Here is a 63607-nt window from a genome sequence, read left to right as displayed (position 1 = left end):
CTCCAACAGCTACCAACACCTGCCTCTTCTATAATAAGGCCTGTGGCTCCAAAATCACGCTGATCAGCCGTCAATGGACTGACAAATAGGAGAGTGACATGAAGACATCCTACTCATTATCAAGTGTTGGCCAAGAGAGTGGGGCATGAGAGACAAGCTTGTGAATGACCTTGGATTTCTCACCTCTCAGCATGGTGATCAGGTGTGTCATGGAGGAGGAAAGCTTCCTGGACTGCAATGACAGAGTGATTTACTTGGACTGAAGAGTTTACCATTTAAAAGCAGACCACAAATCCTTTCTATTGAATCAGATTGACTTTTTAAAAAAAAATTATTAGTATTTAAGGCATTTTATACCTAGAGGGCAATACAACAGCTGATAAAGTGAGTGATGTTTATTATTCATTGAAATGTTTTAACTGTGCCCAAGGATATTTCTACATATATTTAACAAAAGAACTTCACTTGAGAACTAGAAAGCCTTGATTTCCAAATACAAAACTCTTACTGTTGGCTTTACAAAAGAATTTAGACACCTCATTGACACTGTATGCTCCTAAATCCTAGTAACAAGTCTCATTAGGATTTACAAAACCCACACACAGCTGCCTTCAGACACAAAGCTTATAAACTCACTCAGCACATATATTTTTGGAGCAGAAGTTCCCTAAACACCTATGTTTCTATATAGAGTGACTGCTGAGGAGCAACACAGTTGGGGACCAGCTACGTGACTGGCCTCAGCACTTGACTCCTCCCTTTGTCACCCCTACTCAGGGGAGGAGCAGAACAACCCCCCCCCACCAACACACTGATCCCACCACTCCCTATCCCTGCTCTGCATCCTCCCTGCCAAGCTGCCTCCCTTGAGCAACATGGGCAAGGGGACTAGCCAAGGTCTGGTGCTGGCAGCAGGGGTCATCCTTCACCCTCTCCCATATTCACCAGCAGCAGCTGGTGGAAGACAGAGGGATGCAGCCCTCCCACAGTCAGCTCCGCTCCACTCACCTTCCCTGGCTCTCAGTTCCGTCATTCAGAGGAGAGGTAGGACTGGCCCCATGTTCCCTGTTAGGAAGCAGAGTGATGCAGCTGGGAGCAGGAGATGCTAAGCAGGGTAGAGTCGTATCCCTCCCCTGCCCCCGCCACTGCTAATGAACACTGACCCTTGCTGCAGGCACCAAGATCTTGCCCCTCTCACCCATGGTGTCAGGGGGACGCATGCTCCCTTGCATCCGCGTAGGCATCACCCCTGGTTCTGCAGCCTGCTGCCCAACTCCAAGCATCAACATGCCAAAGCAAATCACAGCATGGGAGAAGACTGTGTTCCCCTGTCTAAATTGCCTGCGGAGCCCAATCAGGTAAGCACCTGTAGTACCCAGAGGCACTGACACCTCATATGAGAGTGAGTGAAGTCTCTGCTCTTCAGCCTTGGCTCCAAGGCACTTGGCTTTTAGCTCAAGTGGTAGAGCACAGGGCTTTAGCTCCTATGATCACAGGTTCAACCACTAGTGCTGGCAACCTGGGTCTGTTGGCATTACACATGCTCACAACTCACCTATCAGATCAGACCCTATATACTAGCTCACCCCAAATGAGAAGAGTGGGGAAAGCAACCGCCTTTATCACCCTTGTCCAGCTTAGGGTACTCTCCTGAGATCTGCAGGACCCCCAGTTCAGGTCTTCCTTCTGCTTGAGTAAGTGAAGGAATTTGAACTGGGATTTGCCATCTTTCAGTTGCTTGCCCTAGCCACTGAGGCAATATGGGATGTTCCAACATGGGGCTCCCTTAGTCTCTCCTCTTGAAGTTGTTTCACTGTGAATAAATTAAAAGTCACTAAGCATGTGCTTTAATCACCATGCTCACTTTTCTTTCTCTCTCATCCCAAGTGATTCTTTCATTATTTACCCACAATGCCAAGAGAGGGTTTTCAGCTGAGAATGCCAAGCAGAGGGAGGTGCCTCCCTACACCCAGATTTAAACAATTATCTTTGAGAGAGAGGGTGGGACTTTGTGCACATATCCTTAACTTTGGATCCCCTGCTGGCTCCCGTGAATCCCATTCTCAGGCCTGCTTTATATCTATATAGCACCCCTCTGCACCTGGTTGTCTCCTATGATGGTGTGCACCCCTGTACTCACACCCAAGCCACTGTTATAATAATCTTTGTTCAAAACATGCTTTAAGAGGTATCGTTTGAAAACTAGTAACTTCCTGGTCAATAATATGTTAAAATGAATGTAGGCCCATTATATGTAAAGTTATGAACATAAGCTGAAATCATGACTGAAGTGTGTTTACCAGACATGTCTGGGGAGTGGATAAACCTATTTCTGAAAGATAACAGACAAACTGACACCTGTAGCCAAAAGTCATTGAAGCTCAGGGGCAATCACCTGTCAAGTGGGCATTCTTTGGCGAGGAAGCAAAGAATGGCAGAAACAACCAGGTCTGCCTCTTAGCAAACAACAGTGTAGGACCTCTTTCACCACCAGCCTGAGGCTATGACTACACTAGAAGCATCTGACTACACAAGTTACTGTCAGAAGAAATGTTCCAACAAAATTTCTGTCAACAGATCACATCTACACATAAAAGCGGATCCATCTTTTGACCCGCTCTGTCAGTCAAAAGGACCCCGGGAGCATCTACATAGCTTTTTGGTCAACAGAACACATTTTGTGTGTAGATGCTCCATGAGTTTTGTCAACGAAGTCAATTTTTGTCTACAAAACTCTCAAGTGTAGATGTAGCCTATGTATCTCTATCCCCAAAGTGGGAAGCAACTTTATCTAGGGGTAATCCTCAGGAAAATGCATTTCAAAAGGTGACTGAATATGAAAAAGAGGGCAAAACCACCCCAAGTTCTCTGTCTCCTGTCATCTCTCCCCTTTTCATCTGAGACATGGGTTCCCAAATGGCGGGGGCATGCCCCCCTGGGGATGTGTGAAGAAATTCTAGGGGGGCATGAGGCAACTCAGCCTTTCCCCCTTCACCCTTCCCCCCCGCAAGAAAGAGCCCGCTGTCAACCCTGGACTCAACTGGTTAACTACTAGATGAGTACTTCTTCCTTCAGCACGCAGGGGTGCTGTGAGCAGCCCCTGCTGTTTTATATGGGTGACCCTGCAGCCACTATGAAAAAGAGGCGGCTGCAAAGAGCCGTGTGGAGAGCCCTCCTGCAAACGTGAGTGAGGATTGGGGGAAGGGGAAGGGGTGAAGGAGAGGAGATGAAAGGAGGATGGGGGTGTCTGGTGGGGGGGATGGGATAAAGGGGGGCCTGGCTGTGCCTGGCTTGGGGAGAGGGGAGGGGAGTGGAGGGACTCTGGCAGCTGGACCATGGATCAGGCTGGCGGGTGGTTCACATGGCGGGGGGGACTCTGGCAGTTCGCGTGCACCAGGGTTGGGGGGCTCTGGCTCAGGTGGCATGTGTGGAGGGGACCTCTGGCTTGGGCAGCTTGTGTGGCTCAGGCAGCTGGCCCCAGCAGTGGGCGGCCCATGGCTCCAGCAAGTGGCTGGCCCGCAGCTCGGGAGGCTGGCCTGCGGCTCATGGGGCTCCAGTGGCTCAGGCCAGAGGCTCGTGGGGCTCGGACGCTAGACCTGTGGCTCAGGTGGAGGCCTGTGTCTGGTGGGGCTTAGGCACCAGACCTGCGGCTCGGGCGGGGGGGCCTGCGAGTGATGGGGCTCAGGTGGTGGGCCCATGGCTCGGGTGGGGGAGCCCGCAGTTGGCAGGGCTCGGGCGGCAGGCCTGTGGTTTGGGTGACTCACCAGGGCTCATCATCCTCCACATTAAATTCATTTTGTTTCTACTGTTTCTAATATTAAATTACACTTTTACTAAATTTTTGGGCCAAAAAACTATTTATGCTTATTTTTATTTTTAAATAACATTTTTTACCAATTTTTTATGTTAATTTTAAACTATGAATTGAATTTTTTGTTAAAAGGGGGATGGATGATGGTGAAGAAGAGGTTGGGGGGGCGTGAGGGTTTCTCAAGCATCAAAAGGAGGGGTGTGATGCTGAAAAGTTTGGGAGCCTGTGATCTAAGAAGACAAAAGAAATTGCCTATGGCACAGACCCTCATCTGATAATTTGGTCAGTAATATTACTGGGAGCCTTTGGCAAGAATTTCAAGTTGAAAAAAGTTTCCATTGTTAAATTTAAAAAGTGTTTGATCTTTTTTCTCCTTGTAAACATTCCTGGTGTTAATGCTTTATATACGTATCCCTTTATCAGCTATATCTTTGTCGTTAGGTTCGCTTGTTTTATTCTTTAACCAAAATCTATCCAGTGTTATGAGTTTGGTATGTAACTCCATTTGGGGAAGCAATTTGCTGTATATTGATCCCTTTTAAACGGGGCAGAGGATCTAATATAGTTGGAATGTGCAGCGGAAGGCTGGGCAGTGCAAAAATACATGTTCTGGAGGAAAAATGAGGACTGGGACTGGGTTGGCGGGTGTCACCCTGCAAATTGTAACCAAGGCTGGTGGAAGCCCAGGTGTGGCTGATATATTGCAGACAGACTGCTGAGGTCAGAGTTGCTGGACCAAGGTTTTGAATATACACAGACACTTGGAGGGTGACCTGCAGGCTGTTTGACTATTTGTGAGGCGCCCACATTGGGAGCTACAATAACAAAGACTTGCGAGGCACCCCAGGGTTGCAGGCTGGGGTGACAAAGCCTGTCACTGGTCCAGATTGCCACACTTCCATTAATGCTAAACTCCTTATTGTTTCAATAGACAAGCCTGTCTTCATCCAAATCCCACCTCCATCTCAAGAGAGTGTAACTCCCTAACTCTCTTCCCATATGAATTTACTTGGTAGTCCGTCCACCTCCCTCATTCTTTCCTGGCAGAAGCACCAGGACAGTTTGCAAGGAAAATTCTAACCACAGCATGACCCTGAGTTACTTGCCAGATAGTTGGAAACTTCCAAGTAATAACACAGACCCATTCAACAGCACAAGTGTATTAAACAGGAAGTAAATATAAAGCAACAAGGTAAAATACCACTCTCAGGGTCACCAGTCCCCTTCCCACGCTGATAATAACCATGCAGTCTTCCAAGTCACATGACTTTGTAATCACTTAAAATTTCTCTTTCTGTAGTTAATATACCTATTTTATTGTTTTATCTTTATCAGTGTGTGTTTGGATTAAAGTACGTGGGAAGCTCCATTTGGGATAACAGGACAAATGTCTTATCATTTTCCTTCAATGAAATGATGGACTTTGCTTTGTTCAGCAGATATTTATTTCTGGGGGAAGGTTCTGGACTGAAAATATACAGCTATCATGTCATATGTAGCTTATGAGTGACTTGTCAGAGTGGTTATGTATTTTAGCTGAGCGTGAATTTACTGCGTAATTAGGCTGGGCTGGCTGTTCTGGCTGTGGAGCAATCTAAAAAGTACTTTATATTAAGCCAATATTTCTTAAACTTTTCGAGGCCACGGAACACCAAACAATAGTATATTTTTCTGCAGCACACCTATGAAAATTTTCTTCAAAAAACTGTTACCAGACCATAAATAATAAATAAACCAAACCACAACATATCCAACAGAAACAAATGAAAGGATTTAATCAGGTATCACAGCTATGAAGAAGTAACACTGGGTCTGGTTTTAAAACAGAAAACATATGCCATCAGTGTATTTTTCCCAGTGCTCACTGCATACCCGCAAGGAACACCAGTGTTCTGCACAACACAGATTATGAGGCATTGCACTAGGGAGTTAAGGGCACACCACCGCTCAGCAATCCAGGCTGTACCCTAGAGAAAGTCACAACATCTCACTCAGGACCTTCTTCTTATTTATTTATTTATTGGTCACACTAGCTCTTGTTCCTGTGTGTTTACTTGTCAGTCAGTTGATTCTACTCCCCTCTCAGCCACTGCTCCTCTTTTGACTAGGTGTGCTGTTGGCCATCCACACATACATACTATAACTCATCTGTGCTGAAAGGGCCATGAACACCCAAAATAGTCTCTCCTCATTACCTTTTTCACCTAACTGACTAAGTCTGCTGTTGGCTCCCCTTCCTCGCAGGCACAAGGTGCTTCTCTCTGAATGGACAGCAGAGAGAGCCAGGAATCGAGATAAATTCTCTGTGGGTTACATCTAATATACTTCTTGACTCACCTATGTCACTTGGAGTCAGGGATGTGAAAAATTCTATGAGATGTAGTTAAGCCCACCTAAGCTCCAATATAGACACCGCTAGGTGGACAAGAGGTCTTCCATATGCCTAGTTACTACTGTTCAGGGCTTAGTGAGTCACATTGATTTTCTAGGGCTACGTTTACACGGTGGGCACAATCTCGGGATACAGCAATATCCTGAAATAGCTGCTCATGTCTAAGAAATGCACCTGCTGTCTCAAAACAGTTTTCAAGGTAACAGATGCGCTATTACCGCATCCCCATACACCTCATTGCAGGAGGAGTACAGGGATGCCTCAAAGTAATGCTTTATTTCAGCATGTGGTGCCATTTAGACAGTGTCACATGCCAAAATAGCCTATTTCAAAATCTTTGCAATTTGTGAAGTGTGAGCTGTGTAGCTTATTTTGAGGTTAGGGAGCTCTGCAGCCGTAGCCTAAGTGCTTCATTTCTTTGTGAATCTAATCTTTAACCTTTCTTGTGAATCTAACCATTATTCCAGAGTGATGTCTTGTCTTAAGGGAAAGAAGAATGACCCATGAAAATGGGGAGGAAAAAGAGACAAAAACAATCTTCTTGCTTATTGCTTAAGTTTATAGTGGGTAATAAGAATCTTACCGATCTTTTGAAGAAATTGAGTAGGCAACTTTAAATCTCAAATGACTTCCTTATGTTTCATCCACTGCTGGGTAGTAAACTGGGCCACCATTTCTGCTCTCTCATCCATATTGTTTTGCAATCAGAAAGACCTCAGTTCTGCTTAAGCTTCTGGCTCTCAAGCTAATAAAATAAAGATTACACCTCTTCAAATCCAAGGGTTGATTTTTGTTCTGATAGCTCAGGGAATCTGTGTTTTATCCATCATTTAGATACTCACTATTATATTCCCCCTTCCTGTGCCACAGCCATTCCTATTGTGTAGTGGAATTCTGTGCTATTATCTACTGTTCTCTGTTTTCTACTCTTTTCTGCCCTGTCTTTCTGCAGTGAGTTCCTAAATTGAAATCAAAGGGAGTTATATGCTTAAATACGTATGAGGATCTGGGCCTTAGATTCTTTTGAAAGCTTTATCCCAAAGCCATAGAAAAGAAGCAATGCCAAAAACTGGCTAGAGCTGTGAATTTTCTACTTTATGGTAGTCTCAGTTATCCTAATTATAGCTAATACGTTTGCTATAACATTGGTAGTATTATGAAAGTAGTTAAAAAGTGATGAATTCTTAAGTGTTTGTGATGCACAGATTGTGGTACGTGCACAGTTCAAGGAGACGCTGTCCATTGTCATTCATTTTTCCCACACCGAAGTGTCCTAAGCAGGAAGGCCATGAGGCCCAATCAGCTGCAGCTCTTGCATTGAAGTCACCCAAGATGCACAGTTGTTCACGAGCAGGTATTTGCGGTACAGCAGCACTAAGCACGTCATAGAATTTGTCTTAAACTCACCTCTGTGAGCACTTAATTCATAAAACAGTTTTGAGAGTGAGAGACAAGGTGGGTGAGAAAATATCATTCTTTGGACCAACTTCTGTTGGTGAGATGACAAGCTTTTCAGCTGTTGTAGTGAATCAATGATGTCCTTCAAACAGATACAAGGAAATGAGGGATTATAAAGGCAATATTTTTATGCTTTGCAACAGGAGGAAATGTACTGCTCACATCCCCCAGCCAGACCAGCAAGAGGGATGGATCTGAGACCATTGCTATCCAAAGAGAACATAAGGGGCTTATAACCTTCTCTATGCCCCACTAACCACTTCAGATAGCCCGCTACACCTAATGACAGGAAAACAATAAACAATGAAAGTAATATGAAAGCAAGAACAGGAGGAAAACAACGCAGAAGAGAATTTCACTCTGCTAATTCTAGGACATTAGTCCTTCGCTAGCTATTTGTGGTTAGCAAATAATTAATTATTAGTTACTGAATAACTTATAGTTGGTTGGCTCCATAAGCCACTCCAGTTACAACAGTTTTACTGCAGTCAAATCAACTGCTGAACTGGAACAGAAATTTCGCCTCACTGACATTGGTGTAAGTAGTGTCTGGACTGAAGTACTACAGCATGGTTTCCCAAACTAGGGGGGCGTACCCTCCTGGAGGGGTGTGAAGAAATTCCAGGAGGTGTGCAAAGTGACCCATACCCCCCCATCATTTCCCCCACTCCAAGAAAGAGCTGGCCTTCGCTGCTGGCTCTCAGCCCCTGCCATTTTAGGTGGGTGACCTGGCATAGCTGCTATAAAAAGCAGGCAGCCAGCAAAGACCCACGTGGAGCTAGCTGCCTCCTGCAAAGGAGTGTGGGTTGCGGGGGAGGGAGCAGGACGAGAATAGGGTTAGGTGGGGGGCTGAGGAGCCTGGCTCAGGGGAAAGGGAGGGTGATGGGATGAAAGTGGGGGTCTGGTGGTGCCTTGCTTTGGGGGAGGGGAAGGGAGGGGCGGGGCTCTGACAGGTAGTTCACAGGGCTTGAGCGCCTGACCTGCAGCTTGGACTCAGGCGGCTGGCAGGAAAGCGGGCAGCTGGCCCTGACGGCTGGCAGGTGAATGGGCAGCTCTCGCAGCACAGGGCTCAGGCAGGTGGGCAACTGGAGAAGGCAGCTCTGGCGGCTGGCAGGAGGCTCAGGCAGATGGCCAGCTGGGGCTGCACCAGGCACTCACAAAGTGGGGGCTGTTGCCCTTAGCCTGGCCCATCCATAGCTGGCCTCAAGGCTGGGATGGAGCCTGCACAATTTCTGGCACCCTGGCAGCTGGTCTCTGCAGGGCCTGGGCCATGCATCCAGCTCTGGGGCCATGCCAGCATCCCATTCAGGGTGGAGCTACTGGCGCCCATGGGGCCAGAGCCATGTCCAGCATTGGGCTGGAACCAGTCTTCACAGCCTGTGGCTGGGCTGGTGTCACCCCAGCAGGCGTCAAGGTCTGGTAGGTTTTAGGCATAAGAGGCTTTTGAAGTCCAGGGGGGTCCTTTTGAAAGGCCCCCGTCTACACTGGGAGCGCACGATTTGAAAGAGGTATTTTTGAATTGCTGTGGCTACCATTATGTTAATGAGATGCTGCATATTCATAGTAATGCTCATTAACATCTTCCAACTTCGCTCATTACCATGCCCCTTTCAAAAAGAAGGGGCTAGTGTAGACGTAGCCTTTGCTTCTGATGTTAAATTATATTTTTATTAAATTTTTGGGCCAAGAAAAACTGTGCTAATATTTAATTTTAAATAACATTTTTATATCAAGTTTTTGTGTTAATTTTAGATTACAAATTGAATTTTTTGTTAGAAGAGGGGTTGGATGATGGTAAAAGAAGAGGTGGGGGGCATGAGGGTCTCTCAAAAATCTAAAAGGGGGGGGCCGTGATGCTGAAAAGTTTGGGAACTACCGCACTACAGTAACATAGTTGCAGTGCTGCAGCTACAATGTTTCAAGTACAGACAAGCAGGTAGGCCTCTAAGTCACTTAAAGCACGTCTACACGCATACTGCTGCACCACATGTGGTGTCCAAGCACCCCTCTGTGTCTCAAGCAGTTGCACAGTCTGACTCACACACAGCTGCTGGCACATGAATCCTGAGGCCCTGGGGGACGCACCCCAAGTCAACCCTCACGCCATTCCCTCCTGCCTCCTCCTGCCCCTGCTCCACCCTCTCCTCCCCATCATACTCCCTCCCTTAAGCCGGAGGAAGGGGCTGCAACACCTCCACCGTGCAGTGAAAATGGGCACAAGCGAGCGCGGCTGAGCGCGAGCCAGGGCGGGAGAAGGGCTGGAGTGAGTGGGAGGCGGGGCATCACGAAAGGGGGTGGAGCTTCAAGTAAATAGCGTGGGCAAGGCAGGGCAAAGGGGTTTGATTCCTCTGGAACTGGAGCGTTGATGAGCTCCCGCCAAGTTGCGGCAGCGGCACTGGTGCGTAGAGCCCCGCCGCAGGCGGGGCGCTGCTCTAGCCCCAGTACGGCAGCAGAGCCAGCAGGGCAGAAGCCAGGCGCCCGAGGACAGCAGACCACGACCCCACCAGACCCTCACCGCGCACCACCCTATCCACAGTGACCAGCGTTCACCCTGCCATACTCTTGCATGCTAGCCAATCAGCAGGTGCTAACCGCTCCCGGCCAATCGGAAGGGCGCCTTCCTCTCGCCCGAAAGCCAATCGGGAGCACGGACTTGCTCGGTCCTGTGGATGTGGCAGGACGGACTGCCAATGGATGGCTTCGTATTCCGTGAGCCGCCCCGCCCGCCCATTCCCCCGCCTCCGCCCTTGCCCCGTTACCGGGGCGCCCGCTGTAAATATCCCGAGACGGGTGGCGGCGGCTCCTTTAAGAGCGGCACAGACAGGGTCGCCAACGGCCTGGGGGCGTCGGCTTGGGAGGGGATGCGGCGCCGAGCCGAGCTGGCTGCACGAGGTACCGCCCGGAGGCTGGGTAGAGCCTCGTATTGAGCCGGCATCGTTGCGCAGGGCGGGGGCTGTGAGGGGTCATGGGGCGGGGATGGGGTGGTTGGAGTGTGTGGGAGGGGGCTGGGAGTGGGGCAGGGGAGTTGAAGGAGGGGGCTGGGAGTGGGAGTAGAGGGGGGTTGAGGGAGGCCGAAGGGGAGGGGACCAGGGTTGTGTCGGCGTGAGCGGGAGGCATGGGGGGGTCAGGGCTGCTCGTTTTCCAACAGGCCTGTGGGCCGCTCCCTCACCTGGGATAAAACCACTTCCTTATCATGGCTGCCTGTCCCTTGCTGTGCCCTTGAGGGCTAGGGGAGCATCAGCCCCTTGCAGAGGGCCCTGTCACTATTTTAGGGGGTTCGCATTAGTCGCTCAGAGTTTTACTGTGACAGCAAAAAACCCCAAAGCTTGTTATCTTCAGCTCTGGCGCCTTTATACATACATAGATATAGTTACTAAGTGTTCTAAATAGTTTCAAATTTTAAGAGTTCTGTCCGCAGTTTTCTGGTCCAGATGTTACTGCTTTACAACCTTTCATAATGTGGAATGATGAAGTGCTAAAATCCACCATTTCACTGTTTGGGGCAGAGAGGAAGGATTTTTTTTAATGCAATACCTAAAAAGGCTATCTCAGTGTGTTACCTATTCCTTTTGACATAACTGATAAGGCATGAGGCCATAAGAATCATGAACTGTCTTGCCCTTTCAGGGGAGGGTGGAGGTAGGAAGACTGTTGTATATAAATCTAAAAGAAGAGATACTAAAATATTCTCAATTCCTTTTTTTATTCTTGTAGAAAAATGCATTAGGAATGGTAACCCTGGTTGCTAAAATGAACCACAAGAGCTCATGTTGTGAATGTGAGGATAATAAAGACTTAGAAAGGAACCACCAATTTTACTTATAAGTACTAAAAGATTCTTCTGTGTCAAAATGAACTTTCTTTAAGAGAAATGGGAGGAACAACTGTGTCTTGAAAAATGGGAGAAAGAACAAAGAGCTTGGATTCGGACCATGACAGAACATCAGATGGTGATAAAAATAGCAATGCCTACTATTCAGATGAAGATAATACCTCTCATGCTTCCGAACGATCACTTACACTGAGCTCTCAGTCAACAAGCCATGGGAAAAAAGATCACAAAACACAGACTTTGAGCAGCCTCGCATATTACCAAGGTAGGTTGATCACAACATTTGCACCCTGAAGCAGCCTGCAAATGTCAAAAGTATTTTAAACTTTGAGGGAAGGAAATATAACTTATTTTTATGTTTTCTAAATTGTCTGTAATTTTTATTTAGATAACTGAAATTAGCCTTATATATACTACTCTGCTAAATTTAATTTTAGCATTCTTTTTTCTGACAATAAAGACAAGTAAATTCTGCCCTGTTCCCATCCTCTATTTGCATCAGAACTTCAGATCTACTTATGTTTCCAAGGTCGTTTGTTGGATTTCTTGAATCCTTTTATGTAGAAATAAATCTAGGAAACAATATTTATAATTTCTCAGACAAAATGTCCCAAATATATTTGTTATGGTTCTCTGTTTAACTGAATTTTCCACTGTAATCATACACAGCATGTTCTTTATCGGGGAAAAAATGTTTATATTCCCATACTTAGACTGTCAAAAAACAAAAGGGGTTTAACTGTTTATTCTCCAAAGTTAAAAATTATTTCCAACTCCATCCTCCTTACCAACATACCTCCACCCAATCTCCCTCAGTAATCTGTTTTGTAATTTTGGGGGGATGATGGAACCAGCACCACACCCAGCAAGTAGTGAGAAAAGAGTAACTTTACAGCACCTAAGGTAAAGGACTGAACAGCTTATACGCTGAATTTTGGAGTCTTATACCAAGCCATCACACACAACTTCAAATTAAGTTACAACATATCCTGTCTTTCTAAAAATATATATTCTCTGTCAGCCAGAAGTTATGAGTATCAGGTTTTTGGGCCCCTCTTGTGTGCTCAAGGAGTGCCACCTTAAGTCTGAGGACTCTAGCCTTCATCTCTGCTTGAGGAGAGAAATGCATCCTTCTGCCTCCCAATTTAGGCTGCAGTCTCCCTGCACCTCTGTGTGTCTATTCCAGCAGGCCAGGCCACAATCTAGGACCTGTGCTTGCTTTCTCTCGAAAGGTCTATGAACAATGTTTGCAACTGGTTGCAAGCAGTAAAAAACAAAACAAAACAAAAGACCCTCTTCCAAAGCAGAGTGTGTGTATTAAAGGACAAAAGCAATTCAGGAGAAAACACACAAAATCATGAAAGGTCTAAACCTGTTTAATTTATCAGAGAACCTGAAGCATGGCTGTGAAAGGGTATAAACTGTTTAGGAAGGACAGATGGGAGAAAAGGGAGAGGAGTTGCACTCTATGGCTACATCTACACTAGCCCCAAAATTCGAAATGGCCACGCAAATGGCCATTTCGAAGTTTACTAATGAAGCGCTGAAATACATATTCAGCGCTTCATTAGCATGCGGGCGGCCGCGGCACTTCGAAATTGATGTGCCTCGCCGCTGCGCGGCTCGTCCCGACGGGGCTCCTTTTCAAAAGGACCCCGCCTACTTTGAAGTCCCTTTATGAGCAGTATGAGCTCATGGGAATATGGGGACTTCAAAGTAGGCGGGGTCCTTTCGAAAAGGAGCCCCATCAGGACGAGCTGTGCGGTGGCGAGGCGCGTCAATTTCGAAGTGCCGCGGCCGCCCGCATGCTAATGAAGCGCTGAATATGTATTTCAGCGCTTCATTAGTAAACTTCAAAATGGCCATTTGTGTGGCCATTTCGAAGTTTGGGGCTAGTATAGACATGACCTATGTGAGGAAGCAGTATGATAGCTCAGAGCTCTGTATAAGGAGGGAGAAAAACCAGTTGATTGTCTGTGGGTTAAACTTAGAGGCAGAAACAACACAGGTGATGTAGCTGGAGTCTTCTATAGACTGCCAGATCAGGGAGATGAGGTAGATGAGGACTTCTTCAGGCAACTAAGAGAAGCTTCCAAATCACAGGCCCTGGTTCTCATGGGAGACTTTAATCATCTGGATGTTTTGTTGGGAGACCAATACCGCAGCACACAGACAATCCAGGAAGTTTTTGGAGAATGTTGGGGATAACTTCCTGGTAGAGGTGCTGAAGGAACCAACCAGGGGCCATGCGCAACTTGACCTGCTGCTCACAAGCAGGGAAAAACTGGTAGGAGAAATAGAAGTGGGTGGCAACATGGGCTGCAGTGACCATGAGATGGTAGATTTCAGGATCCTGACAAAAGGAAGAAAGGTGAGTGGTAATATACAGCTCCTTGATTTCAAAAGAGCAGATTTTGACTCCCTGAAAGAACTGATGGGCAGGATCCCTTGAGAAATGAAGATGAAGGGGAGAAGAGTTCAAGAGAACGAGCAGTATTTTAAAGAAATTTTACTGAAGGCACAGGAACAAACCACCCTGCTGCATAGTAAGAAATGCAAATATGGTAGGCAACCAGCTTGACTTAACAGGGAAATTCTTGGTCAGTTTAAGCTCAAAAAGGATGTGCATAAGAAATGGAAACATGGACAGTTGACTAAGGAGGAGTATAAATATATGGCTGGAGAATGCTGGGCAGTAATCAGGAAAGCGAAAGCACAGTTGGAACTGCAGCTGGCAAGGGTTGCGAAGGGTAACAAGAAAGGTTTCTACAGGCAAGTTAACAAGAGGGTTATCAGAGAAGGTGTGAGGCCATTATGGGTGAGAGAGGTAACCTAGTGACAGTTGATGTAAGAAAAGCTGAAGTATTCAATGTTTGTTTTTTTTTGCCTCAGCTTTCACAGACAAGGACAGCTCCCACACTATGATGCTAGACAATGTAGTATGGGAAGGTGGAGGGCAGCCATCGGTGGGGAAGCAATGACTTAAGAGCTACTTGGAAAAATTAAACATACACAGATCCATGGGTCTGGATTGAATGCACTCAAGGGTACTGAGGGAATTGGTAGATGTCATTGCCGAACCTTTCGCCATTATCTTTGAGGACTCTTGGAGATTGAGAAACATCCCAGATGACTGGAAAAAGGCAAGTGTGATGCCCATCTTTAAAAAAGGGAAAGAAGGACAATACAGGGAACTATAGACTGGGAGCCTTACCTTAAGTTCTGGGAAAATAATGGAGGGGATCCTCAAGGAATCCATTTTGGAGCACTTGGAGGAGGGGAAAGTGATCAAGAGTAGTCAACATGGATTCACCAAGGGCAAGTCATGCCTAACCGATCTGATTAGCTTGTATGATGAGGTTACAGGCTCTGTGGACATGGGGAAGTCAGTGGATGTGATATACCTTGATTTCAGCAAAGCTTTTAATACAGTCTCCTTCAACATTTTTTCCCAGAAGTTGAGGAAGCATGCATTGGATCCATTGACTATAAGACAGATAGAAAGCTGGTGTGACAGTAGGGCCCAACAGGTGGTGGCCAACAGCTCAGTATCTGGATGGCGATTAGTTTAAAGCTGGGTGCCCCAAGGCTCAGTTCTGGGACCGGTGTTGTTCAACATCTTTATTAATGACCTGGATGAGGGACTGGATTGCACCCTCAGCAAGTTTGCAGATGACACTAAGTTAGGGGAGAGGTAGATATGTTGGAGGGTAGAGATAGGATCCAGGGTGAGCTGGATAAATTAGAGGATTGGGCCAAAATAAATCTGATACGGCTCAACAAGGAGAAGTGTACAGTACTGCACCTGGGATGGAAGAATCCCAAGCATTGTTATAGGCTGAGGACAGACTGGCTAAGCAGCAGTAGGGCGGAAAGGGACCTGGGGGTTATGGTGAATGAAAGGCTGAATATGAGTAAACAATGTACCCTTGTAGCCAAGAAAGCTAACTGCATATTAGTGTGCATTAGGAGGAGGATTGCAAGCAGATCTAGAGAAGTGGTAGTTCCTCTCTATTTGGCACTGGTGAGGCCACATCTGGAATATTGTTAACAGTTTTGGGGCTCCTCTTATAAAAAGGATGTGGATATGCTTGAGCAGGTTCAGCGAAGGGCAACAAAAATGATTGAGGGGGGCTGGAGCACGTGACCTTTGAGGAGAGGCTGAGGGATTTGGGCTTGTTTAGCTTACAGAAGAGAAAACTGAGGGATGATTTAATAGCAGCCTTCAACTTCCTAAAAGGGAGCTCTAAACAGGATCGAGATAAACTGTTCTCAGTGGTGACAGATGGCAGAACAAGAAGCAATAGTCTGAAGTTACAGGAGAGGAGTAGGTTGGATATTAGGAAAAACTACTTCACCAGGAGGGCAGTGAAGCACTGGAATATGTTGCCTAGAGAGGTGGTTGATTCTCCATCCCTAGAGGTTTTTAAGTCCCAGCTTGACAAGGTCCTGGCTCGGATGACTCTTTGGGGGTAGATCCTGCTTGAAACAGAGGGCTGGACTCGATGACTTCCTGAGGTCCCTTCCAGCCCTGTGATTCTATGATAACCTGCCTCAGTCATGTGGAGGTCCTTTTAGGTTCCAGTCTCTCCAACAAGGTTTGGATTAAGGTTCGTATCTGTTGATTGGATCAAAATGAGCACCACCTGTTAGTTCATGTGCTGTTTGTATAGCCAGCACTCTTCTCTGTTTTCCTCTGGCCCCTTGGGACTTGGTCTGAACTGTTTATGCAGTTCTCCCTAGGGGTGGTATGTCTCTTGAGTTGTTTACTTGCCCCAGAATTTGTAGTAATCCTCCCTCCAACTCAGCCCTCCATACAAACACACACTCAGGTTATTAGTTCTTGCTTTCTAAGACAATTTTTATAATGGTGATACAAGAGAATCACAGAGATATAGACACCATTCATTAAAATCAATATAATAGTCCCCAGATATACTGCATGTTGTACAGTAGCTGTCATGATGAACTTGTTGAAATTCTGTGGCCTTTGTTATGCAAGAGAGCCAGCTAGATCATAATGGTGCTTTTAGAGGGTCATGGCTTCAAATCATCATTCTTTGTTGGCCTGTGTGACACTGACATGGTGCTCAATTTAGCTGTGGTTAAGGAGTGTCAAATTCAGCTGCCTGCTTGAATGTTAACTTCACGTGTAGGCCTCTGGGAAACAAATTGCCATGCTTTTGTTGCAATATGTTGTAGGGAAAGGAGGGTGGTTGCTGAGGTTATGTGCCAGAAACTGAATACTTCTGTTGACGTGAAGGCATACATGCCAAATGTCTTTCAGAAATGGCAGGCTCACAGCATCAGCCTGACATTGCCAGATGTGTACAGATGGTTAAAAGTGCAAAACCATGTGTGAGAATCTGAGGTGCTTGATTGAGGATTGGAAAACAAAATCTGTATTGATAGATTTATGTGAGCTCATTAAATAGTTTGAAGCTAGGGGTTAGCCTTTCATACTGAAATGTAATATGCCAAATGCCGTATATATAAACGAAAGACTGAGTATAAGCTATGGAAAAACTGGGTGTTTGTATGTGAAATGCTTACGGGAAACAGAAAACATTTAAAAACTGGTGTTTTGCTGTAAAATGCTGAGTGTAGAATAGCGGTAGATACAATATGTGCCAAAAGGAAAATGGGAGGAGACGGGGCTTGCTCCTTCTTAGCTAATATCTGATTTTTGCACTCTAACGCATTTCTGCTATATGCCAGTCTCACAATTCAGAACTGGTAATGGCAAGTACGGGATGGCATTCAGTATGTTGCTTGTAAAGGCTATTTTCCATTAGTGTAGTAATAACTACATATGATCAGTTCTGTAAATGTGTTTCTACTGGTTATTTGCCTTACGTAGTATGATTATGGTTTGAGCTACACAAAAGGACCAAAGTTGAGTTCACGTGCTCTATGTGTATGTGTGTGTATATATACCTATGCTGAGCCCAGATCACTTTAGAATATTATTTGTATGTTGTGTATATTTATATTAATTGAAATACATCACATCTCACAAAGCTGGAAGGAACATCACCATCCCTGACTTTTTTTAAATCTAACCTGCCCCAAGCCTTTGACAGGCCCCCTCAAGGGTTGAGCTCACAACCCTGGCTTTACAGGCCCAATGCTCTAACCTTCCCTCTTAATTGGGTTTAATATGAATAGATACTAAAAAGAAGATACTCCTTGGAAAATAACATGACAATCAAAATTAATTCATGGAAGACCTAGACATTCCTAGTTTATTCCTGAGAACTAAGAACTTTATTTCTAAGTGCACCGAACCTAGTGTTGGCATTGTCTTTATCGCAAGTACAATAGATGTCTTCCATAAATATGACATACATACTTGGGAATTTAATAAAATTGCAGCATGCTTACTACAAAAGTACCAGATTACAATTTTGAAGGCACTTGGATGATACTGTGTGTACAGAAATGCACTATTTCTATTTAAAATAGTTTATTATAAAATCTGAAATAATGAACAAAAATGTAACTACTGAAGATGATTACTGTATAATTTCATTGAGATGGTTGCAAGCAGCAAAATTGGTTTCAGAGTAAAATCAAAGTATATAGCAGCTGTGTAGTGTATCAATAAACACAGATCTCTGTGTTCTAGCTGTAACAGTAAAAATAAACATTTTTATGTTTGATATTTCTAAAGAGAAACACCATGCCATAAATTATTGTTAAAAGTCTTAGGAGAAAAGGGCTTTATTTCAAGGAAGATGTCTGCTTAAGCAGAAAACATAATGATGTGCTTTGCTAAGTTCTTTACAGTAAAATCTGCTTCTTTATTTTTAAGCCACTAAGAAACCAGTTTCCAAATATGCACCAGCCAAAAGAGGGACACGGTGGGGTTTTCGCTGCCAGAGCCTCAGTAGGGATTCTTCTGCAAAAGATATAGATCTCGTTACAAAAAGGGTTCTTTCTGCCAGGCTGCTAAAAATCAATGAGCTTCGCAACGAACTAACTGAACTCCAAATCAAACTAGATGAGTTGCAGAAAGAAAACAGGGCACTGAAGAGGCTTCAATACAGGCAGGAGAAAGCCTTGAATAAATTTGAAGATACAGAAAATGAAATCTCTCAGCTCCTCGCTCGACATAACAATGAGATTAGAATATTAAGGGAACGTTTACGAAAATCTCAAGAGAGAGAACGCACAACTGAGAGAAGACTGAAGGATTCAGAGGATGAACTGTACAGAACAAAAATTTCTTTGCAAAAATTGAAAAAGCTTTCTGCACATAAGCATTTAGCTGAGCGAGATGAATTGACAAAGAAGCTAGTAGCAGCAGAAAACAGACTGGATGAAAGTGAGAAAAGAATTAAGGTGAGAGCTGTTTTAACCTCCCTCCTTCACCTTTAAAAAATTCAACAATTTAATTTAACTAACTGAATAGGAATGCTTCTTTCCAGTGTGAATATTATACATGAACTTGTATTATTCATTTTACTGCAGTAGGGTGATTGAAAAAAATTTTTGTATTGTAAATAAGTAACACCATGTAAAATGTCTATTAGATAAGTGTGCATATTTGTGTATAATCTGTACAGTACTCCACATGTATATGTTTATTCTCTCTCTTTTGATGGCCACTCGATAACAAATAGGACATCTTCCTGTCACCCTCCTATTTGTGAGTCTGTTGGTGGCTATCAGCCCAATTCTGGACCCGCAGATCTTATCGCAGAAGGAGCACGTGTTGGTAGCTGTTGGAGAAGTGCAGGGCAGTTTTTGATGTGCTTCCTGTTCTCCACTTCTCCTTGTTTGTGCTGTGGCAGAACCTCTCAAATTGTGCCACCTGCTCACAGATTACTGCTCTCTGCTGGGGACGGTCTTGGCCAAGATTTTCCCAAGTGTTGACACGGAAGCTGAACTTTTTCATGTGTGCCTTCAGCATGTCCTTACATCACTCCTGCTGGCCCCCAGTGCTCCTCTGTACTTCCTCCAGCTCAGAAAACAGAAACTGTTTTGGGAGGTGCCGATCAGACATCCAAACCACGTGGCCAGTTCAACAAAGTTTATTAACAATGGTGGTTATTCAAATGTTTTATTTTACATGTATATTATAGAATTGGCATTTTTAAATTAGCTGCTAAGCAGTCAACCAGAAAAGTATGCAGATAGTTTAATTTTTTTACTGTGTAGTTTATGCTGCTTAACTAGGTAATGTTTATAGAAGGAGGACTTGCAGGGATTTTAGAGTATATTATGCTGGAGTTCTAGAAAATGCATTTTAGTTTTAAAAATAAATTTTCTAATATAATTCAGTATCCATGCAATGTAAGGTAACTCTGCGTAGAATAGATCTTGAATAAGCCTCTACAAATTACTGTAATTTTGTTCAAAGTTATCTTATGTTACAGAAACATGTATTTTAGGAACGTTGTGCATAATGGTTGGGAAATCATTGTGAGGATGTCGTCTCTCGTTCTCATCCCAGTTTTTCATGAAGGTGTTCTATTTCTAATAAACCAGTTTGAGAGCCCTCTGTTGGGTCACATGGTTGCTGTGTCCAGTAGCGTATGGAATTATGGGAACAGCTGCAAATTCCCAGTGCCATCTCAGAGTTGTCCCCCAGCATATATGGGTGAGGTGAGGTTGGCTACCAGCCAAAAGCTTGTGTGGCTCTCCCCCATGATTAATATCTGGATTTGATCAGGTTGCTGTGTACACAGTCAAGTGGCTTCCGTACTTCACTAGAGAGAGAGAGAGTGAGGTTCGACCCTCCAGAGTATTTTATATATTTTGTTTGTTAAAACAAGACTGTTTTTAAACATTCGATTTATCATGTGACCTGCAGGATTTGGAGAAAAACCTTGAGCTGAATAACAGCAGTTTCCAGCGACAATTGCAGGCTGAGAAAAAAAAGGCACATGAGGCCCAAGAAGAAAATAAAGCTCTCCAAGAAGAGCGTCAACAACTAAATCAAAAGCTAAAGGTAATAACAGCGTAATGTTAAACTCCAACTACTTTAAGGGATTTTTAGCTGTGGGAGTACTTTATTGAAATATTTCTGTAATACTTCAGTCATTTATTATGAAATGAACTTCATTTTCCTGCATGTGGGTTACTCTTCCTTTTTAAATTTAATTTGTGCTCTGGGTTCTGGAATATCTATATGAAAGGGAATGCGTTCATGTCAGTCATCATTTATTGTTTGCATTTGATAGGAAAAGCATAGGTCAAATACACAAAGACCCCTTCGTCATTGCATCTCTTATACTAAAAGGTGCCACAGGACTTCTCATTGTTTTTGAAGTCAAAGAGATTACCCACATACTTTTATAAACACACATTAACTACCTGGTTGAAATAGGGCCTGTATGCCCCAGGCTTACTATTGTATAAATGGTTGTACTTGCATTTTCCATTTCCTTTTCTGTGTTTTTTTTCTGAGCAATACACCCAGGGCTAATTCTGTCAATGCTGCCAAATCTGTAGTTTACTGAATCCTGCTTGTAGAGGTACTATGCATTCCACTAGATAGTAAGGCTTATGTGGTTTTTGGTTTTGGTTTTGTTTTGTTTACTCAGTATGATACTGAAAATTAATGTGGCAGCCACATGCATCTGCACCTGTATTTAGTCTTAAAAAATTTAAGCACCTTTGAATGAAATGTTGGTGTTCAGCTTTCTGAGCTAAGTACAAAAATACGATATTAAATGTCAGAGTATTTTGACAATCTGATTTTTGAGAGGGGAAGAAATCATATGCTAGAAATGTGACTTATAGAATTAAGTTAATGAATATTCTCTTTAAACATTGCTTAGCCGTGTCAAAATTTATTTCAGTTGATGCTCAGTAAAACTTGAGGTAAGTTGATGAATTTAACTATGCCGTCTCCACCTCATTCTTCATTCCAGGAAAAAGAGAGAGAACTTGACGCAAAAAATATTTATGCTAACCGTATGATGAAGCCGTCACCTAAAAAAGACACAGATGTTACAAAAAGAAAAAAAGGTAATATAAAAAAAGGATATAGAATTACTCACCAGGAGTAGAGCGAGCAAGCAAGCTTTTTCTGTGACTTTTTAAGCAAGTTTTAATGTCTATACTCTAAACTATTTCACAGCTGAACACTTTAATGGAAATATTCTGCTGTTATGCATCATCCAATATATATAGTTAATTTGAAAGGCTATTCCACAGGGATAAGATTTCAAGTCTCAAAAATACAAGCAATAGATTATCCTATAATATTAAGGTTGGCCTTCTTTATCTTTAGGAGGAGCATCTGTGAGGGAGGGAAAAATTGATAAAATCTAGGTCATTGGCAGATGAGAGGGAAGGTAACTGACAGGGATCTGTTTAAAGACCATTCAGTAGATTTAAATAATTTATCTGTGGATACAGTAAAATATTTTCAGACTTTTCCAAACACTTTCCCAGAATCTCTGGAAAGCTCCTTAGAATTTGGCAACATATCCCAAAGGTTCCCATTGCCCCCAGTTATAAGGTACTTTGAGATACTTTCAGAAACATGTAACGCTTTGTTTTGTGTGAATTTTTTTTCCTGTCCTTTCAAGTAAACATTTTGCTCCAAAATTTCATCAACATGGATACAGAATTTTTTTCTTTTATTCTTTCTTTCATTCTTTCAGATCTGTCTCCTGCTGGTCCTCACTAGTTCAGGATACTTTTTTGTATTCTTCTAAGTTATTGGAATACTGTTAACTCCTAGAAATAAATTCATAAATTGCAAAAATGAAGAAGTATTTTAAATGTTTTTGGATTCTTTTTATTTGGGAATATTTTGAATTAAAAAAAATAAAATGTTGACTTGCTTTCTTTTTGTGTATATTCGTTACAGGCGTTAGCCAGAATATTAAAAAGGGAATCCAGACTACAAAAGGAGTACAGACTAGTGGGTACATCTCACCAGTACAATTTCCTCCACCACCAGAATTTGTTCATGTAACAGATCAGAAAGAAGAGGAGACCCTTCTCAGAATGGTGAGTTGTTATTTTATAATTCCAAATAATCCACGTGGATGCTAAATTTCCTACCATCTTAAATTATATTTTAGGAAAGGCACCCTCATATTTTAGGAAAGTGATTAGACTCTCACACCAAATTAGTTTTACATGTTTAAATTTCACGTTCCTCTGAATCCCATTGACTATCATTAACTTGCTCTGCTTTTATTACCTTTTATCATTTCCCTACGTTTGGTTTCTTTCTCCTTCTATATTTCTAGTATAGGTATTTCAGCAGTCTCTTCTTCTCAGTGTTTTTACTGAGCCTTACTTTTTGTTTACTTTTAACTTCTATCCTCCTTCAACAATCATTGATTTTAGTGCTTTATCCCATTTCACTAGTGTCCAAACACTACTCCCCAGTATAAAGCATGAAATAAATTTCTAATAGCTTTATCCCAACATTTTGCTCTTATGCCTTCATTATAAAATAGCATTTCACTGATTTTTTTTTTTTTTATACTTTTGAACCATAAACCTAAAATTAAAGTGAAGTGTAAAGTGATGTTAGTTCATCTCCATGGATCTACTTGCATCCACTGTACAAATGTTTAAAGCAAAAAATTTTAAGCACTGAGGAGCTGCAAGAGCCTCTGTGTTAAAATAAGATGACGACTACTAAGTCTGTTATAAATTCTGTCCCTATAGAATTGTGAAATTCATTGAACTTTACTTAAAACTGAAATATCCACCCAAGGATCTCATGTTTCTTTCTCTGCCCACATTTGTTGTATTTTCTTTCTAATTGTGGGAAGACTAAGCTTAAAAATGTAACTTCTAGCTCATAAAGCATTGAAATTCATGGTCATTCTGGTCTCTGCCAAAAGGAAATTCCATATTTGAACTCCTTGTTTCTGCGTTCACACGTCTTATCGTGAATGCCTATGCCGCCATTAGTCCAGAAGAAAATGTGATTTAGGAACTTATGATGTTTGAGAGAGAGAGAGAAATGATTCCCTAAAGCTGCTTAAATCAATTTCATGGAGAAGTTTTGATTGCCAGGACTGAAATCTTGAGTAAATCTCTATTATAGCTGAGAATCAGTGCAGCAGGTAGAGCATTGTGATGATGTACTTGTTAGGCCTGTGTTTCTGTTCAGTGTCTTCATTGAAGCCTATATATCATTCCAATTTGGAAGACTTCAGCTATGTCTACATTACAGTGATCTGTCGATGGAAGTCACTGTTGGAAGACATCTTCCAACAAAACTTCTGTCGACAGAGTGCAGTCATGCACAGAAGCAGATCGCTCTGTTTATCTGCTCTGTCGACAGTGGCCGGACTGCCTGGCCCTCTCTCGACAGAACTGCCAACTGGAAGCACAGCAGACAGGACTGCACGGTGACCTGGAAGTCCTGTCTGTCGACAGAGGCTATCCCCTCCCCTGCCCCACTTCAGACAATCCACATGGCTTTTTTTGTCAACAGTCGTCAAAAAAGACATTCTGCTTCCTGGGGGAGAGGCAGAAAGTTGTTGACGAAAATGCCTAGTTTTATCAACATATTCTCAACAAAACACATTTTGTGTGTGGGCGCTCTGCGAATTTTGTCGACAAAACCCCAGCTTTGTTGGCAAAACTCTCTAGTGTAGACATAGACTTGGTGTTTAACAATAAACAAAACTGTCAGAAATTTTCTGTCACGCTTTTTTTTAACAATTTATGTCAGGAACAGGAATCTGAGAAAAAAGCATGGAAAGAACAAGGAGAACATCTAAAGAAAGAACAGGACAAGGAGAGGCAGGAGAAACTGCAACGTGATCAAGAACTGCAGGCTTTAGAGGAGAAAGCAGAGAAACTATGTGATGGTAAGACAAAACAAAATATCCATCAGATGATGCTTCTCTTGAAAACCATAAATTGATTGTGAAAGAAGAAAACCGCTAAAAAGGACAAATGATTTAACGTGAACAAGGTCAAAACAGAAACTATTAAGGGATGTGAAATAGCCGCCTTCCCGTTCTGTGGTGTTGCTACCCCAAGACAAGGCTTCAAAGCCAAATGTCACCTGTGAAGAACCACAGCTGATAAAAACTATCCATGGAGAATGTCTCAGTGGACAGTTTGCACCAACTGAGATCTGCCTCCTTATGTCTTAGGGTAATATAGTGCTAATATCAGTCCTCTTTTCCATCTTACTATAAAAATCCTATTTTTACCCCAGCATTCTGCAATGAAATTCAGCTGCCTGCTTCTCTTTCGTAATGGAGATGTGATGCCATATATAGATGAAGAGTATTAATTGTTGCAGTTAGTCTTCATAAGTATGGCATAAAGCACTGCAAGTTACTCACGTTGTTATCAGTGCTGTCGCCAAATTCCATGTCCTAGCTCTTCCAGGAGGATATCTGATCCCCCATCCCCTCTGTTATTGTTCAAATATGAATCTACCTCAAAACTCTGTATTCAGACAGAAAAATTCTTTTTTGATAAATAATCAGAAAATTGCCTTTGTGTGTAGTCACTTTGGCACAAACTATTACACCCATTGTTCATGAAGTTTGTATGTGAGAGGGCCTGATTTTCACCCCCTTATGCCTCATATAGCCATTTATACCTGTGCAAAGTGGTGTGTGCTATTTTTGCCAATAATCATATTCAGTTGATGGCGCACAGAAAGCTTATGCAGAGGTGCTTCCAATACACATTATGGCTTGCGGACATAGAGAGCAAGAGGTAAAATTTTAAATTGCTCACTATTGTAACTGAGTTTAAAATCAAACCCTTAAAAATTATGACTCATTTTGTATTTTGTTGTCCAGTTGGCTTTGCAGTAGCAGTTCACCAAAAATAAGTATATTCCAAAGTTGTCTTAAAGTCAGCAATGTTGACAGAGAAAAATAAAGCACTCTGTCACAGTTACTGAAATCAGTGTTATAGTTATCTTTGTTCAAACACATGGTGTTAGATGGCTTTCCGTTCACCCTACCCCTGGTTCTTACCATGCAGACCAGAAGTCCACAGTGCAAGCAATGCAATGTTTATTGGGGTTACTTCCAAGCAAGCTCTATGTGCCAGCAGAGTCTGTTTCCCAGTGTTCCATTCCTAACTCTGACACCACAGAGCCTATACCCTCTATTCCCCTTCCCAGCCCGGATGCCGCAGAGCCTTGCCTGTGTCCCCATTCTGTATTTCTTTCTCCCTGTTTCCTGTTCCCACCACCTCCTTCTTAGCAAGCCCAGATATACTTGTAATGCACCCTGCTAGTCCCACCCCTCACAACTTACGGTCATGTTCTGTTTTGTGGGGGTTATTAGTTTGGGGTTTTCATCCTGCCCCTTTTGTGTTCTCTGAGAAGGGGAAGGAGTGAAGTTGTATTCTGCCCATGGCCAGGTTTTTCTTTGGCTGTTGGTATTTCTTGTGCCTTCACTCTGAATCGCCTTTACCCCTCCTAACTGGGTGCTTGAGGTTGGCCAGGCAGCTCTCTCCAGTGTATGCCCATCTGTTACACTCCCACTTTGCCCTGTAACGCTTCTGCTCTTCTTATCTGTTTCCATTTTACTGACGAACATATCTGGCCAGGCAGAAGCAACACACACAGTGTCTGTGTCCTTTGTTCTCACGCATTATCTTAATTCAAATCCAAAATTCTATCTCAGGCTGACAGACAAGCCTGCATACTAACACAGAGCAAGGATAAAATCAGTAGAATATGAAACTCCTAAAGAGATGAATAATTCAACTGCACTATAAATTTGACAGTGTTGATTTAAGTAAGGAAGGAAGATTTAGCTTCTGTCTCATTGTAAATATACTGTTTGAAAAAAGACTTCTTTAAAAAATGGACCATTGCTGGGTGTAAGAGTTTTAAGAGCTCGATTTGTGTATGATTTTTTAATTAGAAGTATAATTTCTTTTTAAAAATTCCATGCAGAGTGGAAGAAAGAAGAATTTGACAGAAAGAAAAAAGAAAATTACTTTTTATTGACTCATGAAGAAACAAGGATTGAGTCTGAAATGTATAAAACTGAAAATGAGATACACAACATTGAAAAACTAGAAGATGACAGACAAAAGAGAGAGTTGCTGCTGGCTAAAATGTATGAAATTGACAAAGAAAGTGAAAACGCTGTTAGTATGAAATTTGCTTCACAAGCACACCTCACAGACACAGCATCAAAATCTGACTCCCTAGAGAAAAATGAGAAAACCTCCCAGTTCTTAGAGACCACAGAGAAATTGTTTAATGGATTTCCAGGAAATGACAACTATGATGCTACTACAAAAGCAGAAATACGGAAGCGACAAAATGCTAGAACCACAGATTCAAGTAGTGATTTGACATTTGGTAGTTATACACCTTCCTTTGGGAAAGGATCTGGGAGGCCAAGTTGGCTTAATCAAAAAAGTATTTTCTTAGAGGAAAATGTTAAAGAAAACACAGATTTCAATACTAAGAAAGAGAAAAAGTCTAATTTAATGGAGCAGTTGTTTGGAACTAGTGCCAACCCCATCCTTCCATCTAAAAGCAGTGACTGCAGTCCCGTGGAAGGCGATTTTGATTCTGGTAGTGCTCTTTCTGTAGATAAAAGTAATAAAGTTAAAGTAAAAAGTGATGGGTGTTTTTTCAGCGAAGGAAGAAATAGGCACCTTTTACAGCACACAAGAAGCAGGCCAGCAGTTAAGGCCATTGAGTCTTTTGAAGATGAAATTGAAGAAGTAATCCTATGATGACCAGCTTTTATATAATTTTTGTATGCAAAAGCTATCCAAATATTTTAATACAGTGTTTTTTCTATACAAAGCTGGAAAATTTCAGATATTAAAAAGCCTTATGAAGGGATGATTTCAGTAGGTAGATATATGTATAGAGGAAATATATACTGCACCCATCTGCCCTACTCTAGCCAGTCTGGCTCCTTGTGCAGTTAGATTATTTTTTGTGTATTTTTTCAAATACATCCATGAAAACAATGAAGAAAATGAGTGTGGTGATTATTTTGTTCATACCACAGCCAGTAACTTTGAGGGAATTTCCTGACAGATTTGCATATAATGCAGTTGAGTATGGATGTATGCCCACTTCTTCATTCAGGAGGTGTAACTATTTCTACCCTAGTCATATTCCAATCTACTCTCTCTATGTGCGTTGGTCACTATCACATCTGTGTAACTGCCTGGACACATTGATGATATTGCAAAAGGCCACTACTGAATCTCTCCCATGGATTTGAGTGGGAGGGAAGATAACTGGGGAACACTTCTTGCTGCTTTTCTACAGCCAAACCTTCCTACCTGACTTTTCTCATTAGTGTCTGCTAGTAGCTGTGGAAGGGCCACATGATACTGTCTACGTTCTTATCTCCTGCCATGCTGTATGATGCCATTACTCCACTGCACTGTTCAAATGCTTCAAAGCAGGCTCAGATGAGTTAATGCAATATATAGCTGCTGTGTTTTGTTTGTTTGTTTTTCCCCAGTAGGGCTAAAAATAATGGAGATAATGAGGGGAGGAAGGCTAATTCAGCCAGTAGTTTGGAAGACCATGAGTCATGGTTCCCTTAAACATTTTTATAAGCTAGCTTTGCATGGCATACCTAAATACTGTTCTGGGGAAACATATGCCACAATCATACTTCTTTTAACAGAAGTGGATTTGGACTCCCCACTCAAAATAAAACACATGAACTGCTGAGATTTCAGATAATGCATTAGGAAGAAATTAATCAGTATATTTTAAAATAATTTCCAGAAATATTGCAAAATCTGTCTCCAAGTCAAAAAATTTTTTAAAAATATAATGAGACCAGTGCACATTGCTAAATATAACCTGCCCAAACATTTGCATGAGATAGCACAATTTATTGAAATCTCAAATTCTGTAAATCCAAGCTGTCAGTTGACTGAGTTCATATTCTGAGAAGGTGCTCTAAATTATTGAGATATATGCTGTAAATGAGATGTTTAATGCCTTAAATATAGAAGGTTCTTATCATTTTAGTTGTTGCTCATTCTCCCTTCACAGAAATATGTTGTCTACTGCCTATTAAGGATCTGATCCTGGAGAAATTCAGTTAACTAGCCCATTACCTCTCACTCTCTCGTCTTCCTAATTGAACATTCCAGTCAGGATTATAAACAACTTGATTTAACCCTGTGTTGTATGTACTAGAACAGTGTATACTTGTTATCTTTCTGGTTCGACTCCTGCTGTTTCCATGTTCAAAAAAAAAAAAAAGAAAAAATCTTCAGAACTGGAAGAAAATCATTTCTTGAACGTTATCGATGTTTAGAACTACTAATGGGCTACCTTGTGAGTTTGTATACTTGGCTTTGTGGGTTTTTTCTTAAGTTTTTTCCAACTCTAGTAATGGACTCTGATTTATTGCATAAATCATAGTAATGTACTTTTCATGGGGAGCTGTATTTAATATAAAATGCACAGAAATATAAGCACAAGAGTTGGCTAATGGTGCAATGTGCTGTTATGTGGGAGAGTCTTCATTTGAAATGAGTCTTCATTTCAGATACCGCAACCACCGATGCTGTATCTGAAGGCAGCTATTGGTACGTTATCCCTGCTTTAGAATGCCTACCTTTGGCTCTTGACATTATTTTGTGTGACTTATTCAGTGTGCCGCCTTGTGGTGTGAAAAGAAGGCACATGTCATTTCATCTTTATGAAAAAGAACATAGTAGCAGAGGATGGCAGGTCATCACCTAGAATAAAGGAATATTGAAAAGAGACTGCAAAAGGCACTCACACTATAGTGATTGTGTCACAGAAAACCCTGCATAGAAAACACGTACCTCGGGAACAGCAGCTGTTTCCACATATATCTATAGTCTTAACAAAATTTCTTGTCATTCAAAAAGTTGTTTGGTCCCAGGCACACCTGGCTAGAACGGGTCTCTGTGTCAAACTTGTGCCCAGCATAGCTGATGAGACAGGGAGGCAAATGTAGCTTTCAAATACCTTTATGTTTCCCTCATCCTCTTGGCAGCCAGGGTCTAGTCTGGCTGTAGAGCTACGATGAATTGAGCTATTTTTGTAAGAACCCGAAGGGACTGTTACACTGCCTGAGGATCAGAGGAGCACAGTGTGCGCTGGTTGTCCTGTCTCCCTCAGCCATGCTCCTGGTACATCCCTTCCCAAGGTGAGCCACGAGCATGTCAGAGAGCCAGCTATACTGTTTCAGCACCAGCCCAACGTTCTTCATGCCAGTGGAACTCTGAGCTGCCCATCTTTTCGCACTTCCTTTGCAATACTGCAGCAGCACAAGGGCTATAAGCATAGGCCAGAATCTGGCTTGTCACTGTTAGCTTTGCATACATAGGGGGTCTTGATTTATAATCAATTCTAGCTGCCATACCTACTTTTGGAGAGAACAAGATTTCTTTATGAATGTCTCCAACCAAACACAAAAGACCATGACAGGTGATGAGCACATCTGCCAATGTCTTGTGGCATTCTCAGAGGGCTGATGGAGAGGGCCAGGCTCAGATGCTTAGAAGTTTCTACCACGAAAAAGCACCTTTTTAACATTTTGTTTAGTGCAAGAATGAATGAATAGTAGCTGTTCATTTAATACACAGCACAAAGAGAATTTTATAACAGATGTTAAATTAACATGCCATAGAAATAATCATTTTAATGTTTTAAAGGTGTTGTAGAACTGTTCCCATATATATTAATTTGTTATATTTATTATGTAATGTCAGTTGCTTTTGTAACTTTTGATTCATTTTCTGTATACGAATTCCAATCATAACAATGTTGATTTTTAACACGGTGATTTTTATTTAAGAATTTGAGTAAAATTTTTTGTATGGAGATCACTTTTAGCAAACCCGTTTCCTTGACTTATTTTCATCAATCTTAATGCTGATTTTGTTAGTAACAAAATTACCAGTCGTGTTTGTTTAATGCATAGTATGTGTGGGGTGTTTTTTCCCCAACTCTCAAGCCCATACTTTATTGAATGAAACACAGAGCTAAGTAACGTATACCTGAAAACAAACTAAAGGTCAAAACTTACATTAAAATCCAGGGGGAAATTCTCATTATTTCAGTGGGCTTGGGATCCAGACATGTACAAACAATTCTCTGTGTGGAATAGCTTTTCTTAAAACAGAATCTGGTATTGAGCTATGAAATAACTACTTATTTCCCATTCAGAAAGTATGTTACCCACAGAGTTAGAAAAGGCTTGATTTCCTTCAATGACCTTTGGGCCCAAACCTGATCCATTGCCTCGAATGGTTCTGGAGCTGGCCTGTAGCTTGCATGTTGATTTACACAGATGTTCAGAATGCTAGGAGAATTCTAATTGGCAGACTGACAGAGGTAGTCAGTTTCTCTCCTGAGTAACGTTTCGTTGTGGTATGTGCAATGGAATTTTGTCAGGTCTTATGAGAGTTGGTTTTTCTCAGTAGTTGGATGGGAGTTGCAGAAACTTGTGTTGGAGAATGAATAAGAATATCTCTCACCTCAAGGTGAGTACTGACTGCTAGTATTGGCATGTTATTAAAAAGCACTGTGCTGCAGATGCTGATTTTTAAGACCTAAAACGATGTAACTGCTGCACTAATTAAAGGGCATATGGGACTTTTTGCTCCTCCTCGGCTGCTCTGTAATTATATGCTGCTGAACTGAATTTGCCTTCCATATCAGTTGGCTGTCCCTGGTTCCTTTTCATATTGGAGATCACTTCTTAAGACTGTGAATCTTTCATAGATGCCCCCATCCAAATTCGGATACCCAACCGTCCCTGAAGAAATTATGATGCTTAATTAAATGAAAAAGTACATTTATATCTGTTTTAAAAAGATCAAAATACTGTACCCAGTACACTAAGGTGAGTAGCTTAATAACGTTTCCCTTCTTCCCTTTGCCCATTTTGTATCTGCAGTTCCTGTTTCTGTGCTTCACCTCTGGGTTTCATGTTACCTGCAAACAAATTTGGTTACAGTTGAAAGATAGAAGGCAGCCACTCAGAATGCAGAAGACATGTTTTCTCAAAAAGCCAAAAGTCCCTGGAAACTATAAAAGGTGCATTGGCTACCACCAAGCAAGAAGTGTCATTGTTTGAAAACTGTCAAATAATCTACCATTGTAACAGAAAAAGCTCTGCAGGATCCATAAAAGGACTGGATGGAACATACTGTTTACCAGTGCTTCTTGTTCATAGTTTCCCTTCGTGGCTTATCTACTGCATGAGGTTGCTATGCTCACCTAAAGAGAAAGTGGGTGTCATTTAAGAGATCACCAGATTTCACTGGTAGTGAAGTGATTGCATGTCATTTTAAATTTATAAGGCATTTTGATATATTTTGGGATAAAAATCACAGTATCAATGTAAGTTGTTAGTAGGGTTGGGGGTGACCTTCATTTAAATATACAAAAATGCTGAGATAAACACAATGTAAATGGTTATACTTTCAGATAAATCTTTGGCAATACCTGTTTTTTTATAGTGTGGCTCGAGTGATCGATCTTGTGTTTTAAAAGTAATAATTTTTATAAATTACTCTCACATTCTGCAATGAAGTTCCAAATGGAGAGCTGGCAATAATGGAACCACAGAGTTTTGCACAGTATAATTCTGTTTTTATAATGGAAGATTTTGTTGCCAGAACTATTTGACCTTTGCTTTGTGCTGTTCTGATCTGTTCCTATCCTGAGCTGATGGCTCTGACCATGAGAGTTGTCCCAGTGATCCTATGCTTTTACAAAATTCTCTTTTGTTATCTCAAATTTAACTCAGTTTCATGTTTCAAATTATTTCATTGATTAACTGCAAAGTTTGATGACTGCACAAGGAGAACAATCACATTAATGTACATTGTCAGCTGGGACTTTCCCTGGCTGTGTTGGGAAGTTGCTAGGATACTCTCTTAAAGTTACAATTCACTTGATTAACTGCGAACCTAGTTTGCATAAGAAATGTGTTTTATATATTGTTTTGTAGCAACATAATTAGCTATTTTACATGTAGCACAGGCTGTGGATTGATTTCAAATTTGTTTGCCCCTTTTTTGGTTTATTATTCAGCTCACATTCTTTGAAAATTCAGCAGCAAAAATTACTGGAACTTGCCTGAAGAGCACTAGTCCTGGTGGGTAGTAGGAAGAGGCAGTTCCCACCTCTCCATTGTAGTTTAGATATAGTGAAGAGAAGTAGCACTAGAGAAGTGGTTGAGGTTCCCTGAACTTTGGCTGCTCATTCCCAGTAGGAGGGAGCCTACGCCAGCTTCTGCCAATGGCCTAAGGTCTGGGCAGTGGAACTCTGCTTCACTACACCCATATTCTGTCCCTCTGAGACATCTAATGTATCAGCTCTATCCTCTTATACCAGCAGACCTTTCTGCTGGTAGGGTTCCCCTGCATGAGGCCATTTTGTGCCACTTGCTCAGCAGAAAGGGCCTTAGTGGAGTAAGAAGTCCAGTCTTCTGTTTAGGTTAACTTCTGCTTTATATTTACCTTAAAATTAACTGCATCCTTAAACCCCCTCCTGTGTTATTTCCTCACCATCAAGATCTCTGCACTCTCCTACTCCCAGTTTTCTTGGTCTGCCTTTCTCATTTGTGTTATATTGTAAAGCTTTTATGGGAACTGATAATGTGCTCTTCTGTATTCTGCAAAGTTCCATAAAAAGTGGTGGCAAAATGATTGCTTAATAATCAGCCTCAGAAATTTCATTCAAGGACATACAATAGATGCTGTTCTTCATTGGAGATCAGCTCATTCATAGCTCTGAGCCTATGGAAATTGTTTGGCTTGGCAAGTGCCCAAGTTGCCTCTCACCATATAACAACCACCAGGATCCAGACTTTGAAATGGACTTAAACAAGTGTATGACTGAGACTAAATTAGCTGAGTAGGGATGGACCTAACTTCTAGGACTTCAGGTTTAAGCCCCTGGGGAGGAGTTTTTATCTGACTGGCAGCTGTCACTTTAGTGGCTTCTAATTTCGGTCTTTTCATTATTGTATCCTGGGGACATATTTTACATATTTGACTCATTTGTCCGAAAAGCTCACCACAACTTAGAATAAATAATTGTAGTTAGGTGTTATAGAGCCTGTTTCATCTCCAAACGCTTGGTAAACAATCTCACCTTTTTACCAAAGTTGATTTTGAAGCAGAGTCATGCAATGACTTTCCTGATAGTGAGAGATGTGGGACTAGAAATCACCTGATTACTAGCCCAAAGTTTCATCCACTGGAAAACACTGCTTCCTTTCAAATATAGACATGTGCATGTGCTCAAGCTCCTCTCACACATCCCAGTGGGGAATTCGTTTGACCAGTCTTAAACCCCATAATGCCCCGAGTTTACATTATTGATTGTATAGGAGAGAAATTTCTTAAGAAAAAGTGTTGTTCATGAAAATAATGTGCATTTAACCATCACTTAAAGCAAACTAGACTCTCTGGCAGCAAGAAAGTCACTATTGTTATAAAATAAATCCCATCTATTTCATCCTTTTTTTTTCAGTTAGAGATTTCATATTAAAATTGATAGGGCCTATCTTCCTAATAATGCCTTGCAATTTCTAACAGCTGTTTTCTAAAAGCCATGGCCATGTCTCTTTAAATTTGTTTAGATTGATAAGCTGTGTCTAGTTAGGCTGGCACATGGTCTAACCTGCCACTTTATTGGATAAAATATGCCATTTTGATTATTCTATACAAGCAGACTCAGAAATCTCAGAAGGGCACAGGTTACTAACAATATTGAAATACTCTGCTGAATTGTTTGAAATTTTATGAACTTTAATTATAACATTTCTTTTTGCTTTCTTCTTAATTGCTTTGTCTCTTTCAGAAATTCATGCTTCCAAATATCCGTATATTACACCTCAAAATCCAGACCTCATCTAAGCTGCATCAAAGTCATTGGCAAGATTCCTCGTTGGAGATTAGATCTGACCCTCTATACTAAATAATTGGCCTGAACAGCAGGTACCACTGCTGAGATTAGGAGAAGAATAATCTCAAGGGTAGTAGAGCTATTTGTAGAAGTACTGCTGAGCTGAGTACACATGATTGTTAATGCTGCACTGGAGGGGTGACTGGGCACCTACTTCTGTGGTCAACAGTGTATTTGAAGGATTTGGCCCAGTGTCTACAAACTGGCTAATACAATCAATGACAGCTGACACCAGGAGATGCCAGACCCTTAAGTATGCAATACAGCAGCACTTTTAAAACATTAATGTAAAGCTAGATCACTATATCAATTTTTCAAGCAGAATTTCCAAATGAAGTTAACAGGGAATTCTGCTTAAAAACAAATTGAATGGCTGGGGTCATTACTTTGTGACATTTCTCAAAAGAAAACATGTTGAGGTCTATGAAAGCAACGTAGAGCAACTGCAGCCATTCATTTTGTCCGTACCAAAGTTCTCTGTAAACTGAATGCTTGGGCAGCCATCCAGGAGAGATTCAAATGATGTGCAGCTGAGTAGCAGAGTATCCACAGCTGGCAGCTTGGGTTCCTCCTTGTGATGCACATCTATACCTGCCCCAGTGCACATAACAAAACTTATTCTGTACATGGAAAAAAGTAGAGGGAACATTGATCAGAACTATTCTTTTTGAGACAGAGATAAAATATTTATGTAAATAAATTATTGGATTGCTATGTATTCAACTATTGTTCTTTAGTGGCTGGCATATTATATATGCCAATCTGTTTTTACCCTCTAGGGATATGTATTTTCTAGCTCTGGGATACAGTCTCATGAAAAATGTCATACAAAGTAAGGGCCCAAAAATGTAACCCCATTTTATGCATATAGTCCTTTAGGTTAATAATATTGCAGTATTCCTTTTTCATAGTTAAGTATTTAAATGAGCTTTCATGACAAGGATTGCACATAGCTTGGAGTAAGGATGTTTTATTATCTGACCAATAAACATTTGGAAAAGCGTAAGTAGATTGCAGTTGCTATTTCTTGAATTTGAATGAAGAGTAAATAGCCTATATTTTGCAAGTTAACAGATTACCTAAGTTAATTTTCATAGATCAGGTTCTTTTTCAAGATGCTAATTTTAAACGGAACAATCTGGAATAATGTTCCATAATGGAGTCTCTTTTTCAGTGTTAATTTATGGGCTGTACAGTATCTTGGCAGTAGAACAATGGCTGTCAAGCGTCCTGTGCAACATACGAATTTCCTTTAGAGGGCACCCTTGATTTCTCTGAAAATTCTTTAACCATTTGATCTCCCTATAAGTCAGATTTGCAAGCCACATCTTCGTTATTTTAAACTGATTTTACATTGTGCTAAAATCTAGTGTGCTTTGGGCCAATTTGCATTCTATGTGGTATGCAGATATTTCCCGTAATACAATGTCCTGTATATGAGGTGTTGGGTTTAGTTACAATGACATTGTCCTATCATATGCTCCCAAGGCAAAGCCCTTGGAAACAGTCAGACAGGCCATGTCCCTAGGCTGCGTGCTTGGAAAAAAGAGTTCTACAGGTTGAAGCTGAGCCTTCCAATCCTGTTGAAGTGTTGTGCACCTGGGGCTTCGTTTCAACTGCAAATTGTGGGGGGGATTACTTGTTTTTCCACCCTACCTGATGGGCTAGGGACTCCATACGGTACACAGGACAACCCTATGGCCTCCCTAATCTGTGCACTATGGATACAACTAGTGGGGGGATAAGGATCTTTCTCTGCCTTCTCCAACAGGAGTAATGCATATTTAACCTTCTCTCTCTCCTCAACTCTTTTTAAGTGTTACAGCAGTGCTGATAACATTACTTCCCCAGGCACAGAGGGCTGTTGTGGAACTTGTGTAAGGTCCCCCGGTATGGGCTTTTTTGTCTCTGTCTGGGCCAAAATAGTCCTTTCCCTAATGGTCTCAGGCTTGCCTCCAAATTAGATATGGGCAAAATGCTTAGGAAGCATTTAAAAGCTTCTCTTACCCTGAGCCCTTGTTCAGAACTCAGTGAGCTTGAACTCTGCCATCTCTGAAATCTCAAACCATTTTTTCTTGTCACTTCTACATGCTGTTGCATTGCCAAGTGCTGGACAGGCCCTGTGGAAATCTTGTGAGAGATGCTAGTCCTGCTTGCAAGATGAATAAACATTTAAAGCTTTGGATCTGAACTGTCCTAATCTTTTGTTCTCCTTCACACCCAGATTAAAAGCATTTAATATCACTTTGCCTTTCTAAACAAGCAGCTTTGGCAGGAGCATGGGAAACCAAGATTGTTTGCAAAAGTCAGTAGCACCTCTTTTTGGTTCCCTTAATCTTTTTTTTTTTTTTTTTTTCCATTTTTCAAATTTTACTCTTCATGAGATGAAGTAACTATTCTCTTGGTGCAGATTCATACAGTACGCTAGGTATAACAAACATGGACCGGGTTTTGAGAACTAAGTGCACAAAGTTGTGTTCCATTTAATTTGTCTAAATAATTATTGCCACCACTGGCTGATAACATAATGCACAAGAGACAGTCCAGTTAGAGATCTGTCATTTGCTTCACATTCTTCATGCATTTTCCTATGTGCAATTGCATAGATGTAACCGTGATAATATCAGTTTATATTTTAAACATGTATTTTAATGACTGTAACTTTGGTCTTACTAGAGCCAATACTTCACTGAGGGAGGGATAGGCACATCTGCACTGCCCCCACCACCCTACACACGCTAAGTGGAATTGTTTGATTGTTGTTAAAGTTGTACATTCTGTGATTTTGATTTGGAAAATCTATACCAGTTAGCGTTAGAATAGGATGAGGAGGATAGGGGATGCGTGGGGAAAGCAGACAGAGATTGGGACAGCCTGAAAAAAGGACGCAGCATGAAGCAACAAAGAGGAAGCTCTTGGTGGGGGAAAGGACAGCTAGAAAAGGAAGAGGCCTAATGGTAGGATGACCATCCATCCCGGATTTGGTGGGACGGTGCCATATTTGGGATGCCAGGATGGCATTCCAATTTATTTTGTCAAAGGGGCTAATTGCCCTGTATTCTCATGTGGCTGCTGCCTGCTTTCTTTGGCTTCCCTGCGGCAGCATGGCTGGTCCCTGGCTTACCCCAGTTGGGGGAGCTGGGAGCTGGACCCGTGAAGCAGCACAGATGCTCCCCAGCTTCCCCTGGCTCCCCTGCAGTGGTGTGGCTGTGCCCCAGCTTCCCCCTTGATGGGGGGAGCCAGGAGCTGGACCTGTGCCGTGGCTTCCCCCCAGCTTCCCTCAACTAGGGGAGCCAGGAGCCAGAGTGGCAGCACAGTGGCCTCCCAGCTGGTGGAAGCCAGGAGCTTCACTGGGAGGGGACCGCCCCCACAGGGCAGTCACCTCCTGACTCCTAGATAGGGTGACCATCCATCCCATTTTGGCCAGGACAGCATCATTTCCCTTGTCCCATGTTTGGGTGGGGCAGATATGGTCACCCTACCTATTGGAAAGTAGGAGAACATCAACTCCCACTCAAAGAAACCATCAACTGTCTCACTCCCTGCCCCTGCTTCTTCGTGTCTGCTGAGGGAGGGTTTTGCCTCTCTCAATAGCTCTAAAATTTTGGCGCAGCATGGGACTTTGATTCCATGAGTACAGCACAGGCTTTTTTCATAGGGCTGGATGTTCCCCATAGATCCCAGCCCCCAAAAACTTACATCTCACAAATACAATGTATTAAGATACAAAATGGCATTTCTTTTAGAGCCTCACATAATGAACATTAACTCCACTTGACTGTGATGTATCAGTTAAACAAGCCAAGTTTGAAGAAAATTGGCTCATCAGTATTTTAAGGAATGACTGTTACGTTTGTATGACCCTGAACTTCAGGAGGTTGCAAACTTGAGACAAACTCAGCATTGCCAGCTCCAAAAATATTTGGTGTTTGTCTTAGAGCTCATGCCCTGAGAGTCAGGGAACTACACAAAACTTCCTGCTTTAATTTTTAAAAGCAAGTTTCTAGTATTTATAGAAGTGGAGAAAAGCTTGAAAAAGTGAAAGCTAAAGCCTCAAAAGCCAGCCAGCAAATACCCACCCATCTATATTTTTAAATTCTCAGTGTTCAAAGCAATCCTGTTGTTTTTGTGAAGCTTACTTACCTCTGTGCTCTGCATTTGTGTGTGTGTGTGAGAGAGAGAGAGAGAGAACACAGAACACCCAAAGGAGCCTCAAGCCTAGTCTCCCAAAGGCATGTAAAAAGTCACAAGGCTTCTCCTATATTAAATGACCTCCTACTGGGCTAGTGAACAGAAGGGGCTACGCATAGTTGGAGTTGATGTACCTTAGGGTGAGTTGCCATGGGGTCTCCTCTGGGGAAGTGGGGGAGTTACTGTCAACTTCACTTATGCTTCTTGTTCCAGTGCAGTACCAGAGTTGACTTAAGAGCAATGGGCAATTGATTTAGAAGGTCTTTAAAAAACCCGCTAACTGAACCCCTGAGAGATTGATCACTACAGCACCAATTCCCAGTAAGTGTCCATACGCACTAAGACTCCTGATGTTTTTCTTTTGGACTTAACCATACGTGGGCTGTGATCTGCTCTTGTTTAATGTTTTGAAACTTCTCCTGTCACAGTGGCCACTGAAAACCACAGAATATTCATAACTTTCTTTTTAGAGCTGATTTTCCCTACCCAAAATACAAAATCATTCCCCTGCAACCATTCAAATGCATTTTCATCCTCTAACGGCAAGCTATAGCTAATTCAGCAACAGATGGGACAGAGAAGTACGCTGCATAGGCACCTAATGTTGTTAGTGCCCTACCAGCCCCTGATTAATCCAACTCAGTTTCTGCTTATTCTAATAATGTTTTGATGTTTTATTGTCATTGTTTATTACAATTATTAAATGTTAGCAATTAGTACAGAGCCCTAACTGCATGTGATGGGATTTATGTATAATAGTATTAATATAATAATTATAATTAAAGTAAAAATTAATAATCTTATTTTGTCTCAGCCCTCTTCTTCACTAGATAGTCCTCCTCACTTCTGATTCACCAAACCACCACCTTTCCCATTATCAAATGTAGAAATAAGCTATAGGTTGTACTTACCTGGTCCAGCACCGTTGGGACCTGACTGGGCTGGAACAAGGGAATTTGCTGGATCAGAGGAGGTCAGTTCCAAGCCTCTTGCCCAGCTCTGCTCCTAGCTTCAACGGCTGGCCCCCTGGCCTGCTCCCTCAGCTGCTGAAACCCCTGGCAGGCCCTTCCAGGGGCAGTTCCTGCTGCTGCCAGCCTGGCTGGGCTCCTGGCCCCAGCAGAGCTCCCAGCCACCGGACCTCTGCCGCCAGACTCCTATCTGCTGGGAGTCTCTGGTCCAGAAGCATCTTTCATCATGCCAGACCATGGATGTTGCTGGACCAGAGTCCTGTTTTAGAAAGGTTCAACCTGCAGTTCTCTGTGCTACCACTCTCCAGCTGCTGTGGCAGAGTTCAGCTGATTTATCTAGGTCTGTACTGAGAAGGGGCAGTATTCTGAATACTTTTCTGAGGACTGAAGTTCTTTCCAACATGTTTGTTGCCACATTTTGCTACTGGTCACTGTAAGTATTTATGTTAGGAGATAAACTCCAGTTGAATTTGTCTGTACCTGTAGGAAGTTCACCATTACTTTGTGGATTTCCAAATATCACAGACTTTTCTCTTTCAGATTCTTTTTCTCTCTCTCTTGGTCACTTTGGAAATCTTCCCGTGATCCTCAGTCGTGATCTGTATCACTTGTGATACTCTAGACTTCAGCCCACATGAAGCCAGGCACTGCACCACACTCAGTACGTGCAAAACTCTATGATGGGTCAGTCCTCGGGCCCTGCAAAGCTTTGTCAATGCTTTTTCTTCTAATCAATTTCTAGGCCTATGTATAACTCAAATACACCTCAACCCTAACCTATAACTTCCCCTATCATTTCCATACTTGCACCCTCCCAGTGTGTATGTGGCATAGTTCAAACCTTTGTTTAGCTGCTAAATCACATGCAAGTAAGGATTTCTTAGAATTGGTAATAAAGTTTGGACTGAACTACTGACTTCAAATTTGGACCTGGAGCTGAGATCTTCAAAGGCCAGGGGCCTAGGTTGCCTGTGTTCTGCTGTGTGTCATCTCTATTAGTAGATTTCTGTTTACTATCAATGATTACCAAGTGAGCACAAAACATACATGAAAAAGTGGTCACAGCTCTAAGGGGCTGACAGATTGATTGGAAGCTTCATTTAATTTTTGACAATGATTCAAAAATATTTCAAAATGTAATTTGTTATCAAGCATATAAATGCCAACTGCCTGTACCTCTGGGTAAAAATGTGTTCATATATACAGCAGCATTTCACGGTTTTATTTGGCCATAGAACCCTTTTAAACTCGAAAGAAGTTTGTGAAAATGCTTAACCCCTTTCAGGCCCAAATCTGCACCCTCATCCCCAAGCTTAACCCCTCTCAGCCCCAAGTGTGCCCAAATACCTCACCCAATATGGCAGACAAACCTGCCTCTGCTCCTCCAATGCTAGTCCTGAGGGCCCGACACAAGGCCCATCTGACTCTCCTTCCAGTGGCAGCAGGGCAGGGAGTGCAGAGGAGTCAGGGGCAGCAGCAGAACCAGGAGCTGCAGAGAGCTCCAGAGGAGTCAGTAGCAGCAACAGTGAGAGCCGCAAATGACTCCTTAAACCCACATTCAGCTCCAGAGCTTCAGGTTGTCCACCCCGACCGTGGAAGCTTGAGGTCCCGCAGAACACCAACTGGAAAATACTGACATAGAGGGGTTCTCCCAGAATTCCTCAGGTTCATAAACTCACATCCCCTGAGAATTGTAATCCAAAGCTTTTCCTACTAGCTGCTTTGAAAATCCTTCAAACCCACTCAATGTGAAAAATAACAAATTGTTTTGACAATGGGAAAATTGCCCATTATGTCTAGGAGACTATGTCTACATGGGCAGCTGTAAAGCAATCGCAGTTAAAATACTGTTCACAGAGTACTGCAGGGAAATCTCTGTAGTGTGTCTACACCGTCCTCCTTATGATGGCGGATATCATCCACATTAGTAGCTCTTGCAACAACACGGAGCGATAGCTAGCCCATGGTGCCGCTGGCCACAGGGTGCTTTGGGAAGGGTTTGCAAGACCGTAGGGGGCAGTCAGGGTCACGTGATGCAGGTTTCCCAATACCATTGTTCCAGGGTCATCCTACTACATTTACAGCTGCTTTTCAACTGACGTGCAAGCGTGGAGGTGTGACAGGGAGTTTGGGGGCGGAGAGAGAGCGCGTTGTGGTGGACAGCAGCACGCTGTCTTATAACTTCAGACAGCAGCAGGAAACAATCGTCCTGAGGCCGGGAGAGGGGCAAACCCAAGGGAGTCTCTGCTGGCCCCTGAGAAAAGTGTGTGTGTGTGTGTGTGTGTGTGTGGAGGGGGTACCAGATCGGCCCTCTCTGAAGGGCTGTGGGAGCCAGTCCTCCCCACCACCCAGAGCATGGCCACTCCTCACCTCCAAGCCCTCAGAGCCACATGGAGCATGTGGCAATCTGCTGATGATTCAAAGGGGCCCAGGGCTTCCGACAGTCGCCACTGCTGCCTGGCAAGCAGAAGGGCCTGGGGCTTCAACCACCACCACTTCTCCAGTAGCAGTGGCAGCAGCTGGGCGCCATGGCAACTGCTACCTGCCCCACCATTAGCAAGCCTGGGGAACCCTCAACATCAGCCCTTGCCTCCCTCTTTGGCTCTTTGCACAGCACTCTCTCTCGCACACACATGCCCCGCTGCCTCTCTGTTCACCAGCACAAGCCTTCCACCTCTGTGTCCTGGAACTGAGCAGCACAGCGTGTGGGCTGTCGGAAAGGAAGCCCTGAAAGGGGATATGTGCATGCCTGGAGAGCAGCCTGCCAAGCTCAAAGTGATGAGCAGAGTGACCATTGGAGGGATTGTGGGCCAGTTCCAGAGGCCAATTACAATGCAGAAAACAATTGAAATGTCCACACTGGCACCCCAGAGCTGTAGCCACTGGGCTCTACCTCTCTCCTCAAGGGGGTCTAGCTAAAGCAGAGCAGCTGCAGAGTTAGTGCACACCGAGAGCCTTGCCAGTGGGGCCACTGCAGGAGTAGCAGTGCTGGGAGCTGATTTACTGCACTGTGACTTGCCAATGTAGACTTGGCCTTAGTCCAAGCTCTACTCGCAAGGTTGGGAGGTGGATGTGATTGGATCCTGGCCGAACAAGTAAGACATGTTAATTGTCTGAGAAAAGCATGAATCAGTTGTAAGTTCAGTGTGTGGACAAGCTCAGTGTTGCAGTCAAGGCGGCGAGATGTCCTATTTTTCCTTCTTCCTCTCCTGGATTATGCTCCTGTACTTGGTAGTGGATAAGGGTTTATTTTTAATTCTTGAGATTTCTCTGCCTCTGGAGTTTAGTTCCTCTGCTAAGGGCGTTTAACCACAGCTACTAACTGAGATGTTAAAGTACAGCTTGTTTCTGGCCAGCCAATGATTATTAACTAGTGTGGTGATAGAAGATGCCATGGTCCTTTGGGCAGATCAAGGGATAGTTCCAATTTCCTTCCCACTAAAACTGTTCCTGTGCAACCAGTTTGCATTTCTTCCTGAGAACCATTGCTCAGCATGCATGGGCGGCTGTCTGCCAAAATGTTCCCTTAGTAGCTAATTCATTAATGAAAGGCACTTCAGAAAACCAAACTCTGTTTCTATCACAATTTCCTGTGGTCCCTAACTACCCAACTCCAAGCAGAGTCAATTTCAGATGGATATACTAAGGCGTTATTCAAACATAGCACTTTTGTCCAAAAGAGAGACAACTAAATCATATTCCCAAATGAGACATCCTAGACTTCCCTCCTTACTTAATTGAACAGAAAGGGTTGTAGATGCAATTCTTAAACTTTCCACTATTTCTTCAGTGTTCCCACTGAATAGAAAATCTTCCCTAACTCAAGTTACAAACAAAAGATGTGTTATGCCAGTAAAGGCATGCGGCTGCTGCCATACAAGAGAGCACCTGCAATACAATAGCCTAGTGAATTATATAATCCTAACAGGGCTTTAGTTCCCCAGATTCTCCTTCTTTTTAAAGATGAGCCTTTTTCCAATTATATGGCACCGCTGCCGATCACCAGGAGTTCAGACAAAACAAGACCAAACCTGAATCTTCATGCTTTGAAAAGATGTAATTATGAATTAACTCACATTATTTGTTGTTAAGGAAGTGCTCCAACACTGTTCCCATGCTATTGCAGGCTGTTCAGAAATTGTATGTGTTTAAGGGCATTCCAGAGACTTTGTGAAAAGGATATGAATATGATGTGACTAGAATATACTTCATGAGCTATTTCATGCAACATATCATCGGAAGATTTATATGCTGCTGGATGGGTATATCTTGTTTGTATGCAGGTATCATTCCTTTATTTTGAATTAGAACTATGAAATATAAACCTACATTACTAATGTACTCATGCTAAGTGAGTGCCAGTAGTAGCATTCAGGGAACTTAATGGCCCAATACTCAGAAGAATGATCTATGAATAGACTTGTTCTGCCTGGGAGAGGGGACTATGGTGTCCACTGGGAGATATGGCCCTGTTATCTCATTGTCAGATTGTAGCCAGACAAAGTCTCCCCCTTACAAGCCAGCTTGCTCACTGCCCGCCCCCCTGCCCCCACTGAGGAGCACACAGGGCACGGAAACAGCTGCTGACAGCACAGTCTTTGATGCCTCTGATTGAGGCCCAGATGTGCTAGATCATCATGACCCTGAGAAACAGAAAGTACAGATAGAAGGCTAACAGGTCAAACTGTCAACAAGGGGGGCCGGGGGACCCTCAGGAAATCACCCCAGCTGGCATTGATGGATTTGATGCACACACACATACCATCCCAGAAGAGGAAGTCTCTGCCCACACAAAAAGAATGTCCTGTACTCCTAAATTGCTTATCTCCTGTCTTACAAGTGCAAATTAAGTAAGAATTGCCCTTGTAACAAACTGGTGTCACAAAAGACAGACCAGTACGATCTGGCACCATAGATAAGAAAGAGAATACGTAACCTAAAAGGGGTATAAAAGGTGGGCCCAGCAGAACTCTAACTCTGAGTGCATTCCACCAACTACCTGCTGGTCGGGTCAGGTGATTGCCTCCCGAGGTCCACAACTGGGGACGCCCAACCTCGTATTTGTCTTTCCGCAGAATTGAGTGACCGATCCGTCTTGGCTACGCTGGTATCGAGAGACGCAGAGAGGGTAAGATATACCCATGCTAGGTCTCCTTTCTTTTTGTGCACAGCTAAAGAATTAGAGCTCTGTAACTAGATGTTGTTGTATCAAGATATCATTGTGTTAGATGGTAACAGATATCTTTGTATTGGATTGTAAAGTAACTTGTTAACACCTGTACTTTGCTAGCATATAAGAAGTAGACAATAGCCTTTTGTAACCACACGCTTATAACTGTAGCTTAAATAAACTTGTAACTAGTTAAGATCTAAGCCTGACTGCTGTTAACTCTTTTGTCACTGCAACACAGCTGGCACAACAAAAAGAACTTTAACCATTTGGTTACCACAGCCTGGCCGTAGGTGAGAGTGCTAGGAGCTCCCTGCTCTAACAGTAAAAAATTGGGCTGTTTAGGACCCAGGGAAATACCTCACCGCACATTACCCGGCCACTGGCTAACAGAATTGGCGCAGCGAGCAGGGTTGTGACACAGACTGTACCGCAGTGACAAAATGAAAACAGTCATGATAAACAACATGGATTTCCCTAACATAGAGAAGGAATTCACCCGGGAAGGATGGGGTGACCCTAAGTGGGATGAGGAAATGTTGGAAAAGAACTGGGGACAATCAGAGGAATTATGGGTGCAGTTATGTAAGCAGAGAACTGCTTGTAAACTAAAAGGGAAAAAGGAATATTGGAGCAGTTGCATCTGGCTGTAAGAAACAGCTTCTTGGACAAAAGCCCAGATTATAAGACCTTGAAGAAACTGCCCAACTCTGAAAGCTTTAGTTCAAGTTCTTAACTCTTTGTGGTACAAAGCGTAGTTATGCAAACATTTATGTTGTGGTGTATGTGTATATGTCATGGAGTTTTGTTTACATTAATTGTTTTGCTAACACGTGTTTGTGTCATGTCATGGAGTTTTGTTTAATGTTGTTTGTTTGTCTGTCTGTCTGTTTGTCCTGCTGGTGCATCCATAAGGAGGGGACGCCTTCCGATATGGACATCTTCCAATATAGGAAAAACAGTAAGTTTAGGTATAAAGATCTAAATCCCTTTAGTAATACTTAAAATGGTAATATCCAATAAAATGTCATTTTGGAAAATAAGCATATGATTTGAGGTTAAGAGTAAGTGAGTAAGTCCTTAACTCTAAGGGTCTGGAGAAAATTCAGAGTGAGTAGCCTGCAGAGTTTAGAAAGAACTGAGCATATTTGTAAATGAAGTATTCCAATATGTAACCTGTCACCCCAAAGGGGGTAGAAGAGTATTCTTTTGTCTTTCAGAAACAGAGAAAAGCTGGTAGTTACAGAAGAACAATCTAAACATAATGACTCTCCTTTTAAAATGAAGAATGTGGTTTTGTATTTTATGTTTGTACTTATCTTATTAATAATATTATCAAATTGTCTATGTTGGTAAGTTAAAATATACATGGGCTCACAAATTAAAACAAAATGGTCTGTATATTGCTGCCTTATTAAATGCCTTGGCTGACACAGCAGCTAAAGCTGCAGACCTTTCCTCTCTTGGGTCACTTCCCTGTTTCCCATTTTTACAGATTCCCAGTCTCCTATTGCAACCCTTATTGATACTGCACTATTCCAAGATCAGGCCCTAAATTCAGAAGAAACTATCTGGAGACTGGATGAATGCCTTTTGCATCCTGAACACCTTTTGGCGCTCCCCGGACGGCCGCCTGGTTGCACCCAAGGTCCTTCTCCCTTATCTTGCTTGCATGCACCACAGCCTGACTCATGTAAGCGAAGCAGGGGGATGATTACTGCTGTTCAAACAAATTGGTTTGCTTCCAAATTCTCCTAAGTGGCCCAAACTACTGTCTGACTTGCCCTGTCTGCCAAGCCCACAATGTGGGCAAACCTGTAAAGACAGTTCTGGCAACCAGATGTCTGCCTTTAGGACTGTTCCTGAAGTTATAAATGAACTTCATTCAGCTACCCAAGTGTAAATCTTTTAAAAATGTGCTGGTTATTGTTTGTTTGTTCCTGGGATGGGTAGAGGAATGTCCATGCTGGAAAGCTGATACCGCACAGAACTCCACCTTAATTAAGGAATCCCTATGGAAGGTGGGAATGCCTAGTGAGTACCACCATGCCACCCAGCAACCCCTAAGTATAGGACATGCGTCAGCCCACCAAAAGAATAACACCCCGGCTGCACAGCTAAATAACGTGGCAGATGCAGCAGCCCAGATCTCTGCCACCCAAGTAGATTGGGAACGTTTGTACCTATGGCTACATGAGACTCTGGGGCACACAGGGAGTGATGAGCTGGTGCAGCAAGCACATATCAGGGGGTGGCCTATCACCCACCAACAGGCCAGAGACCTGGTGCAAGCCTGTACTATCTGTGCTAAAACCTGAAAACACATAGCTGAAGGACAGTGGTTTGCTAGGCTAAGAGATGGGAAAACACTATGGGCAACCTGGCAGGTTGATTACATTGGCCCACTACCTACTAGCAGGCAAAGGTGTAAGTACCTCCTAACTGGAGTGGAAGTTGTTTCAGGAATTGGTTTTGCATACCCTGCCCCGTTGGCAACAGGACTTTCCACCATCACTGGGCTAAATCGTGTAATCACGATAGTCCCTACACCTTGGGAAATCCAGTCTGACAACAGCTCACACTTTAAAAACAAAGTAGTACAAGAGTGGGCTACTAAGCATGGAATTCAGTGGACTTACCACCTCCCGTGCCGACCCCAGTCCAATGGCATAGTCGAGCGCTGAAATGGACTGTTAAAAAGCCACTTGAAGCCCTCGGGTGGCACTTGGGAAAACAGGCTGGATGAGGTGGTGCAGCGACTAAACAACCAGCAAACCCCTACGGGCAGTCCAATCAGCAGAGGATTCTTCCCTACTGGGAAAAATTCCTCAATCTCAGCTGCACCACTCAAGGACTCCAAATCTAATCCTGGAGATACTGTTGTAATTAAACGCCCTAGCCTGGGAACACAGACTCATGTACTGCACTCATACAAAGGTGGGGGTGTGGACTGCTTTAGACTCTAAAAGGAAAACAATAACCATTACCGAGGCTTGGATCACATCCAAGACCGGCTGACCTTGTGTTTTCTCTCCAGAAAAGAAGGAACCACCTGGAATGTACACCTCCCTGGGAGGAAGCAAGGCAATGGCCACCTGTAACATCAGTACACACCAAAGAACTTTAATGTACATAATATATGTATGCTGCCAGATGCCACATTAATATTAATAGACTTTTAGTAATTGCTATAGACCTAGTTGTGTTGTAGCTACCTTCAACCCAGATGACAGCATGGCACCTCAACTCCTCATCATCTTCCTGACTACCTCGCTGACCTCTGCCACACCTAAGCATCCCCTCAGGAATGCCATCCAGTCCATCGTCTCCACCGCTGGTGCCACGGATTGCTGGATGTGTACCCTGCTGAACTCCTCTACCAGATTGGGAATTGAGCTTGTCCCTGTGAACCTGAATGATTGGTGGGACAAGAGCGACATCTTCCGGTGGGGACCAGTCTGTTTTGATGACAGCGACGTCCTCTCCTACCTTCGCCACGGCCCCTGGGGTCATGCTGTGATAGGGGATAAGGAATCTGGAAGTTCTGGTTCTGGTTCTGGTTTTGTTATCGTACCCTGTAACGAGATGAGGCTTGCTGGGATTTGAGTCCCTGACGACCTTGTCGTCCTGGGTGCTGGGAGGGTGGAACTGAGTGTCTTGCTTGTAATTCCTTGGAGTGGAAGCCATCGCATGCGAGGAAGCTCCAAGGTTAGGCTGGGCCCTTCTGTCCTGTCCTCCTAGCCAAGCTGGTGTGGGTAGAGGTAACCGGTTTAAACTTTCGTGGAACTGAGTGTCTTGCTTGTAATTCCTCGGAGTGGAAGCCATCGCGTGCGAGGAAGCGCCACGGTTAGGCTGGGCCCTTCTGTCCTGTCCTACTAGCCAAGCTGGTGTGAGTAGAGGTAACTGGTTTGAACTTTCTGGATTAGACCATAATTCCCATCTGCCTTCCTGTCTAATTGTTCCCTGTCTGAGTGTCAGCAAGGGATGGGTGGGTCTCAAAGTATGCAGTCCTGGCCCAACAAGGAGGAGTTTGTGCTGTAATTAACCAATCTTGCTGCTTTTAGGTAAACACTCGGAACAGATTAAACAGGATGTATCTGCCATCAAAGATGCAGTTAAAATCTTACATGCTGTAACTAAGAATGGAAAGATCTCATGGTTAAAATGGTTAGCTCAACAATTAGAATTTTCTCTTACTCCATTCCTGCATTCTTTTGTAACCACTATTTTGATTGTTCTTACCATAGTAGTTGTGTTTTGCATAACACTGTGCATCGTTAGGAGACTAATTGATGTGGCTATCTCCTCCATGCAAATCCGATACATGGAACTGACAAGTGATCCTAGCCAGTTCCGCGATTCCCCACATACTGATTGGATCATTGGGTACTTTTAGACTTCCTCCAAGGAGGGCAAGAGGTGCTGGCATCACCACCACCTTGCGTTCTGGGATGTAGTGTGGTGCATCGGGGGTGGAATGTAGCCAGACAAAGTCTCCCCCTTACAAGCCAGCTTGCTCGCTGCCCCCCCCCCCACTGAGGAGCACACAGGGCATTGAAACGTTGAGGCCCAGATGTTCTAGATCATCATGACCCTGAGAAACAGAAAGTACAGATAGAAGGCTAACAGGTCAAACTGTCAACAAGAGAGGGGGGGGGAACCTCAGGAAATCACCCCAGCTGGCATTGATGGATTTGTTGCACACACACATACCATCCCAGAAGAGGAAGTCTCCGCCCACACAAAAAGAATGTCCTGTACTCCTAAATTGCTTATCTCCTGTCTTACAAGTGCAAATTAAGTAAGAATTGCCCTTGTAACAAACTGGCGTCACAAAAGACAGACCAGTACGATCTGGCACCATAGATAAGAAAGAGAATACGTAACCTAAAAGGGGTATAAAAGGTGGGCCCAGCAGAACTCTAACTCTGAGTGCATTCCACCAACTACCTGCTGGTCGGGTCAGGTGATTGCCTCCCGAGGCCGCAACTGGGGACGCCCAACCTCCTATCCGTCTTTCCGCAGAATTGAGTGACCGATCCGTCTTGGCTACGCTGGTATCGAGAGACGCAGAGAGGGTAAGATATACCCATGCTAGGTCTCCTTTCTTTTTGTGCACAGCTAAAGAATTAGAGCTCTGTAACTAGATGTTGTTGTATCAAGATATCATTGTGTTAGATGGTAACAGATATCTTTGTATTGGATTGTAACGTAACTTGTTAACACCTGTACTTTGCTAGCATATAAGAAGTAGACAATAGCCTTTTGTAACCACATGCTTATAACTGTAGCTTAAATAAACTTGTAACTAGTTAAGATCTAAGCCTGACTGCTATTAACCCTTTTGTCACTGCAACACAGCTGGCACAACAAAAAAGAACTTTAACCGTTTGGTTACCACAGCCTGGCCGTAGGTGAGAGTGCTAGGAGCTCCCTGCTCTAACAGTAAAAAACTGGGTTGTTTAGGACCCAGGGGAATACCTCACCGCACATTACCCGGCCACCGGCTAACACAGATCCATCTTGGATGCTGTATTTTTCCACTGAAAGTGAGAAAAAAAGTTTAAACTGAATACAAAGGATTCCCACCTTATGCAAAACTATTTAAGAGTGGGGAGTGAGACAATCTAGTTGTCAGTTCTCTCTGGCTACCCCACCCAAGATGACTTCTGGAAACAGCTGAGACTAAGTGGGTGTGGGGGAGGGTGAAGAAGAGGAGGACTGAGTCCACACTAGGAGTATTTCCAGTCTGTGAAAGAATCTTGGAACAATTCTGAGAATAAAATGTTACATGTTTCTTAATTTCAGAGTGTATTAAGCTTATCTTGCATGTTCTGTTTTATTTTGTTTAATAATGTACATTGTTCTGTCTGCTATCTCTTATGACCACTTAAATCCTACCTTTTGTACTTAATAAAATCACATTTGCTTATAAATAAAACCAAAGTAAGTAGCAGTTACCTGTGGTGGGGAGAGGGTGCCTTTGCATATTTCTCTTTACTCTGAGAAAGATGGCAAACATGAGCTTACCTGGTATAAAACTTTACACAGAGTACAACAGATTTATCTGGGTTTCACGCCCCACTGAGGCTGTGCAGCTGGGTGCTGAGGCAAGTCCCTTTGGCTGAGCCTTCCCAGAGCTGAGCTGAGCTGATCTCAGTTCCTGTATTCTACTGCAGAGGGCTGGGATCTTATATCTGTGTCAGTGCTGGAGGAGGCCTAAAAACCTGGCTCAGCAGGACAGAGTTGAGACAGGCCCATGAGGACAGGAAGGTGTGTTCGGTGGTATTTCAGCACATGATACAATCCCATGGGGGTCCCAGTGACCAAACTGTCACACTGTGGCAGCTTCTTTTCGGGAGTTCTGACTTTTTTTTAAGACAAGAGGTTTGGAAAATCATTTGACAACACACGTGTCTATTGCAGCCATTTGAAGCTTTCACCATAATTTGTTTGTTACTTTCATAGCCTTGGGTCATAACTCATCACGTGGCCCATTAGTTCCTATCTATTTTCAGGGTGTCTGTTTGAAATGTCTCCAAGTCTGGATCTATAGGTCTGTATTAGGTCTCAGTTAACTCATTGAGGGATCTGTGCAGAGGCTTCAGCTGGGGAGGGCCACAAGTGGGTGCCAGCCTTGTGACCACCAGCCCCCCCGTTATTCCTCCCCAGGCCACACCTAGCCCAGGGGATGGAGGTCCATAGGAGAGTGTGGGATCCAGAACAGCCACCCACTCGGTCCCAAGCCCCACCTCTTTCTGCCCTACTCCATCCCCAACAGAAAACCTAGCTTTGTGTGTGCCTTTTTGCAGGGGTCAGCCTTCTCCTCACTTGCTTCTCTGCCTGCCTGCCTGTGTGGACGTACAAGCCTGAGGTGGGTTGTGTATGTCAGCATGCTTTGTGCTTTACTCTGATCAACCACGCCCCTCTGGTTCCATCCCATGTCCCCACTACGACCTGTCAGAAGTTTCCTTTCATGCATGGCCCTCAGCAGCCAAAGCCATGTTCTCTGAGCCTGTATTCCTGTCACCTTTTTGATTGCTGAGGCTGGGCATAGGAATGACATGGCCATTCAGTCTTTTCGTTCTCTCTTCCTGCCTTAGCTCCTTAAACTCATCCTCTGAGCTCCCAAGGCAAAGCAATAAAAGACAGTCTCTATGGCTGTCAATCTCTTTCCTGCCATCACTCCCATGTGGGCTGAGATTAGCAAACGCCTTTGTTTCTAATCAAACTCTTGTCCAGACACTAAATGATATTTAGGTTCTTACTTGCCCGTGAATCATTGACTTCAACCGGAGGGGTAGGAGCCTAAATACTTGTGAGGCTCTGGGCTTAGGGTACATCTACACTGCATGTAGATTCCCAAGGCTGCTGGCTGAGTGAGGCTCATGTGGCTCAGGGTTGCAGGGCTGTTGAATTGCAGTGTAGGTGTTAGGGCTCATGTTGGAGCCTGGGCTCAAGGAACCTGTGAAGTGAGAGGATCTCAGCACTTGGGCTGCAGCCTGAGCCTGAATCTCTACACTGCAATGAACCAGTCTCCTAGCCCAAGTCTGGCAAGACTGAGTCAGCTGGGTGCCTGCCTGCACTGTGAGATGACTCTCTCACAGGGACTGAATTGCTCACCTACACCTGGTTTATCCACTTCCAGAAGTGTCCCTTCAAAAGGAAATCACCCTCTTGTTTTCACTTGACTGCTTTGTTACGGTCTTTGCAGCCTCTCTCTTATGCTGGTTCATCCCCATATAATAAGACTTGAAGAACATAAGAACATAAGAATGGCCATACTGGGTCAGACCAAAGGTCCATCCAGCCCAGCATCCCATCTGCCGACGGTGGCCAATGCCAGGTGCCCCAGAGAAGGAGAACAGAAGACAATGATCAAGTGATTTATCTCCTGCCATCCATCTCCTGCCCTTGTTCTGAAGGCCAGGGCACCATACTTTATCCCTGGCTAATAGCCATTTATGGACCTAACCTGCAAAAATTTATCAAGCTCCTTTTTAAACCCTAATAGAGTCCTGGCCTTCACAGCCTCCTCGGGCAAGGAGTTCCACAGGTTGACTGTGCGCTGTGTGAAGAAAAATTTCCTTTTATTAGTTTTGAACCTACTACCCATCAATTTCATTTGGTGTCCCCTAGTTCTTGTATTATGGGAAAAGGTAAATAATTTTTCTATATTCACTTTCTCCACACCATTCATGATTTTATATACCTCTATCATATCGCCCCTCAATCGCCTCTTTTCCAGACTGAAAAGTCCCAGTCTCTCTAGCCTCTCCCCATATGGGACCTGTTCCAAGCCCCTAATCGTCTTAGTCGCCCTTTTCTGAACCTTTTCTAATGCCAATATATCTTTTTTGAGGTGAGGAGACCACATGTGCACGCAGTACTCAAGATGTGGGCGTACCATAGTTTTATATAGGGGAAGTATGATATCTTTTGTCTTATTATCGATCCCTTTTTTAATAATTCCTATTTGCTTTACTAACTGCCGCTGCACACTGCGTGGATGTCTTCAGATAACTATCCAGTATAACTCCAAGATCCCTTTCCTGATCTGTCGTAGCTAAATATGACCCCATCATGTAGTACGTGTAATTTGGGTTATTTTTTCCAACATGCATTACCTTACACTTACCCACATTAAATTTCATTTGCCATTTTGCTGCCCAATCACTCAGTTTGCTGAGATCTTTTTGTAGTTCTTCACAATCCCTTTTGGTTTTTGACTGTCCTGAACAACTTGGTGTCATCTGCAAACTTTGCCACCTCACTACTTACCTCATTTTCTAGATCATTGATGAACAAGTTGAACAGGATCGGTCCCAGGACTGACCCCTGGGGAACACCACTAGTTACCCTCCTCCATTGTGAAAATTTACCATTTATTCCCACCCTTTGTTTTCTGTCTTTTAACCAATTCCCGATCCATGAAAGGATCTTTCCTCCTATCCCATGACCGCCTAATTTACATAAAAGCCGCTGGTGTGGGACCGTGTCAAAGGCTTTCTGGAAATCTAGGTATATTATGTCCACTGGGTGCCCCTTGTCCGCATGTTTATTAACCCCTTCAAAGAATTCTAATAGATTAGTTAGACACGACTTCCCTCTGCAGAAACCATGCTGACTTTTGCCCAACAATTCGTGCTCTTCTACATGCCTTGCAATTTTATTCTTCACTAGTGTTTCTACTAATTTGCCTGGTACTGATGTTAAACTTATCTGTCTATAATTGCCAGGGTCTCCTCTAGAGCCTTTTTTAAATATTGGTGTTACATTGGCCGTCTTCCAGTCATTTGGTACCAAAGTGGATTTAAAAGATGAGCTCTCCTTCCGAACCATTGTCAGCATGCTTCTCATACAAGATGTACTGGGACAGTTGGTTCACTCTCTTGAAGTCTTATTTATTTTGGCAAGATCCGAATGGTTTATTTGAGAATAGCCCTGTGGTCCCTTTGCTTTTCCCAGGGACACAAAATGAGGTCCAGCTAAGGCCCTTAGTATGTAAGTACACAACCTGATATCTTGAAGTTATTGTGACTTCAGTGTTCTTGGCTTGAGGCTGTACCAACAGTGCCTGCACAATGGAGAATATTTTAAGCTTCTTCCTCTTCAGCCAGCACCCGAGCTTTACTGCATTAGAGGTTAATGAGGCAGGTTAAAATACACACAGCCCAAGCTATATGCTCATAGCTGATGTGGTCCTGTGCTTGTGTGAAATACTGGCCCAGTCTGTCTCTAATTCTAGCCCCTGGAGTAGGGCCAGTCACTAAGAATGGCCGAAAGCGAGCCACGGTGGTGCTCTCTGAATCCATCAGCCATGCCCTTCCGTAGAACGGTGCTCAAACATGTGCCTACGAAAATCAGCACTTAACCTCTCGAAGAGAAAATGCCTCCAGCTGGAGGAGGAGAGCAGAGGTGAGACATCTTTGGCACATGGACATGCCACCAAGGCACCAGTGGAAGCGCCGTCTGAATAAGGTTACATAAAAGGCCCCCACTATATGAAGGTCACAGATACTTGTCTGGAATCCATCTGCTGCAAAATGCTGTAAGAACAGCATGAAGCTTTATAGCTTTGCTATATGCATAACCCTTTCCATCTGTTTTCAGTCAGCTGACCTGCTCATTGAACTCTCCTTTCTGCTTTCAACTCCTGCTTTCTTTATTCACATTACTTCTAAAACACTGGCCTTTATATGCCACTCTTAAATCTCTTCCATTCACCTTACTAACTGTAATTTAAAAAACAAACCTAACCCCACCCCTCCTTCTACCAGGGTTCCTGGCATTATTTTTGGACATAGTACACTGTTCACTACCCCTGATTTTATTTCTTTAATTATAGCAAGAGGGTATTAATTGCCTGCTTGGACTAACAGCATTTTCCCCTTTATACTTTGATATGTTCAAGTGGTCTTAGCCACAGGCTTTGTGTCATAAAGTGGCTGTTGTGTTTCCCTGTCAACTGATTAAATGGAAACACACTGAAAAGATCTAGGAGGTTCTGTGCTTCCTCTTCAGTGTTCCATTGCAACCTACTGCTACTACTGTAGATGTGGGTGTGGTAGGTTAGTTTTCCACACCAGAGCCATTATTTCCTACAGACAGCCACCCAACCTCAAGAAAATTCTCACTAGCAACTACATGGCACACCGCAGTAATACTCATCCTGGAACCTTTCCTTGCAACAAACCCTGTTGTCAACCCTGGCAACATATTTATACTAGAGACACCATCACTGGCCCTAACCACATCAGTCACATGATCAGGGGTTCATATTCCTGCACTTCCACTAATGTGATATATGCCATCATGTGCTGGTAATGCCCCACTGCCACGTACATTGGACAAACGGGACAACCACTTTGCCAAAGAATAAATGGGCACGAATCTGACATTCAGAATCTGAATACACATAAACCGGCGAGTGAGCATTTCTACTTAACAGGACACACTGTTGATGACTTACTGGTGTGTGTTTTAAAATAAAGAGATTTTCACACCAGATTACAAAGGGAGACATCTGAATTGGAATTTATTTTCAAGTTTGATACTGATCACCACGGACTCAAAAAAGATCTCAATTATCTTTCTCATTACAAGGACAATTTCCCCACTTTTGGTATTCACAGTGATGGCAGGCATCCCACTTAACTTAATAGACATGTGCAGAGGTTTTCTTTTCTATCCCCACTTCTTTCCTTCCAACCCACCACCCCCCATCTAGCTGATTTTGTAAGGGGGTTTTTCCCTTCATTTTTTTTCTATCAGTTTTTTTCGCTCATTTCTTTTCTCTCAGTTATTAGTATTCTCCAGATCTGAAGGAGTGGGCCTGTCCCACGAAAGCTCATCACCTAATAAATAATATAGTTAATCTTTAAGGTGCTACAGGACTGCTTTTTTATTTTATCAAACATATCTGTTTGTCAGGGTGTATCCTTCTTTTCCTTAAATTACGAGGCAACATACAGTAAAAATATCAAAGATATTTTTATTGCCAACTAAGTTGGCTTTGTACGCTCCACCTTCCTGAATGGGCATCACAGCTCTGTCTGAGAAGCTGTTGTCCTAGGCGACACTCCTTAGCTCCTGATCTGTATTAAGCACTGCTATAGCCCAAGGTTTCATTTTCCCATATTCAATGTTTGGTATGCATTTTTGTTCCACTTTGCTTGTGAAAGCCCCCAACAAATCCAGAATTCCTACATTTAAAAGTATAGTAAGGGAGGGGTAGCCATGTTAGTCTGTATTCTATCAACACAAACAAGCAGTCATGTAGCACTTTAAAGACTAACAAAATAATTTATTAGGTGATGAGCTTTCATGGGACAGACCCACTTCTTCAGATCTATAGCCTTACCAGAATAGACTCAATATATAAAGATGTTAATGAACATATTGACTCATGAACTTAAGTAATTTTTTTTATTTATACTAATACTGAATGTTGTGCCATTTACACATTCCCAATTTGTTCCCTTTCCTTCTTCCCTTTTTTAAGGTTTCTTGAAGATAGGGACCTAGGAAGTCTGTAACTCCGTGGCCAGGCAATCAATTACTCTTTCAAATAAGATTCCTAGAAGCCACTGGATAAGTGTGCCTGAAAAGGGATTAGTATGGAGTTTTCTTCATGTACATATGAGATTTATGAGAATGATTCAAAGTAGGGACTCTCTTTTGGCTCAGGGCTGCTTATACTGCAGTAATGTCACTTTGGCATTTTTTCACATCATAGACCTGGAATATTTGTATGTGGTCTAAGAGTACTGCCTTTGAACTGACATAAACCAATTTTGTTGCCACTGCTTTCATGTGTTTCCTACTTTCCTTGCACTTGGGCTGTGTTCTAAGGGCAAATTTGTCTGAACTGTGCTCTGTTTGTAGCGTCTGCAGGCAATGAAAATGTAGGGTGTGATAGCTGTCCAGACACATTGACGAAAGCCAGAGTTGTTAGAACACACACAAATATCGAAAGGATTTTCTTAGCAGCCACAGAGCTCCTCAGACCCTTCCCACTTCCTGTGCCTACTTCTGTCTTTGCACAGGATCTTACTGATATTTTCCTATAAAAATAGCAGATTATGACATGACCTACCCCACTACCCCTCATCTCACCGTCCCTCTTCTGCTCCTATAGCTCTCTCTTCCTTCTCCCAAATTTCTGCTATTCTCCTCTAACCACTCCACTTTCCCAGGGACCCCATTCCATCCCATCATTTGATTTCCCTGAGGCCTAACCTTATCCTACACGGTAGGCGTCCCCCAGGCCTAATCTTATCCTACAATAGGCTTTAGCTTCAGCCATCTTAAAAAAAAGCACCACCCTGGATTCCACAACCTCTCCAGCTACTCCCCATTCCACCTTTTTATTGTTTTTTGGAGTTTCTGCCCTCCATTTCTATGGTAGGCCCCATCCAACCCTGCTTCAGACCCTGCACTCTGCTGAGACTCCTTTTACCAAAGTCTCTAGTGGTCTCAGTCATGCTGTCTGAAGTGGCTCAGGACCATGAGTGCCAAACTCACAGCAGACTGTTAAGGAATAGGGCAGAGACCCCACACTGGTTGAAGGGTCTGTAATTAGATTTCACCAATCCAGTAATAAGTGTGAACTCTTAAAGCCCTATATCAATGTTATCATGGCGTCACAGAGAGTCCCCTTGGCTTTCCAGTCTATCTTGCCATCAGGCAAGCTTGACTTAACGATAGATGGTCACACTAAGATCACAAAAATATTCAGATAGGTTATTCTCACTCTTAAAGGATCAGTCACTATGACAACTACAGTCAAATCTCACAACAAAGACAATGTTTGTAGTTAAGCCAGATTTATTATCTAGGTTTATTAAAGGTTTATTATCTAGGAAAAAGCAATTAGTCCTACTTACAAAGCAAAAGCAGGTAAGCACACAACAAAATGAGTTAGTCAGGTTTCAAAAGGTAATAGAAACGTCTATAGTAAGCAGGCTCTATCTATCCTTTAGGACTAACCCAGGCAAAACAGCTGGAGACTCCTTGCTTATGCTTGGAAATCCTCATTTCCCCCTTCCCCTGCCCCCGCCAGAGCTCAAGCAGCATAGGAATAATAAATTTTCCTTAACCAGATCTTTATTTCCTTCTTCCATTGTTCAAGCCGTGATGGGGAAAGGTTTGAGCTCATACCATCTTCAGAGGTGAGCGGAAACCAATCAACAAAGTCCTCTGTCCACAATGATATGAGTCATAGCTGTTGTAGACCTTCTTTTGTTTGGGAGGAGAGAACCTCTTTGGTGAACTAATATATCACCTGTGGTAAAGCTTCTCTCATGACTGGCGAGGGGAGGGGATTGGTGAGATTTGCAGTTTTACCGAACATGGGTGTATTTACAACAAAAAAGACTAAGACCAAGTGTATTGCCTTTATAACATGGAATACAGATATTATAAGTAGGATGATTACATGCAGCAGCCTATAAAGTCTAAGCACATTCTTACAACTGTGATATCTATTTAACTGTACCAGCACACAGGTGAACCTGGCTAGTCTCAACGTATACATGTCAGTATTCAGTGACGCCTGGTGGGTTGGCACGCATTGGCACCTCTGCTCCCAGCCTCACACTGGCTTCCTAGCCATCATCCAGGTCTCATAGACTATTCTGTGCCATAATGCCTACAGAGAAAATTGATAACAGTTAGGCTGCTGGTGTGCTCAGACTGATACATCAAAATATATTGTGCATCTTATGTGAGCAAATTCCCATACGAGCCATTATCTTTTGTGAAAATATTTAGTGTCTGAGTGCAGTTGGATAACGCAGTGTAAATGATGATGTGATAAGCCAAGGAACTGCATCATCTTCTGTTTGAAATTAATTAGAAACTGCTGCATAACAGTGTTGCATATGCGTGCTGCATAACAGAAGAGATGCTGTCCCTAACCATTACGGCAATTGGCCCAGTGATGTTTTAATTGAAAAGAGGATAGTTGGACTCCTTTTAAAATCTCATCTTTTCCCACTCCAGACACCTATATTTATGGCACAAAAAATATTCTTGCAGCACCCATACAACAATGCAATCCTTTCCCCAGCACCGCTCTACAAGTAGCTTTCCTTACTGTGCACAATAGCCCCAAGAATGATGTTCTTCGGTATTTTTTGGGAAGGAGCATTCAGAACAGATTCCTCATCTGTGACACCATTTCCTGCAGTGTATATCACCACTTGGCATTTGTGCATTATAGAGAGGAGCTCATATAAGATTTCATCAGACAAGATGCTGGGTCTCATTTTCAGTAACGTTGAAGTCATTTTGTGCTACTCAGACAGCAGAGGAGGGGGGCCCCAAATGATCTGAAAATGCCATCATGAGACATGTCCCAGTGCAACGTGTCTTTACCTATGAACTGTTCTCAATTTTGGGGTTAGGGCCACAAGTTACAATAGGTCATGAGAGATTGCCAGGTGTTCGGCCAAAACTTCCATTTGTTCTTTTGAAACATCTCAACAAAATCTCCCCATTCTTTGTTTTCCTTTGTAAATTTTCCTAGTCTATGTTCATCGACTGCAAAAAATACTTTTTTAAGGACAGTGTTCGGCTGCTCCTCTTTCCAAAAGAAATAATAAAATGTCTCATCAGTTGAAGAATGATTGACGGAACTTTTCAGGTGCATTACAAAAGACAGCTGAGACTTTTTCCGTCTATCCATCTAAATCACACTTACGAATTCCATATTTTCTAATGGACAACATTTGTTAATTTTACTGTTCTCTGACAGGAGAATAAATATTCTGCAGCACATTGGTACAAGAAGGAATTTCCTGCTTGCCTAGATGCAGACCATTCTTGGTTCTGTGGCATGGTTTAAAGTTAGGAATAGAGATGTCTGACCAAGTATTCCGAAAATAATGGCAAGTTTATAACAAGAGCTTAAGTGGGCACCTCAGGGGCCCATCAATGTTTTAATACAGTGTATTTTTAGATGTTTATCTCTTCGTTATCACAGTGTAACCCCAGAGGCTCTGGGACCACTGACAATGGAGAGTGGCAGCCCACTGGCTTTTAGCTCAGGCAGCAGAGCACGTGGCTTTAGCCTCTAAGGCTACGTCTACAGCAGAGGGTTTTTTTTTGACAAAACAGGCATTCTGTGAATAAAACTCTCAGTGTCCACACTAAAAATGTTGACATGCTGTCGACCGAACTTGGCACTTTTTTTGACAGCCTTCTGCCTCTCTCCCAGGAGGCTGAGCGCCTTTCTTGACAGAATCTGTCAACAAAAAAACTGTGTGGATGCTCCTGGGAGCCATTTGTCAACAGACAGGTCCTCCTGGTCACTGGGCAGCTCTGTCTGCTGTGCTTCCTGTTGGCTGCTCTGTCAAGAGAGGACTGGGCAGTACAGCCGCTCTCTGTCAACAGAGCAGGTCTCTTGTTCGATCCACTTTTGTGTGTGGATGCACTCTGTCAATAGAAGTTTTGGTAGCTCTCCTCCAACAGTGACTTCTGTCGACCGATCACTGTAGCGTAGACATAGCCTAAGGTTGTTGGATCTGGGTCTTCAGCAGGAGGGACTAAACCTGTGACCTTAGGGACTAAAGCCATGTGCTCTACTGCCTGAGCTAAAAGCCAGCTGGCTCTCAGCCACGGCTGTAGAGCAGAGACTTCACTCTCCCCGTCTGTGGCCCCGGTGCCCCTGGGTACAACAGTTAGGCTCCTGTGCATTCTTACTTTCTCATAGTTATGTCTAAATCCAACTAGAAATATCTGCCCACAAGGCCTCAGATGACAGCTGAGTAACATACTTACCTGTTCTGGTCCACCTGTTGTACAAAGACAAATACTGCTGGGAAAAATGTTGGAATTGTGGAGCTGCTTAACAGAGAGAAAAGATGTTGGAAATGAAGATGAATCACAGCGCCCTCTTCCGAGCTTGCAAAGAGACAACTATATATCAAAATACTGGGAGCCAACAGTGCAAATGGGTGAATCCTGAAGCTATGCGGAAGGATGGGGAGGGGTCTCACTCTTTCTTTCTTCCAGTTGTTGAGCTTTTTCCCATCTAGCCCCTGGAAGTCTCTATTGCTCTAGGAAGGTGGATTAAACCTCAGATTCTACTTCACTGAGGAAGAGGAGGAAGAGCCTTGCAGTAGGCCTGGGTCTCACTTTCCTTTAACATTAAAAACAAACCCTATGGCCCTTCACCTGGAGAAGTGTTCTGTAGCTGCATCTTCAGACAAACCAAATTGAATTCACCAGTTATTCTCCCCTGGAAGTTAGTGAGAGCTGGATCAAGCCTGATACTGGGCTAGATGGATATTGGCCTGACCCAGCATGGCCATTCTTTTGTTCTTACTTTCCTCTGAGTAAGTGCTTTTGCACAGTCTTTTCTTTAAAATAAAAATAAAATCAGTGCCAGTACCCAAGTGTTCATGAGAAAGTACAGTAAGTCATCAACAGGGCTGTGGAAAGAAAAATCTGCAAGGAAACAGACAAGTCAGCAGAAGTTCTGTGTGCAAATAGCTTGCACGTTCAAATCGCTGATCTGGACATTTCCATGACGCTTATAAATGGCTGATGAAAGAACTACTTTAAAAATCTAAAATATATATTTACAGCATGTTTTATTTACTGTTAATTATTTTACGTGGATAGAATAATCATACAAAGCAATTGTTACACTGGATCGGAGCAAAGGTTCATCTGGTTTGGAGTCCTGTCTCTGTGAGGTTATCAGATATGTCACAGATTGATAAACCAAACCCCATACTGAAGAATTTCATAATAGGTTTCCCATGGGGGAGCTTTTTCCTGGCCCTCATCATTTAGCAGTTAGGCACAGCCTGTTAAATCAGTGAAATGCTACAAGCAATGCTTCACGTATGTGTCACCCCACTCTTCCCTCACGCTCCAAGGAGATTTTACGTTTTGCTGACCAAGCCTTTGTTCCATAGCCCACCTCTACTGTCCTGGTTTTCCTTGCTAACTGTGGGGACTCCAGAGCCTTTGTAAAGGAAACAGCAGAAAACACTGATGTCTACTGGGAGTTCTAATGCAATCTAGATATTTTCAGTTTAAGCCATCCCACAGAAAGCAGCAAGAAGGGAGTTGGAGACCTAAAAGGACTGGTGGGGGATGTATTTTGAATTTTTCTAATGAGGACTGTAGGTATTTGGGATGATGAGGAATTACTGAAGAGTGCATTCGTTACAAAAGAATAATGGCCCTTTCCAGTACAGCACTATCTCCAGATCTGGAGAAGAGGGTCTGCCCCATGGAAGTTCATCACCTAATGTGTTATTTTGTTAGTCTTTAAAGTGCTACAGGACTGCTTTTTGTTATGTAATGGTCCTAAATTAGACAAAGCCTCCGCTCACTACCTCACCACCTTCTTATATTTCCCTGTGTCTTTTTCTTTTCTTTTCTTTTTTCTTTTCTTTTCTTTTCTTTCCTATGACAAGACCCCTGCTGATTACTTGACAATAGCACAACACATCAAATGAAAATTTTTGAAGCTTTTGAGCCTCTGTAAAGATATTAAGTATATACTTTCAGCATCTACTTCAGTAGATATCGTTGATGCACTCTTTTCTCAGCTGGAGAACATGAAAGGTTTAATACAGAATGCAATTTCATCATCTGCACAATAAATATAGGGCTTTTATTAAATGACAAAAAATCAACTGCATCGTTTAGTCACGCAAATGTGATCTTGAAGTCCTTTAATTTTAGCAATTAAAGTGCCCATACTCCTGAATTCTATCTCACAGGAGGGAGAACAGAAGTATTGAATAGTCATTGCCTACTCCTGAATAATTAGATGCATACATACAACAGCAGAAGGCACTTTAGAATTGTTGAACAGAAATAATGATCCATTCCTTTTTCTGAAAACTGATTTGTAGCAGGATACTGAAGAAATGTTGATTCTTAATGTTTGTAAAGCAATAATTATTGGCTTTATGCACATATTTATTGGGTATCCATAGATCTTGTAATGCTAACTGGTCATTATATTTTCCCGGCGTTTTTATTGTTGGCAAAAGCTTTATTTATTGGTTACTACTTGTTGGCTATGTCTACACATGAAGCCTACATCGAAGTAGCCTATTTCGATGTGGCGACATCGAAATAGGCTATTTCGATGAATAACGTCTACACGTCTTCCAGGGCTGGCAACGTCGATGTTCAACATCGACGTTGTGCAGCACCACATCGAAATAGGCACTGCGAGGGAACGTCTACACGCCAAAGTAGCACACATCGAAATAAGGGTGCCAGGCACAGCTGCAAACAGGGTCACAGGGCGGACTCAACAGCAAGCCACTCCCTTAAAGGGCCCCTCCCAGACACAGTTGCACTAAACAACACAAGATCCACAGAGCCGACAACTGGTTGCCGACCCTGTGCATGCAGCATGGATCCCCAGCTGCCGCAGCAGCA

The 63607-nt window shown here is 42.9% G+C and overlaps 1 protein-coding gene across 2 annotated transcripts; it reads left to right on the top strand.

Moving 5' to 3' along the window:
• Positions 1-10466: 10466 nt before the first annotated feature.
• On the top strand, positions 10467-30261 carry LCA5 (lebercilin LCA5). Of its 2 annotated transcripts, none has more exons than XM_074991001.1 (8): positions 10467-10553; positions 11376-11758; positions 18308-18837; positions 20312-20449; positions 21375-21471; positions 22322-22464; positions 24155-24293; positions 26360-30261. In XM_074991001.1, the coding sequence occupies exons 2-8, from the start codon at positions 11560-11562 to the stop codon at positions 27154-27156; spliced, it is 2043 nt and encodes a 680-aa protein (XP_074847102.1). In that variant the 5' UTR covers positions 10467-10553; positions 11376-11559; the 3' UTR covers positions 27157-30261. The 2 variants fall into 2 exon arrangements, with proteins under 2 accessions (XP_074847102.1, XP_074847103.1); XM_074991002.1 differs by having other exon boundaries at positions 10481-10553; positions 11529-11758.
• The last annotated feature ends 33346 nt before the right edge of the window (positions 30262-63607 follow it).

This window comes from Carettochelys insculpta, chromosome 3 (assembly GCF_033958435.1).
Source record: "Carettochelys insculpta isolate YL-2023 chromosome 3, ASM3395843v1, whole genome shotgun sequence".
NCBI classification, from domain to species: Eukaryota; Metazoa; Chordata; order Testudines; family Carettochelyidae; genus Carettochelys; species Carettochelys insculpta.
The sequence above is the reverse complement of the archived record's forward strand: the minus strand, read 5'-3'. Positions and strand labels throughout refer to the sequence as shown.

Excerpts from the sequence above, each read along its gene's own strand:
- LCA5 (XM_074991001.1), top strand. The coding sequence starts at position 11,560 with ATGGGAGAAAGAACAAAGAGCTTGGATTCGGACCATGACAGAACATCA. Across the intron at positions 11,759-18,307 it reads CAGCCTCGCATATTACCAAG|CCACTAAGAAACCAGTTTCC; the intron begins GTAGGTTGATCA and ends TTTATTTTTAAG. Across the intron at positions 21,472-22,321 it reads TGTTACAAAAAGAAAAAAAG|GCGTTAGCCAGAATATTAAA; the intron begins GTAATATAAAAA and ends TATTCGTTACAG.